Raw genomic sequence first — 72089 nt, forward strand, 5'->3', positions numbered from 1 at the left:
CTGGGTCGGAGATTTTCTCCGCTCAGGGACTGGGTGTTGTGTTGTCCTAATCATCATCGTTTCATCCCCATCGACACGCAGGTCGCCGAAGTGGCGTCATATCGAAAGACTTGCACCAAGCGAACGGTCTACCCGACGGGAGGCTCTCGTCACACGACATTTCATTTCATTTATAGATCGGGCAAGCCTCCCACCTCGCACGTTCTGTAACGCGACTTGACGTGACGTCAGCGTACCGACACCCTGTTGGCTACTCGTGGCGCACCGTGAACCACCTACCGTAGACGCTGAAGACAGCGGCACGCCAAAACCGACCAGGTCCACCGCCGTTTCTAGATGCTCGTTGCCCTGTGTTGAAAATCGCTTATGTCAGCGTATTCGCAGTTTGCGACCCGAATCGTCCCTATAATTACTTCAAATTCTCCTCTGTTCCGCCTTCACGGGGTGACTGAGTTGCCCCTACCGATGTCATTTTATGCAACCCGCACTCTTACATATGGCCTTCAAAAAACCAAGTGCGAGATTTTCATATTCTCTTGCTCGTTACGCGAAAAGTACATATAAGACCTAAAGAAGAAATGAACCTGACCTTTTTTTTGTATCAAATAGAGTTGTAAAATCCACGGGATAAATTTTTGGCTACAGTGCGACGAGAAGAAATTATGCCTGTAACAGTTATAAAGATTATGTATTCGACATATGAAAAAATAGTGAATTAATTATTTATATAATACTTCTATAATATAATTGGACATATCGATGTGTATTATATAAAGACAATGATAATTGTAAATTCGTATTATGATCTGTGTTTGTCTTCCTTTGTTTTTTACTTTTTTATGGATGGCTTTTGTAGGTTCAGCACGCAAGACGCATATCAAACTGAGGCCTGTTAAAAAATTGTAATTATTTGTTAATTATTACTTGAAAATAGAGTTCATTATTATTATAAACACGAGTGAATAATTACGAGGGTCAGTCAAAAAGTAATGCCTCCTATTTTTTTTCTACGTTTAATTGTCAGGAAATTTAAATGCAATTACATAGGTTGAAAACCACAACATCGAGGATCATTTTGTCATTTTTCAATGTAATCTCCGCCCATCTCTACAGTTTTGGTCCATCTTTGAACAAGGGCATGTATCCCAGCATGGTAAAAATCACAGCTCTGCTTCCTAAGCCATTGACGCACGGATGTTTTGACGGCCTCCTCATCTTCAAAATGAATCCCACGATGAGCTTCTTTTAGTGGCCCGAACAGATGGAAGTCTGATGGTGCCAGGTCAGGGCTGTATGGGGGATGAGGCAAAACTTCCCATCCAATTTTGACAATCTCGTCAGAGGTGTGACGACTGGTGTGTGGTCTTGCATTGTGATGCAAAAGAAGAACATCTGCCATTGATTTTGTTGGGCGAACTCGCTGAAGACGTGCTTTAAGTTTTTTGTGGGTTGTGACGTATTGAACAGAATTTATTGTGCATCCCTGCTCCAAAAAATCAACCAGAATCACACCCTCTGTATCCCAGAAAACTGTTGCCATAACTTTCCCTGCCTATCGCACAGTTTTGAATTTTTTCTTCCCCGGCGAGCTTGTGTGACGCCACTCCATTGACTGCCTCTTTGATTCGGGTTCAAAAAAATGCACCCATGTTTCGTCCCCAGTCACAATTTTTTTCAGAAACTCATCTCCCTCCAAACGGAAGCGCTGCAAGTGTTGGGAGGCTATTGTTTTCCTTGCCTCTTTATTCTGATCGGTTAACATTCTTGGAATCCACCGTGCACAAACTTTTGAGTACCCCAATTGTTTAATAATCGTGATCACACTGCCTTTACTAAGAGAAATAATGCGACACACTTCATCTGCAGTCACCCGACGGTCACCACGAATGATGTCATCAACTTGCTGAATGTTGTGTGGAGTCACTGCACTCACCGGCCTGCCGCTCCGCTTTTCGTCAGTCAACGGTGTTTGCCCTTCAGCTTCCTTACAACGACGAACCCATCGTCTAACAGTGCTGACATCCACTGTCACAACACCATACACCTTCTTCAGTCTTTCATGAATGCGTATGGGCGTTTCACCTTCTGCATTCAAGAATTCAATCACACAACGCTGTCTCAAACGAACATCGATGTCAGCCATCTTACAAACTTCTGCTGTGCTGCCACCTGTTGACACAGAAAGTTACTACTGCAGTGGATTGCAGAAGAAGGTTTGAGGAATGGCGCCAAATTCATATTTTTCACTTAACTTAATTCTTTTAAGTAGAAAAAAAATGGGAGGCATTACTTTCTGAGCGACCCTCGTATTTGTAACTGTAATTCCTCTCTCAGTAAGCAATATCTGTGTTAATTGTTTCTTTCTGCTGCAAGGAGCGCAGCCATTGATGATAGCGATTTGTATCGCGTTTTTGTCTGTGTTTTCCGTAGAAACAAATCAAATGTTTGCTTGATGAAGTATAAACAGTGCGCAATACGAAAGTAGAGTTTAATAAGCATTTCAGGTACTTACCTTATTTGCTCTAACAATAGAAAGTCTCTATCAATTGTCTGCCGCCATCTTAACAATTATCTTAGCGGCAAATTCAAATTACGCAACTCTGCAGACATAAATTGCGAATGTAATACAAATGTCTAAAAATAAATTTGCACCGGTGGTCCCAAACTCATTTTAATGAAAATGATTCTAATCAGATTGGTTCTTTAGAAACAGTGCTCATAGAACGAACGTTATAACAAACTTTTCTAGCTGATGTATGGAGCCGAAATTAATTACGCACGAGTTGCGAAGAATATTGTTTCAGGTAACATACGTCAGTGTTTTGCGCGGCTGATATTCGGTGGTTTTAATGATCATTTTGCTGAAGATAACTGTTTCCATCAGAATCCGTAGTTGTATAGAATCCGTTGTTGTATAGAATCCGTTGTATGAACTGTGATTTAGTGACACACAACTTACAGACAACACTTTAACAGAACGTTAACTTGGAGTTCTTTAGCAACTTGATCAAATCTTTAGCCGGGAGAAAAATTATTTAGTAATTACTCAATGTAATAAAATAAGATTATCATGTTCGTTTACAAATTAGTTAAATACCAAACCACTGAATAACACAGCGAACGCCACACAGTGTAGCTACACTATGAGATCAAAAGTATCCGGACACCCCTAAAAACATACATTTTTCATGGTAGGTGCACTGTCCTGCCAGGTACTCCATATCAGCGACCTCAGTACCCATCGTGGGAGAACAGAACTCACGGATTTCGAAAGGGGTCAGGTGATCCGGTTTCACTTGTGCCATACGTCTGTACACGAGATTTCCATACTGCTAAACATCCCTAGGTCCACTGTTTCCGATGTAATAGTGCAGTGGACACGTGAAGGGACACATACAGCACAAAAGCTTACAGGCCGACCTCGTCTGTTGACTGACAGAGACCGCCGACAGTTGAAGAGGGTCGTAATGAGTAAAAGGCAGACATCTATTCAGACCATCACACAGGAATTCCAAAATGCATCAGAATCCACTGCAAGTACTATGACAGCTACACGTGAGGTGAGAAAACTGGCTACGGAGCTATTCCCTATTGCTGATCTAACGCCTTAGAGAATTTCAAGGGTATCTCGTCATTCCAGGCCGGCCAGTGTGGCCGAGCGGTTCTAGGCGCCTCAGTCTGAAACCGCGCGAGACCGCTACGGTCGCAGGTTCGAATCCTGCCTCGGGCATGGATGTGTGTGATGTCCTTAGGTTAGCTAGCTTTAAGTAGTTCTAAGTTCTAGGGGACAGATGACCTCAGATCTTAAGTCCCATAGTGCTCGGAGCCACGTGAACCATTTTTATCGTCATTCCAACTTCTTTGCGTATTTATTTATTCCTGACCAATGTCTTAAACTTCAGCCTTCTTTTCATCACTACTATGTTTTGATCGGATCTATACCTGCTCCTGCGTGCGCCTTACAACCCAGTATCTGTTTTCTTAATCTCCGTCTGACCATGATGTAATCTAACTGAAGCCTATAGAACACCTTTGGAATGCTTTGGAACGCCGACATCGATACCTCTCTTGAGTGCAGCACGCCGTGAAGAATGGGCTGACATTCCCCAAGAAACCTTCCACAATCTGATTGAATGTATGACTGCGAGATTGGAATCTGTCATAAAGGCTAAGGTGGGCCAACACCATATTGCATTCCAGCATTACCGATGGAGTGCGGCCACGAACGTATAAGTAATTTTCAGCCAGGTGTCCGGATACTCTGGATCACATAGCGTAAATTTTTCAGTGTTATACGTTTCCGCTGGTGACAACGGTTTTCAGTTTCTTCAATAAAAACATGAAAGTGCCCGTCAAATGTGTCTTACCCCGACACTTATCTCCCATCAATCAGGGTTACTAGTATGACGTTACGGCACTTCCACCTACTGCTACTATAGAAAGGTTTCCGACTGCCGAACTATTCCCGATATTTCACCTCTTTTGGTCTCGACTGTTTGAGCTGTTACGCAACCACCATAGTCGGTTATTTCGTCAACTTTATTAATGAGTCCTTGGGGGTCATGAAAGATAAACGACTTTTGCAAGCCGGCCGCGGTGGACGAGCTGTTCTAGGCGCTTCAGTCCGGAATCACGCGACTGCTACGATCGTAGGGTCAAATCCTGCCTCGGGCATGGATGTGTGTGTTGTCCTTAAGTTGGTTGGGTGTAAGTAGTTCTAAGTTATAGGGGACTGATTACTTCAGATGTTACGTCCCATAGTGCTCAGAGCCATTTGGACTTATCTTCCGCAGCTTTCTTCACTTGCCTGGGCTTCCGCGATATGTCTTGGATGCATAGCTTCAGGTGACCCATTGCCTGCCATAGGTTCTTCCGCAATGAAACTATGGGACACTCCGTTTTCTTCTGCAGTGTCTTCTTACGTCCGACGTGTTTAAACTGATCATCTCCTCTTCCAATGTAAGAATATGCTATTTCAATCCGTTTTCCGCTTCGTTGGAGAATGCTTTACTGCGTCTAAGAATTTTTATACCTCAGTTTTGATATCCACTTTATTTTCAGCACGAATCTTAACTGTTGATCTAACTACATTTTACATTCGGGCACATTGCTTGGAATCATGATCCCCGTACACACATACTGTTACGGGTAAATGCACTTTATCTCTGCGCCATTTCCCATAACCTCTTTCTGTTTTCATATTACAATACAAAATAATTATTTAATTAACAACGAAGAGCGCATCTGAAAATTCACCACATAATTTCTAAACATTTTGTTGCATTAATAATGCTAAATGCAAGTGTTAAAAGTCGTTAATTGAGGCAAGATTCTTAAATTTTACCGGTACAATATCAGAAACTTACAGCAGTGCCCTTTACAAAGTGTCGCTGTTTTTTCTTTGTCAATTTCTCACAGACAAACCAGTAAGAATGCAGCAAATTCATGGCTGTCTGCAAACTACTTGGGCCACTTATATATCTGCTTATTATCCATATATATAACGAAGCAAAAGTTACTACTTTGTATTTACTCCTTTATAGTACGAACAACGTTTAAACTATTTAGTAAGGCCAGAAACATATTTGCAAAATAGGCCTCGGTGTCTTGTGGTGAAACCTTTGCTACTCTACAATGTACTAGAAGATTTTGTCCAGGGTTGTTGAAATGACAAGTCGCTGGAACATTGCTTTGAAGTATTTCCCTTATTTACTTACATGTTCTTCACATTCATTTAAAACAACGCAACGTTCTTGAGCTAGACGAACAAGACAGTCGAACATAAAACATGCTGTGGCAGACTAAGTAGGTGCTGACACCACTCCGACGCGCTTGGCACCAAAAAACCGTTGTATCTACTGCGAACCCAGTTTCCGCTACCTTCTAGAACAGAATATAGTCCAAACTGGATTTAATATGACTGCCTTAATTTAATTTTTTTCATAATTAGTGCATACAATTTTTTCTAGAAATAATTATTAACGTCAAGATTTATAGTATACATGGTTAATAACAAAGGCTGTAAATATTGACAGTATCAAAAATCTTAGATTCCTGTTGTTTTATAAGATCGTTTTTGTTATCGATAGCAAAATTAGAAAAAAATGTAAACGAAGATTGAAATTTTTGGCCCGTGAAAACTGAAGAATACCGATATGACGTTTACTGTCGATCCATTTTAGATCATTTAATTTGACAACTACGACTACTTATTTTCATGGTACAAGATCGATATTAGGAAATGGATCGATATGAATAATAAAAATATATTAGTAGAAAAATAATTTTTTGGGAATGAAAAATGTTCAGTAATATCTGCACATGCGGAACACACAATTTAATTAGAAAATTAACCGAAGCCTGGCCGCAATTTATACAGAATCAGACACTTCGGTTAACCTGGGAAAGTTCCTATGAATCAAAGTCCATTACAGTGTTCGCTAGTAATTGTTTTTGCCACCTGCACAAAAAGCTAGGTGGTTCAAAAATGGTTCATATGGCTCTGAGTACTATGGGACTCAACTGCTGTGGTCATCAGTCCCCTAGAACTTAGTACTACTAAAACCTAGCTAACCTAAGGACATCACACACATCCTTGGTCGAGGCAGGATTCGAACCTGCGACCGTAGCAGTCGCACGGTTCCGGACTCCGCGCCTAGAACCGCAAGACCACCGCGGCCGGCTAGCTAGGTGGAAACCACAACAAAATCAACGCTATGATCTGATGATCTGCTCCTCCACACACACAGAAAATGTGGCTCCAAGAATCGCGTAGTTGACGCTGACCTCACTAAATGTCGGACAGCAGGAGAGGTACGAATTTTACAGTAGCGGCCATTAAAATTGCTACATCAAGAAATAATGCAAATGATAAACGGGTATTCGTTGGACACATATATGATACTACTACTGAGATGTGATTACATTTTCACGCAATTTGGGTGCATAGATCCTGAGAAACCAGTACCCACAACAACCACCTCTGGCCGTAATAACGGCCTCGTTACGCCTGGGCAAAAAGAGCTAGGATGGCGTGTACAGGTACAGCTTCCCATCCAGCTTCAACACGATACTACGGTTCAAGAGTAGTGACTGGCGTATTGTGACGAGCCTGTTGCTCGGCCACCATTGACCAAACGTTTCCAGATCCGTACAGGACCTGCAACATGCGGTCGTGCATTATCCTGCTGAAATGAAGGGTTTCGCAGGGATCGAATGAAGGGTAGAGCCACCTGTCGTGAGACATATGAAATGAAAGTGCTGTCAATGCGAACAAGAGGTGACCGAGACGTGTAACCAATGGCACCCCCTACCATCAGCCCGGAAGATACGCCAGTATGGCGATGACGAATACACGCTTCCAATGTGCGTTCACTGCGGTGTCGCCAAACACGGATGTGACCATCATGATTCTGTAAACAGAACCTGGATTCATCCGAAAAAATGACGTTTTTCCATTGGTGCACCCAGGTTCGTCGTTGAGTACACGATCGCAGGCGCCCCTGTCTGTGATGCAGCGTCAAGGGTAACCGCAGCCAAGGTCTCCGAGCTGGTAGTCCATGCTGCTGAAACGTCGTCGAACTGTTTGTGCAAATGCTTGTTGTCTTACAAACGTCCCCATCTGTTGACTCAGGGATCGTGACGTGGCTGCACAGTCCGTTTCAGCCATACGGATAAGATGTCCGTCATCTCGACTGCTAGTGATACGAGGCCGTTGGGACCCAGCACAACGTTCCGTATTACCCTCCGGCACACACCGATTCGATATTCTGCTAACAGTCATTGGATATCGACCAACGGGAGCAGCAATGTCGCGATACGATAAATCACAATCGCGATAGGGTACCTTTCGACGTTTATCAAAGTCGGAAACACATTTTTCCACCTTACAGAAGCATCACAACAACGTTTCTCCAGGCAACGCCGGTCAACTGCTGTTTGTGTATGAGAAATCGGTTGGAAACTGTCCTCATGTCAGCACGTTGTAGGTGTCGCCACCAGCGCCAATCTTGTGTGAATCCTCTGAAAAGCTAATCATTTGCATATCACAGCATCTTCTTCCTGTTGAGTAAATTTCGAGTCTGTAGCACGTCATCTTCGTGGTGTAGGAATTTTAATGGCCAGTAGTGTATAATAGTAGTACGAATCTAGAACAGGTACAACATAGCCAACTCTGCCTAAGTGATGTTGTGGCTCAAGAGATTACAGATGCCCTGCCTGTGGCTGAATACACCTGATGTTTGGAGAAACACAGATGGGGTGATAGATTTCTCAACCCTGGTGCGAGACATACAACCGTACGCTAGCTCCACAGCGCCTCCACTTCTGCAATGCCGCCTCCCCGTCCCCACTGCAGGGCGCGGCACCGCGATTCGCGCTAATTAATCTTACTTACCCGCCGAGTTCGGGCCTCCAAGGTTGGCGGCCGTGGTCTGCCCCCGCCCACCGGCGCCGCCTCAGCCAACTGCGGCGCGCCTTTCTTCTTAACAATGAAAGGGAATCGCTCCCGCAAGGCGCGCCACGCTGTATCGCGGCCCATCGATCAGTGTCGCCAACAAAGACAAATTGCACGCCTTCCCCCCTCCCCTTCCCCCGCCTCAGTCTCGCACGACCGGGATACGCGATCCGCCCCTAACTCGATATAAATGAGCCGCTGGTGGGTTTCCGGTCGTCACCTAAGCCTTAATTTCCCACGGCGGTATTACTTACATCCCAATTGCCGCTTCTTCTAGTTAGAGCTGTCGAACGAAATAGAAACTATTTCCCACGAAATGTTCGCAGCAAGTCTCACAAATCATCCTCTCCACCCCCCTCCCTTTTATTTTTAATCGATGGCTCTCATGAAGGTATGGAGTTGTAACAGGTCTCTTTATATGAACAAAGAAATGAGAAGTTAATAAATTATTTAGAAAGGCTTACTCTATTCAGTCATCGGTTTTTTGAGTGGTTTGATCATGTAATCTATTTATTCTTACCACGATTTGGGAATCGTTTAACCCTTAATGACCAGATAAAACAAACTGCAGGAAATTCACTGGAAGAATCTTAAGGAAACGTATTCAGTTTTATCAAAAATAGGGTCCACATCGCAATAAATTATTTTCAGTTCTAGTAAGCGGTTTCGATCTACGAGACCGTGTTGAGACAAGGCACTCAGATGACGTGACGAGATAGTCCGTGCAGTTGCTGTGAGTGTATATAACATATTTCTCATATATTTGTAGAGGAACTCGGGATACTTAATGTTCAGGGGAGAGAGAGTTACGGACATGATGCAGGGTATAGGATGGATACCATTCAACCTGTTGTGTACATAGTTCCGATTAGTCAGTCTGCATTAGTCTGTAGTCAAGTTTCAGTCTGCGCCTAATAAGATTACCATATTCCTGTACATAGCCATGAAGATAAATGAATAGACACTTTGTCAAGTATCAGAGATATGTGACACTCGTCCGTCTCCTCACTACGAGATGGCGCTGCCGTAGAGACAGACCAAATTCAGTTTCCGCCGATCTGGGTATTAATATGTAACTCAGCCAATGAGATTGCTGCTTATGTAGAACCTTTTCTCCTCACGGATCACACACGCGCAGTGATACATGAACACATGAGGTATTATAATGAGTGTACAGACCTCCGATTACTCAGTCTGCATTAGTATGCACCAGTCTATAGTCAAGTTTCAGTCTGCGCCTAATAAGATTATCATATTCCTGTACATAGCCACGAAGAGAAATGTGTAGACACTTTGTCGAGTATCAGAGATATTTGAGAATAAGATTAACGTACCAAGACCAAAGGAACTTCAGATTGTCAATTGTAAATAGCATCCAGAATCAAGTTAAGTAAGGTTTATGATTGTTATTATTTTAATAAATGTGTGTAAAAATTAATCAAGTTCTGTTTAAAGTCAGTCACCACCAGTCTGCTAATCTAAGCGTGCAAGTGGCATTTCTATCGTCTGACCTAACAGCAGAAGATAAATACACCACTATAATACCACGAGACATGTTGCTGACACTCGCCTACTTCGCTAGAGCGACAAGTCAAATAATATGATGGTGTGTGTACGGAGGTTTTACAGTACGCACACTACACAAACAAAGGCGGTGGTTCTCTTTGCGGCGGGATCTTCTCACGAAATGTCAATCATCAACTTTCTCCTCGGAATGTGCAAATATTTTTTTAACGCTGACCTACATAGGGAGGAACGATCATCGGAATCAAATAAGGGAAATCAAAGTACTCACGGAAAGATACAGGTGTTCCGTTATGTCGGTGCTCTCTTCGAGAGTGAAATGACAGAGAATTTTTGTGCAGGTCAATCGATGAACACACTGCCATGCACTTAAGTATGATTTGCAGAGTACCCATGTATATGTAGTTGGAGAACAATTTTTGTAAAATAAAGTAGCGCAAAAAAGGACTTACGGGTAAAAAAAAATCTGCATTTAGTGTAACCCAGCGTACCTTACCTGAAAATCTCATAAATCTGTATGTTATGTATACTTTGCATTTTTCCATCGCAATGCAATGTTTTGTGAAATTATTCCACAAACTTTGAAATTTCTAGGAATTTCATCTTAAAAGTAAAACATAAAGTTGTTTAGTGAACAATTTGGACTAAGGAATATAAAATTTACAAAAAATGCATTAGCAGTTAGAAAACATTGTCAGTTTGAAAAATGTACAATTATTTGTAATGTTTATCACCTAGTAACTGTCAGTATTAATGGATTGAATCCCATAGTTGGTGCACCAGCTCTGTTTTATGGCTTGTGAAAATACAAAATAGGATGCCTGATAATAAGTCCTGTAGCCCAGTCCTATCCTTGTGAAATTTGTGAGATAAGCGGTTTCTTTCTGCCAGATGATAAGTTAATCATCTTACGATGTGATGTTTCATCGCGGGATCAAGAACGCCGCTTTCCACTAACTTCACATACGCTACGAGAGGGTCTTCTTGTACTAAAGTGAACGCATTTTTAAATTTACCATCTGATTTGTCAACTCTGTACTAGGGGTTTTTCTTTACTTAACAAGAGTATCTTCCCAGCGTTCGATTGGGCACTATAAGCTGCCTAGATTCTTTTAAAAGTCCGATTTCAGAAGGTAAAACGGTTGAAACCGCCATTTCCATTGATTTAATATCCAACTGCTATCTAGCAATCTTTCTAATGTAAGTTCATACCATCTGGTAACCAAAGGAAAGAATGAAATACATAGTTTAAAATCAACATGCAACAAAAACTGGCGGGGCAGAAATGGACACTATCCCATTCTGCCCTGTCCCGTTTCGCTCGCAACAGTGAATTTCAGCCTAACAACATTTACGGAGCATGATAATTGATGGAATTATAGATATTATGTAATTAACGTGTATCAAATGCTGTCAGATTACATGTGATTTAAGGGCAAAGAGTTCAGAATTGAAGGTTTATCTTGCCTTTAAATTGAGTTATAAAAACACGACTGGAAACGTGGAGGGTAAACATTCACTTACAAGTCGCATTTCAAAGCAAATCAAAATCACTGACGCACCTTCCCTTCAGATACACAGCTACATGTCACTAGAATAAGTTCTAGCATCAGCCCTTTATTCCCTGCTGTCCTGTTCTGCTCTGAATTCCCCTACACCAGCAGTTTTAGATTACGTTTTTGTTATGCATGTTCATCAAGCTTTCCCTTTACACATACGACTTCGTTTTTATCAACATCAATAAGTATTTAAAAATAATACTAAGAAGCGATCTAAAATGGTAGGGATATGCAAAATCAGTATTAGGGAAGGTGTATGGAAGACTTAGATTTGTTGGAAGAGCTCAGATAAATTCATTCCGCCTGTATTGGAAGTGACGTACGACATTGTTCCAGTGTTTGGGATCCTTGTGAAGTACGAATCACAGGTGACATTTAACGGATTCAGACACACTCTGCTAGTACCGTAACAGGTCGCTATGGCCCTAGGAAGGTGTAACAGAAATGCTCGGTGAACTAAAATGAGAAGCGCTGGAAAAACAACGTAGTTCTCACGGAACAATGTTGGTTAAGTACAGAGAACGTGTAACAACGAAACTGTGTGACCATTATGTTGCCAATATCCGTATCTCGCTGAGGACAGATTATGGCATATATAGGCATATATAGACGGGAAATCTATGATACATTACAAGACAAAAAAGATGCAACACGAACGAATTATCCGATTGGCGGTGGAAATTGGTAGATGTGATGTCCATCCACAGACACTTAGACTGGTATCCTACCGCTATCCAGGGCGTCTCCATACAAAACTTCTCTGCCCACCAGGGCAGAAAAAAACCAAGTATAAAACCATTTTGCAATCATTTCGATACTAACAAGAATATCGTACAATATTTCTTGTGTACAATACGTGTTTACAGAGGCAGTGTTGCAGATCTTACCTTCATAAACGTAAGTAGGTACAGTATTATTGTAGTTACGGCGTTGTTTTCATGGACCAAAGCTTTATACACTCCTGGAAATTGAAATAAGAACACCGTGAATTCATTGTCCCAGGAAGGGGAAACTTTATTGACACATTCCTGGGGTCAGATACATCACATGATCACACTGACAGAACCACAGGCACATAGACACAGGCAACAGAGCATGCACAATGTCGGCACTAGTACAGTGTATATCCACCTTTCGCAGCAATGCAGGCTGCTATTCTCCCGTGGAGACGATCGTAGAGATGCTGGATGTAGTCCTGTGGAACGGCTTGCCATGCCATTTCCACCTGGCGCCTCAGTTGGACCAGCGTTCGTGCTGGAAGTGCAGACCGCGTGAGACGACGCTTCATCCAGTCCCAAACATGCTCAATGGGCGACAGATCCGGAGATCTTGCTGGCCAGGGTAGTTGACTTACACCTTCTAGAGCACGTTGGGTGGCACGGGATACATGCGGACGTGCATTGTCCTGTTGGAACAGCAAGTTCCCTTGACGGTCTAGGAATGGTAGAACGATGGGTTCGATGACGATTTGGATGTACCATGCACTATTCAGTGTCCCCTCGACGATCACCAGAGGTGTACGGCCAGTGTAGGAGATCGCTCCCCACACCACGATTCTGGGTGTTGGCCCTGTGTGCCTCGGTCGTATGCAGTCCTGATTGTGGCGCTCCCTTGCACGGCGCCAAACACGCATACGACCATCATTGGCACCAAGGCAGAAGCGACTCTCATCGCTGAAGACGACACGTCTCCATTCGTCCCTCCATTCACGCCTGTCAATTCACGCCTGTCGCGACACCACTGGAGGCGGGCTGCACGATGTTGGGGCGTGAGCGGAAGACGGCCTAACGGTGTGCGGGACCGTAGCCCAGCTTCATGGAGACGGTTGCGAATGGTCCTCGCCGATACCCCAGGAGCAACAGTGTCCCTAATTTGCTGGGAAGTGGCGGTGCGGTCCCCTACGGCACTGCGTAGGATCCTACGGTCTTGGCGTGCATCTGTGCGTCGCTGCGGTCCGGTCCCAGGTCGACGGGCACGTGCACCTTCCGCCGACCACTGGCGACAACATCGATGTACTGTGGAGACCTCACGCCCCACGTGTTGAGCAATTCGGCGGTACGTCCACCCGACCTCCCGCATGCCCACTATACGCCCTCGCTCAAAGTCCGTCAACTGCACATACGATTCACGTCCACGCTGTCGCGGCATGCTACCAGTGCTAAAGACTGCGATGGAGCTCCGTATGCCACGGCAAACTGGCTGACACTGACGGCGGCGGTGCACAAATGCTGCGCAGCTAGCGCCATTCGACGGCCAACACCGCGGTTCCTGGTGTGTCCGCTGTGCCGTGCGTGTGATCATTGCTTGTACAGCCCTCTCGAAGTGTCCGGAGCAAGTATGGTGGGTCTGACACACCGGTGTCAATGTGTTCTTTTTTCCATTTCCAGGAGTGTATGTGTGTGCGTGTGACATTTTCTGAAAGCAGTCATTATTCAGCTATCTACGTGCATTAGCCTGTTCCTTCATTGATAGAAATTATTAAAAGAGAAAACGTTTTAATAAGAACCAAAATATGGTAAAGACCAAATATGGTGAATTTGTTGAATAACGACAATCGATTCGTCATTTTGGCTGGCGACCGTGTTTTTCAGTTTTATCATCAGTCGCAAGAAGTAGTTTGACGGAACAGATAAGCCGCAACCAAGACTGCTTCGTGGGGCCTGTGCCACATCCGAAACCTACCATCCGCTCGTAACAACTGAAGTCGGAAGTCATGTTTCCAGACCACGCTTTTCCAGACCTCTAGGGTCCAACCGATATGTGCGGGTTCAGATGTGGTGAGCTGGGATGCCAGCACATCAATTGGAATGAAATTACGATTATATTAATACCTTCAGCTGCTGACGGGCGTTGATATATATCGACGGGGACAGTTGTGAATGTGTGCCCCGACCGGGACTGGAACCCGGGATCTCCTGCTGACATGGCAGACACTCTATCCATCTGAGCCACCGAGGACACAGAGGATAGTGCGACTGCAGGGACTTACCTCTGGCACATGTCCAGTGTGACCCACATTCCCAACTTATTGTCCAGCACTATATTCATAGCGCCCCTGCCCATTATACTCATTACTCGTGGCTTTACCGCCGATTTCCGTAAGAGTTCGGGCACTGTTTCTGCATCCGCACATAAGACGATTGTCAAATGGCCGGTCAGCCTTACCTATACACAGGGTGTTACAAAAAGGTACTTTCAGGAAACATTCCTCACACACAAAGAAAGAAAATATGTTACGTGGACATGTGTCCGGAAACGCTTAATTTCCATGTTAGAACTCATTTTATTATTTCTCTTTAAATCACACTAATCATGGAATGGGAACACACAGCAACAAAACGTACCAGCGTGACATTGTTACAGGAATTGTTCAAAATGTCCTCCGTTAGCGAGGATACATGCATCCACTCTGCGTCGCATGGAATCCCTGATGCGCTGATGCAGCCCTGGAGAATGGTGTATTGTATCACAGCCCTCCACAATAGGAGCACGAAGAGTCTCTACATTTGGTACCGGGGTTGCGTAGACAAGAGCTTTCAAATGCCCCCATAAATGAAAGTCAAGAAGGTTGAGGTCAGGAGAGCGTGGAGGCCACGGAATTGGTCCGCCTCTACCAATCCATCGGTCACCGAATCTGTTGTTGAGAAGCGTACGAACACTTCGACTGAAATGTGCTGGAGCTCCATCGTGCATGAACCACATGTTGTGTCGAACTTGTAAAGGCACATGTTCTAGCAGCACAGGTAGAGTATCCCGTATGAAATCATGATAACGTGCTCCATTGAGCGTAGGTGGAAGAAACTAAAATGAGCTCTAACATGGAAATTAAGCGTTTCCGTACACATGTCCACATGTGAGGAATGTTTCCTGAAAGTTTGGCCGTGCCTTTTTGTAACACTCTGTATATAGCATGAGTGAGAACTGAGATACATATCAGATCGGCTGTGATCAGTGCATCTGCTTCCGTCACAGTCTCTAGATGGGATTACAACGAGTTACCGTGCGCAGTCTGAGAACGCCAAACGAAAAAAACAGAAAATTTACGGTATTGTTCGGAGGGCCGGAGGGCGCTTCTGCTGGGCGAAACAGCGCAGGACTCGGCGTGGAGGAGCGGCCGCTAGGGCGGGAAGAGAGATAAATCATTGGTGCCAACTGAGGAAGACAAATGGCGGCCCTCCAGGAAACGAATTCCTCGCCCCGGCCGCCGTGTCGCATGCCGCCGCGCCTCGCCGCTCCGGGCGCTGGAGAAACTGGAGCTGGAAGTGCGCGGGAGGCGGCAGCGCAATATGTTTAGTGGTCCGCCCCCAGCTGCAGCTTCCAGCGGCGAGTTGACGCGCCCGAGTCGCTGCCGCCGGGCCGGGCCTAGGAAAGAGGGGAGGCAGAACTGAGGCCTGGGGGACACCGCCAAGTGGACTCCCCACATATCGGTGCTCTTAGACGAAATAAAACACTGATACGCGAGTCTCACAGGTAATTGCAAATGTTATTAGGGTTTAACTGAGTTAGAGAATATCCTTACACAATACATGAACAACGAAAATGAGGGCGTCACAAACCCATTCAGCTAGCCATCTGGTCACTCGCCTTACTTCGCTCGTTGTGTGGTGCGATCTTTGTCTGCTGAATTTAGGAAAGCGTTGTTGAGGATTCGATCGGAGCTAAATTTTGTGTCAAACAAGCAACTTAACCTGTGCTCTTACAAGGGAACCTCTCCATCGCACCCCCTCAGATTTAGTTATAAGTTGGCACAGTGGATAGGCCTTGAAAAACTGAACACATCAATCGAGAAAACAAGAAGAAGTTGTATGGAACTATGAAAAAAATAAGTAAAATTTACAAACTGAGTAGTCCATGCGCTGATAGGCAACATCAAGGAGATTGTGAGCTGAGGAGCGCCGTGGTCCGCAGCTGCGGAACGAGAGGTCCTTGGTTCAAGTCTTCCCTCGAGTGAAAAGTTTAATTTTTTATTTTCAGACAATTATCAAATTTTCGGCACTCACACATAATCTCTTACAGCAAGCCAGCCGCTGATTACCAAGACGTAGGACTCCACCAAAGATTCTATTTGGCTGATTCTTTTTATCACGTAATGAGGAGGTGGAGATTAGTGTTTATCGTCCCGTCGACAACGAGGTCATTAGAGACGGAGCGCAAGCTCGGGTGAGGGAAGGATGGGGAAGGAAATCGGCCGTGCCCTTTCAAAGGAACCATCCCGGCATTTGCCTGAAGGGATTTAGGGAAATCACGGAAAACCTAAGTCAGGATGGCCGGAGACGGGATTGAACCGTCGTCCTCCCGAATGCGACTCCAGTGTGCTAACCACTGCGCCACATCGCTCGGTATCACGTAATGAAATCTTATATTAAAAACTATACATAGATAAAGGAGAGAAAGAGGAAGAGCGAATGAAAATAGAGATAATACTAATAATCCTCCAGTAGTCAAATTTTTCGCCTGTTTTATCACGGATCAGCCAAGAACTGGGAGGGACCTACTTTACTGTATATACTTATATGTCAAGGTGAGGGGATCTTAAAGAGAACAGATACACGTCTATACAGACAAGACATTACACAAAGATAGCAGCTAGCTCCATTGATTATCTATTCTTAGATTAAAGAGACGGCAACTTATTATCCGAACATTTAAAAATGTTGAAAGTTGACAGATATATTTGCCAGTGACTGTTAGTTGCTATTTGATACTAATGGACAGTATAAATGTAAGATAGTAAAATGCAGAATTTGTGGAAGTCGCAGAAATGGCATTTTAACGTTAGTAGAGCCTAGAGGGCTACATGTTGAGAATTCGTGAACTGTGGGAAATCGAAACTAAAAATAGCCGTTACCGAAAAATAGCACTCATAGAAATCACTGAGATCAGGAAGTCACAGGCTGGCCAGTTCCTATTACGGAGGCTTATACTCCGTCGATTGTCGTGGTGGTTAGGAGGGAATGTGGGAGGGGGAAGTCCCAGTGCCTGTGCTGACCGAGGCAGGGCTGCCAACTGCTGGAAGACAAATGGCACCGGTGTAGCGCTGCGCTGCGGTGCGGTGTCGCTGGCAGCAGACAAATGCCTCGTCATAACGAGGCCGCCTGCGACCGCCGTGGGCGGGGCCTTTTAATGGTGGGGGACAGCGCTCCGCGATGAATGGTCCGGCGCCCGGGGGCAGTCGACGTGGCGGCGGGCAACACCGTAGCATGCAAGGCGAAATCATCCACATTATCGTGGGCCTAATATCTGTTGGCGCAGGCGACATAGCAGCATTGGACACACAATTTGTCACCTCTAGCCATGATAAAGCTCTCCAGATGGCGGAGATTGTGGCCCATAAGTTGCTTCAGGTATGGCTATCAGGCCGAGCCATCCATTGAACATGAGATCTAGAAAAGCTACCAATATGTGTGGATGTTATTTACTGTGCTACATGTGCTATTCCAAGTAACACTGGCATTTTATGTTGGCTCTGTTACGACTTCTGCACCACTTGTTAGCAGCAGTCACAGTGGATGCACCAAAGACTGAGACGGCGTGGAGTTTTACAGTTTTTTATTGAACTTTCTTTACAATTTCTCCCTCGTCGTCGCTGCCCAGCCCCGCGGATCCCTCTACCTGGCTGCTGCTGTGTAGATTCTCCAGCAATGGGCGCAACGCGAGCCGCTGATCGCACTCGGGAGCCTCAGACCACCAGTGCTCCACTGAAGCCAGGATGCCCTGTGGTTGAGATGAACTCGTCGCTGTAAGGTCAGCTGCCGACGCCTGCTGCACCGGCGGCTGGGAAGCCGTCACTCGCCATGTCTGCTAGGTCCCATCTTGGGCGGACCACGCGCTGTGGGGCCCGGTTGGCGTGAAGTCCGGGCGTCAGTCCCCGGCGGCGCCTGTGACCGAGACCACGCTGCGGCCGGTCCTGCTGGAAGTTCTCGCTGTAGTTAGTCAGCCGTGGTGCCGACAGAACTCGGGCCGACCTCCGGAGCTGAAATTGACATCTGGCGGCAAACGGATGACTCCTGGGAGCTGGAACAGACTTCCAGAATCGTCACCTACGAAGATTGAACATTCGGACACGTACCACATTCGTCCTCAGATCCGAACTGCTTCCTAATATCTTCTGTCTGCTGCTGCCTGCGCTCCACTATTTATATCCGGCAGGAGGACGCTTTTCACCTTCGGTGGTAGCTCTTTGTTATAACTCCCGCAGTATATTACAGCGTAACTTTGCGTGCTGGCCTCACTTCCCCTTACTCACCAATCTCCAGGCTTCGCTCGGTGCTCGGTCTGTGTGCGTTCTTGAATCAGTCTGTTGGTAGACTGCTGCTGTCAGCAAGGCTATCTGTGCGTGCTCACTTCGCAACACCTCGGTCGCCGGCGTGCATCTGTTTTGCCAATCCCCACTGCGTGAAGCAACGTTTACTACATGTAGCCGCAACAGCTCCGATCGAATGCTACAGCATAGCAGAGGAGAAAGTACCCGAGTTTTCGGCAAGCAGGGAATGTATGCGTGGACTGCTGTGACCAAGGCAGTTGGCACCCTGGAGTTTTGAGAATATGCACAGTATACTTCTCATGAAGATGCCGAAAAGAAGGTAACAGTTGCTCATTGAGAATTGTGAAATAGCATCCCAGGTTCATGTACATGGTAGAGGGACACCACAGAAGGACCTTTGGACTGAACTGCAACCTTGAGAAGCGATGTTTTAAATACTTCATTCGGCCACTAGTGGACTCGATGCCTCAAAATGGTTCAAATGGCTCTGAGCACTATGGGACTTAACATCTGAGGTCATCAGTCCCCTAGAACTTAGAACTACTTAAACGTAACTAACCTAAGGACGTCACACACATCCATTCCCGAGGCAGGATTCGAACTTGCGACGGTAGCGGTCGCGCGGTTCCAGACTGAAGCGCATAGAACCGCTCGGCTACAACGGCCGGCCGATAGAAATTCTAAGGGAAGGTTTCATAGGTTATTGTAGAACGCAAGGTTGCGTAACAAAAGAGATATAGAGGCGACAAGAAGGTTTCAGCTACACACCTCTATTTAATTACGATTGTAGTCAAAATAAGTTTTTGTCTAACCAGCCTGTACCCACATCGAATTGTTGGCTTCCTGCAGCATCCAGTATTTCGTAACAACCTCATTCGTTCTGTGCACAGTACCACTGAGCGGTCCTCAGTATTTGCAAGACAGGTTTGTGAGCTTCAAGTGTTTAGAAAAAATAACTTTGGTCGAAGTATTGAACATTGGGGGGGGGGGGGGCGCCATGGACTTTCAGGCACAGAAAAAGAGGGGGTGGGAGCTGATGGGTGAAGGGGGAGGGGAGCGGAAAGAGCGAGAGAAGGGGAGGGATGGAGGCGAGAGGGAAGTATATTGAGGTGAGTATAGAAAGATAGGAGGAAAACTGTCGATATAAAGAAGGGCGTGCTGCATCATTCTTTGGACTTCCGACTGCTGCGGGTGACACGGCGGCTAGTTCCGACGTCGGCCGTCAATTGAGCGACCATTTATTTCCCTGCCGCCGCTCCTGCTGCAACTGCTAACTGGCAGGGCTGGCCATTTATATCAACTGCGGTGGGCTGGTACACAGGCGGAAGGAAGGGCTGTGCGCGAGTGTGAAGCGCCTAACGGAGACAGATAGCGCGCCAGCCGCCAGCAGCCGCAGATGGAAGGGCGTGGAAAATAATTTATCTGCCGGGACCCCCTTACCCTCTGCTGGCTAGCATCCCAGCGTAGCACGTGCCGGGCGCCCGGTGCGCCGTGCGGGACGGCATAACCGTCAGGCGCGCGCAGTGGTCATCCTCCGTCCAGTGTAGTGGATCCCAAACTTTACCCTCCAGCTCAATCACATATTACTTAGTACACCGCTCCCATCCCTCGTCATCAACAACACCAACGTTAGAACCCAGCTAAATTTCAGAACGAAACAGAATTATCTTTGAACGTATTTATTTTCAAAACGCTGACAGATAAATAGACTACTGGCATCTTCAACTTTTGTAGTCCTGTCTTCCTCATTTGCGTATAATATTACGATATATTGATAATTTTTACTTATGGACCGTCTCACAGCAACTGAATAAAACACAATTATCAATATACCGTAAAAATACACTACTGACCATTAAAATTGCTACACCAAGAAGAAATGCATATGACAAACGAGTATACATCGGACAAATATGTTATACTAGAACTAACATGCGATTATATTTCCACGCATAGTCGGTACCCAGAACAACCACATCTGTCCCTAAAAACGGCCTTTATGCGCTTGGGCATTGAGTCAAACAGAGCTCAGAGTTTGGATCGCGTGTACAGTTACAGCTGCCCATGCAGCTTCAACACGGTATCACATTTCATCAAGAGTAGTAACTGGCGTATTGTGACGAGCCAGTTGCTCAGCTGCCATTGACCAGACGTTTTCAGTTGGAGAGAGATCTGGAGAATGTGATGGCCAGGGCAGCAGTCGAACATTTTCTGTATCCAGAAAGGCCCGTACAAGACCTGCAATATGCGGTCTTGCATTATCCTGCTGAAATGTAGGGTTTCGCACGGATCGAATGAAGGGTAGAGCCACGCGTCGTAACATATCTGAAATGTTACGTCCACTGTTCAAAGAGCAGTCAATGCGAATAAGAGGTGACTGAGACGTGTAACCAATAGCACCCCATACCATCACGCCGGGTGATACGCCAATACGGCGATGGGGAATATACGCTTCCAATGAGCGTTCACCGCGATGTCGCCAAACACGGATGCGACCATAGTGATGCTGTAAACGGAACCTGGATTCAGCCGAAAAAATGACGTTTTGCCATTCGTGCACCCAGGTTCCTCGTTGAGTATACCATCGCTGGCGCTTGTGTCTGTGATGCAGCGTCAAGGGTAACCGCAGCCATGGTCTCCGAGCTGATAGTCCATGCTGCCGCAAACGTCGTCGAACTGTTCGTCCAGATGGTTGTTGTCTTGCGAATGTCCCCATCTGTTGACTCAGGGATCGAGACGTGGCTGCACGATCCGTTAAAGCCATGTGGATAAGATGCCTGTCATCTCGACTGCTAGTGATACGAGGGCATTGGGATCCAGCACGGCGTTCCGTATTACCCTCCTGAACCCACCTATTCCATATTCTGCTAATAGTCATTGGATCTCGACCAACGCGAGCAGCAACGTCGCTATACGATAAACCGCAATCGCAATAGGCTACAATCCGACCTTTATCAAAGTCGGAAACTTTATGGTACGCATTTCTCCTTCTTGCACGAGGCATCACAACAACGCTTCACCAGGAAACGCCGGTCAACTGCTATTTGTGAATGGGAAATCGGTTGGAAACTTTCCTCGTGTGAGCTCGTTGTAGGTGTCGCCACCGGCTCCAACCTTGTGTAAATGCTCTAAAAAGCTAATCATTTGCATATCACTGCGTCTTCTTCCTTTCGGTTAAATTTCGCGTCTGTAGCACGTCATCTTCGTGGTGTAGCAATTTTAATGGCCAGTAGTGTAGTATTTGCTCTCCTTGTAAGTGTTTTATTAAGATAATTATTAACAAGTCAAACACATGATTGATACCGCTTTTTTCTGACAGCCTGTTTTACAAACTTTCTGGCAGATTAAAACTGTGTGACAAACCGGGACACAAACACGTGAAAATATGGACGTGAAAATCATAAGTCTGTAACTAAGTGGAGAAACTGTCACCGCAGCGTAACTATAATAATGATGCTTCACCTTCATGTAAGTACAGATATATTTTCGACAAATGCTGCCTTGCCATTTACAGTTGTCCCACTTGTGTCTGTTTAGTCACTAGTAATTTATTTTTTATTTTTTATTGATACAGTGATTTCCAGCAATACAAACATGTATATGAATGTATAAATACCTGAGGGTGGGCCCAAGCCCGAAGCCGATCGCGTGACAAGTAAATAACCTTTTATTGTGACTGTTAGCGGAATTTTTTTTACAACATTCTTCATTCTCAGGTGGATGACTAGCTGTGTTTGTGTTTGGCAGCCAAGAAAATAATAACAGCACGATGATGCTCTTTAGACACTTCCCTGATTTGGTATGTACTGTAACCACGTCGGAATCACGGGAATGTCATACTAATCCCATGTCGGTGCTTATGTGCTGCATCGAAGTCGCGCTACGTTGAATATATGCTGTAGCAACGCTCTAAAACGGAAACTTTTGACCGCCCCTTATTTTATTGAATGGTACTACGAAACAAAAAAAGTTTGTTGCAAAGGTTACTTAGTCACAGAAATGATCTCAGAGAAGAGACGATGTTCAAGTAATGGATTAACCCTACATGTTTAAGGATGCTGTTTTCGTGTTTGCAGTTGAAGCTGTTGCTCACTACCTAGTAAAGTCACCAAGATCAAAACAACTTCAAAATGAGTTTGGTACGGTATTTGCAATATATGAAAGGTGGAAATTGGCTCAAAACAGTAAAAACTGAGAGGTGCTCCACACGAGCACCAAAACGGAATCCGTTAATTTCCGTTGAACGATAAATCGCACAAATCTAAAGGCTGACAATTCAGCGAAGTACCTAGGATTTACAACTAACAATTCAATTTCTGTCGGCCGGAGTGGCCGAGCGGTTCTAGGCGCTTCAGTCCGGAACCGCACGACCGCTACGGTCGCAGGTTCGAATCCTGCCTCGGGTATGGATGTGTGTGATGCCCTTAGGTTAGGTAGGTTTAAGCAGTTCTACGTTCTAGGGGACTGAGGATCTCAGATGTAAAGTCCCATAGGGCTCAGAGCAATTTCAACCATTTAATTTCTAACAATCACACAGAAAACGTTGCGGGCAGGCGAACTAAAGACTGCGTTTTACTTAAAGAACACTTAAAAGATGCAACAGATCTACTAAACAGACTGCCTGCACTATACTCGTTCGTTCCCTTTGGAGTTCTGCTGTGCGGTGTGGGACCTTTACCAGATACGAGTAATGGAGTACATCGAGAAAGTTCAAAGAAGAGAATCCGTTTTGTATTATTGAGAAATAGGGGAGAGTGTGTCACCGACATGATTCAGGGTTGGGGATGGAAACGATTGAAAGAAAGACTTTTTGGTTGTGGCGGGATTTTCTCACAAAATTTCAGTCAACTTCTTCCTCCAAATGTGAAAATATTTTGTTGACGCCAACATACATAGTGAGAAACGATCACTATAATAACATAGGGAAGACAGAGCTCGCGCGGAAAAATATAGGTGTTCGTTATTTCCTCGTGCTATTTGTCTAAATAAAGAACAATTGTGAAGATGATTCGATGTACCCTCCGCCAGACATTTAAGTATGATTTGCAGAGTATCCATGTAGATACAAATTTAGCGTTAATTCGTGAGGTGAAGACGATCCCGTTAGCAATACTAGTTTCCTGCGAAGAAATATTCATTGTAACAGATTTTAGAATCTCCACGGCACCGGTTTCTCAATGCCGGACACTAGGAGACGTGCCGGAGGTGGTTCTATCGGAAGCAAAGACGATGCCTGATGCTGCGTTGCTTTTTTGCCGGTGTAGAGTGGGTGGAGGGGGAGGGGGTGGGAGGCCCTTGCAGTATTTCAGTCATTGACACTTCCTGGAAGATTAAAACTATGTGCCGGACCGAGACTCGAACTCGGGACCTCTGCCTTTCGCGGGCAGGTGCTCTACCAAATGATCTACCCAAGCACCTGCTCTTCGCAGGAGAGCTTCTGTGAAATTTGGAAGGTAGGAGACGAGGTACTGGCAGAATTGAAGCTGTGAGTACCGGGCGTGAGTCGTGCTTGGGTAGCTCAGATGGTAGAGCACTTGCCGGCGAAAGGCAAAAGGCCCCGAGCTCGATTCTCGCTCCGGCACACAGTTTTAGTCTGCCAGGAAGTCTCATATCAGCGCACACTTCGCTGTAGAGCGAAAATTTCATTCTAGAATTTCAGTAATTATCCTTTCAAAATAACAACAAGAGTGTGTAAATTTGTCAGTTTGGGTTATTTCTCCTATAACAAAATTAGTTTTATGATACTATGTAATGTAACTAAGTGTTACACGATATAATGGAAATACATATTGTGAACACGAAAAGAAATTCTATTAAAAATGTCAAAACAAACCACGAGATTTTGAAATTTGTCTGGTTTATAAAGCAAACATTATCTTTGAGGCTCTGCAGCAGTGTAATCTACTTCTTAAAGGATCGGATGTCAACATTGTTCTGGGAGAAAGCGATTCACTTTTCGTCAGAGGCGTCAAAAACAAAAGTTGTGATAGTATCAGATGGAACATTTGAAACTTCGTGCTTACACTCCGTCATGACAAAGAACCCTCATGCTTGAAAATACTCAAAACCGTGAAGAAATTACTGTTTCATGGTCATTTCAAAATGTTGTCAATTTCTTGAGCTTATACCATTCACCAGGAACTATTTGTGGTATATGAAGATTTCTATCACGCAAGCATTGCGAATTCTCTGGTTTCATCCAAACTACTAACGAAGACACTATGCTGGTCCATCTAGAACCAAAAATCAACCACAATGTGGAGCTAGAAAGAACACGTGTTTAAATATAGTGCAATCCTTTGCCAAAGAAAATCAAAACGAGAGCGACAGTCGAAGATGCAGAGTATCTGGTGCGATTCAAAAATTGGAACTGTCCTCTGCGGCAGTTAAGTCCCTTAGCAATGCGAAGAATAGGGTTCCCAACCTTGTTGCTGCTACTTGACTTTTTTTATCTTTTTTTATCTTTCAGGTTAAAACTCTAAAGATTCGTTTCCTGTAAAATCTTGGTTTCTAAATCACTGAAGCTACAGACTGATTTCAAGGTGCCTATCTCAGTTGGAAGATCAAAGGATTTCCAGATGGAAGTGAAGGTCCGTTAATACTCCTTCAGCGAAACGAAAAGCTGTGTTCTGTTTGCTATGAACTCTCCAGTACATCTACATCTACATGACTACTCTGCAATTCACATTTAAGTGCTTGGCAGAGGGTTCATCGAACCACAATCATACTATTTCTCTACTATTCCACTCCCGAACAGCGAGCGGGAAAAACGAACACCTAAACCTTTCTGTTCGAGCTCTGATTTCTCTTATTTTATTTTGATGATCATTCCTACCTATGTAGGTTGGGCTCAACAAAATATTTTCGCATTCGGAAGAGAAAGTTGGTGACTGAAATTTCGTAAGTAGATCTCGCCGCGACGAAAAACGTCTATGCTGTAATGACTTCCATCCCAACTCGTGTATCATATCTGCCACACTCTCTCCCCTATAACGCGATAATACAAAACGAGCTGCCCTTTTTTGCACCCTTTCGATGTCCTCCGTCAATCCCACCTGGTAAGGATCCCACACCGCGCAGCAATATTCTAACAGAGGACGAACGAGTGTAGTGTAAGCTGTCTCTTTAGTGGACTTGTTGCATCTGCTAAGTGTCCTGCCAATGAAACGCAACTTTTGGCTCGCCTTTCCGACAATATTATCTATGTGGTCCTTCCAACTGAAGTTGTTCGTAATTTTAACACCCAGGTACTGGTGTAATATACGACACGCATGTATTTTTTTCATCAGCCAACATTCAAGATCTATGTTAGAACCGAGAAAGACACACGTAGTTAGAGGTGAGACGCTGAAGGTGTGGAGTAATCTTAGCAACTTATATAGAGAGAAAACTGTGGGGAGCGGACAGGGGTTAAGTACTTCTGCCGCTTGTAGCTGTAAGGTGCAAAACAGTAGCGACCGGAGAAATGTGGAAGAAATTTCTCACTCGCGTTTATGACTCATGGATGGCCATTGCAGGGCTGCCAAGGTAACGCAGACAAATTCCCTTTAATTTAGACCAGAATGAGGCCGCGCCCTGTGCAGTGGGGGTGGAGGGGCGGGCAGGCAGAGAGAAAGAGAATGTCGCCAGTAAGAGGACAAAGGGAACAGGTTGGCGGAGCAGAGGAACAGGTGAGAGTTGGAAGGAGCAAGAGACGCAGTCAGGGGGGAAGGGAAACGGGGCCGCGAGAGACGGGCGCAGACAGCGGAAATGAAACACCGCCACCGCCCAGACGCCAGGGGTGGGCTCAGGTGGAGGAAGCACTGCGGGGGAGGAAATAAATGGAAATACAGGGCGGGCAGTCCAGGGATGTCTGTGTTTCATCGCCGTGATGAATGTCGGGATTAGGACTGCAGCCGCCCCAGGTAATGTATGTATACACTCCGGCAAGAGTCGTAGCTACGCGGAAATTGATGCGCTTCGTCTGCCTAATGATGAAATACGCCCCCCCCCCCCCCCCGTCCTCCACCCCGCACTGCCACGGCAAAAGTAGTTATCGTTCCGGTTTTCCTTCGTAGCCCAGCCATAACTCTTTTCCCCTTTTCTGCAAAGCAGCTGGCAGGAGAGTAATTGGAGTTGAAGCACCCGGTTGGATTCCGGCACTCAAGTACCCGGCTGAGGGTTTGAGCAGTGCTGAGGAAGGGCAAAAGTGGGAGAGGGGGGGGGGGGGCGGAGGGGAGAGAGGAAAGGGGGAGGGAAGCGTAGCCTCAGCGCAGAATGAATGGCGGAGCACGTTATTGGCTTGTATAATGGCCATTAAGGTCGCGGAGGTAGTGGAGGAAATGGGTGGTGCTCGGGGGAAAATACCTCTGTTGTGGGTAGGTTTTGATGAGAGTGGAGATTTGCGGCTGACGAGACCAGGGGACGGGGGCAACGTGGGAATCATGACAAGCGACTCAAAAATCAAATTACTGAAACCGTTATAGATCTGCTGTGGTGCAGAATAATAAGGGAAATGAATTGGAATGTGTGCCACAGACAGTACCAAGGAGAGTAAAGACAGAGTCAGGTAGTGCAGTGGTTAGAACACTGGACTCGCCACTGGGAGGACGACGGTACAAACCCGCATTTGGCTATCCTGCTTTAGGTTTTCCCTGATTTCCCTAAATTGCTTCAGGCAAGTGCCAGGACGGTTCCATTGAAACAGAACAGCCGACTTCCTTCCCCATCTTTTCCTAATCCGATGGACCAATTATCTCACTGTTTGGTCCCGTACCTCCAAGCAAGCAACCAACCAACCAGCTGCCCAAAGACAGAGGCAGAGTCAGAGCCTGTAGCAGAAGCAAACCAGTGCCGTCGCAAATGGGTCAGATATGGACATACATTTCAGTATCGCCACCAGATGCCAAGCGTCAGGTACACGTCCAGCAGGAAGATGGCAGAGACAGCAAACCACAGCTGAGAAAGAAACACATATTCGTTAGCACGTAATCAGCAGTCAACAGCCTGTAATAGATTATTAAGTGAAGATAGCAGAACGAGGACCGCTGACAGTAGAGGACAAGCAGGTCACAGTTGGTGATTATGAAACAAACCTCGTTTCATACCATCTTGCTGGCCCGTTTAAGTACACCACTTTTCCAGCTATCAGGGAGTGGGACATTGGGGTAAATGACATTCACAAGAATAACACTCGATTCTGTGATTAGAAAAGTGTAGTCAATCTTTGTCCAGGATCTCACATGAACTAGCCAAAGGTGTTCTTGAGACCCTGACTTGGCAAGTTCAAGGTGCTCATTGTCTACCACGTACTGCTGGAGGGACTGTCTTCGGCCACCGCCACCGCCACCACCATCACCACCACCATCACCGCCGAACGGTGTTGCCGAGCGGTTCTAGGCGCTTCAGTCTCCAACCGCGTGACCGCTGCGGTCGCAGATTCGAATCCTGCCTCACTCATGGATGTGTGTGATTTCCTTAGGCTATTTAGGTTTAAGTAGTTTAAAGTTCTAGGGGACTGATGACCTCAGATGTTAAGTCCCATAGTGCTCACAGCCACTTGAACCATTTGAACCACCACCACCATAACCACCACATCGCAGAGTGCTGGTCGCATTGAACATAGTCTCAGAAGGCAGAACTGATGGACTCTCAGGGTCCCTGTTTCTGTTCATCACTCAGGTGCCTAGGGATGCTGAGACCCAACAGGCCGGTATGGAGTAGACCAACCCACCACACGGGTTGGGTTGGGTTGTTTGGGGGAAGAGACCAAACAGCGAGGTCATCGGTCTCATCGGATTAGGGAAGGATGGGGAAGTAAGTCGGCCGTGCCCTTTCAAAGGAACCATCCAAGCATTTGCCGTGAGCGATTTAGGGAAATCACGGAAAACCTAAATCAGGATGGCCGGACGCCAGATTGAACCGTCGTCCTCCCGAATGCGAGTCCAGCGTGCAACCACTGCGCCACCTTGCTCGGTCCACCACACGGCTTCTGATACCAGTTACATCGCTGATTGGTCGTCGAGGCCACCATAGAAATGGGAGTGGGAAGAGTACGCTCCTACAACCAGTGCAAACCAACAGTCACGATCTGCCATACAGCTGACGGCATGACACCGAGGCAGCTGACGCGGCTCCCTGCACGTGCAGAAGCTCAGCTGACCGAACACAAGTCAGCCGAAATAATTCGAATAGCTGAATGCGGCATCATCCGAGTTGTAAATCTAAAAACTAAACTCCGCCCCAACAGCCGTTATGGTACCGACCGGCCGCCGTGTCATACTCAGCCAACAGGCGTCACTGGATGCGAATATGGCGGGGCATGTGGTCAGCACACCGCTCTCCCGGCCGTATGTCTCTTTACGAGCCAGGGGCCGCTACTTCTCAATCAAGTAGCTCCTCAGTTTGCCTCACCAGGTCTGAGTGCACCCAGTTTGTCAACACCGCTCGGCAGACAGGATGGTCGCCCATCCAAGTGCTAGCCCAGCCCGAAAGGGCTTAACTTCGGTGAGGCGGGAACCGGTCTCACCACTGCAGCAAGACCGTTGGCCTAGTTGTATATGTAATGCCTAAATCATAGAACTCTGCCACTGCTTTAGTAGTGACGAAGATGCTTCACAGGTCCTCCTTGCGCTGTCGTCGAGATTCCACAGCGGCGCAATAAGTATCGACCAGTGCAGAGATACTGCACAGCAAAGTGGTATCAGGAGGCGGCAATGAAATGCCGGGAAGAAGCCGTGCCTGGCGTAGTCCCGAGGCGCCACCGCCGGGCCTCTGCACTAAAATAGCGTCGCCAGAGGCCAGGAGGGCAGTTCTGTTCGAGGTCGGCTCCGCCCACTTCCAGAAAGTTCCTGTTAGAGTGGCGTCGTAGTGCTGCCTACTCACCGCGACGCAGCCACTGCAGTGAAGAGACTTCCGTCTCCTGTGAACTGTGCCTACGGGAGAGCGATGTCAGAACTGCGTCAACAAGGGTCAACAAACTTGTGTTGCCTAGTGACTGTAGTGAAGCCACAGTACGGTCATTCCGACCTTGCAACAAGTGGCCACTCAGTTACCATAGCTCATCTAGTGTGTTCCGAACCACAAGTCCACGTGTGCAGCTTCATAACGACAGCCGAGCCTCGCGAGCAAAGGCAACTTTTGTTGTAATTAATAGTCATTTGGGTTAGATAGAGCAGCAATCAGTCGTTGAATGAAGTTGCTTTAATATGACAATAATAGTCACAACGCAGATCAGATTTGGACCTGTGTCAGGTCATTATCAATGCAGTGCGGAATTGTACCAGTTGTTCGTGCTCAAGTGAATGCTTAAACAGTTCAACCATGGTAATTGAACTGTGTAAGCATTCCCTTGAGCACGAACAACTGCTACAATTCCGCACTGCATTGATAATGACCTGACACAGGTCTAAATCTGATCTTCGTTGTGACTATAAATGTCATATTAAAACAACTTGATTCTACGACTGATTGCTGCTCCATCTAACCCAATATAACCACAGCCGTTGCGTGCACCCACCCCACGGAGGGCAACCTGCTAATAGTGATTTATTCATAGTCTTCTACTTAATTGTATTACCACTGGCCACCTCAGTGTCCAAGAAGTCGGACAAAACACACCTCAACCATCCTGACATAACTTGGAAGCAGTTGTAGCTGGACCTGTTGATAAAATATCGATATATGGTTTTTTTGTAGAAGTATCTGTATATATTTATCAAATGGCTCTGAGCACTATGGGACTTACCTCTGTGGTCATCTGTCCCCTAGAACTTAGAACTACTTAAACCTAACTAACCTAAGGACATCACACACATCCATGCCCGAGGCAGGATTCGAACCTGCGACCGTTGCAGTCGCGCGGTTCCGGACTGAGCGCCTAGAACCGCGAGACCACCGCGGCCGGCATATATTTATCAACATTTTTTCACCGATATGTTAATATCGAAATTGAAATATCGAGTGCTGATATTTTTATTCAATATTATACTTTTTCTCTATTTTTGACATATATTTTAAGTTGTTCTTCTGAAACTGTACTAGAACATAACTTTGCTTTCACTGTATGAAGGAGTGTTTCTATTTCTTGAACTTTCTCACGTCCTGTCTTTCTCTTCGACTAAGTAAACCAAGTGTAGATGGAAGAGAGTAGTAGTCCGGTTGCATGTGGGGAGGGGGCGGTGTGAATGGAATAACAAGACATTCCGATGTGAAGGAACAGCAGACGAGTTGCGTTAAAACCAGTTATTAAAATAACTAATGCGCTATTTGTTCACATCGGTATTCTTCAAAAGCCGGCGGAAGTGGCGGAGCGGCTCTAGGCACTACAGTCTGGAATCCCGCGACCACTACGGTCGCAGGTTCGAATCCTGCCTCGGGCATGGATGTGTGTGATGTGCTTAGGTTAGTTAGGACCCAAAGTGCTAAGAGCCGTGTTCTTCAAAAAACAGTTGCTGAAACTGATCAACAAACATCCAAATGATAAGACTGGTACTTGCGGTGGGTGGAGACGTGTGAGGAGAAATGCTGACATAACACAGGTCTGCGTCTGCGACATAAAAATTGTTTCAAATTTATCAAGTGATTTTTAAAGTGTTTTCAATGCTGATTTCGGGTAAAATAGTGAAAAACTCAATCACGTACAGTTATTTCACAAACTGCTTGTCTAGTTTTAGCTTTTTTCTATATTTAAGCACTCTAGTGAGTTTGAATTTTGTTTTTTAGGATCTCCACAAACTGTTATTTAGCCGTTTTTATACTAGATAAACGTAAAATAAAGAGTAATTAGGAGTAACCAGCAGCGTTTTCATGTCAGTGCCTGTCTGTCTCGCTGCCCCTTCCCCCGCCATCACCAAGCAGTGAGCTTCTGCTGTCGTCCTTCAGTTCACAGCACCTCTTCACTCTATGCTGTTCACATGTTGTTGTTACTGGTGCTTTAAAGCACTGACTGTTCTCTTGTGTTGTGAAGTTGTTTTATAGACAACGGTTCAAAATGGTTCTGAGCACTATGGGACTTAACATCTGAGGTCATCAGTCCCCTAGAACTTAGAACTACTTAAACCTAACTAACCTAAGGACATCACTAACATCCATGCCCGAGGCAGGATTCGAACCTGCGACCATAGCAGTCGCGCGGTTCCGGACTCAAGCGCCTAGAACCGCTCGGCCACCCCGGCCGGCCTATAGACAATGGACAACGGATACCACAGGATGTATAAACTCGCCAGATTGCCTCTGTTACATTTGTGGTAATTATACCATTAGAAAGCAACAAAGAAACATTTCCGATGTTGAAAAAAAGTATATTTCGCCTATTTTGGTATAAAGTTAGGCGATCAAGATAAGCCTCGGGCCCCACACAAAGTTTGTTCAGTGTGTCTTGAAGAACTGAGGTAATGGTTTCAACATAAAAAGCAGTCCTTACGTCTTGGAATACCAATGGTTTGGACGGAGCCCAAAAATCATAGTGATGACAGCTACTTTTGCTGTTGCAACGTACGAGGTTTCAATTTGAAAAAAAAAAAGGATATTTCTTACCCTAACATAATCAGCCATTCGCTCTGTTCGTGATGGACCTGAAGTACCAATACCCTCTCCTCCAGATTCTTTGGATCATATAGATAATCACGAGCCATTGACTCAGCAAGATGATAGTTAAGAAGATAGAGATTGCTACGATCCTGGCACAACCGATCCCATTCCATTCTCACAATCTGAACTGAACGATTGCTTCTTGGTATCGATCGAGGGAAAAGAAATAAAAGAACCTTCGGCAGAAAGCAAAAGCGTTATTATAAGAGGTTGTGAGCCGACAGAGAAATGGAAGTGTACTGTAAATTCAGTTTAGAATACCATTTATAAATAAAATAAAATTTGATAACGTTGGAAAAAATGTGATAAATTGCTTGAATCTTATTATTATACCCAAAAATACTGCCTCGTTTGTGAGAAAACCAAGCGTGATAGAAAAAAAAGGGATTGCATTTTTGAAATCAGCGATGAAAAGTACATAAAAGTCAGTTATCAAATTTCAGACTTTCAAAAAATATTTTTTTGCAGACCAGTGTAATCGTCGTTCGGCGCTACCAGCACGAACTGCAGCGCTTAACTTCACCACACAGTTTTAACACTGCGACTACTGTTTATGCAATTGTGCTGTGTACTGTGATGAGCTTGGAATAAATAAAAGATGTCCCAAAATTCATGCAAGATTAGAATTTAGCGCCATTTCTGCGGCAAAGTGTTGCCAATGAGAAACAAAAGAAATTTGGCAGGTTACAATTCCAAGGTTTTGGCCAGGTACATGAAGAACGACGCGTTTTATTTGTTGAGCAATAATTTGAAAATAATCAAGGTGTGGCAGTCATAATTCGCAATTTTCTTGGAAAATATGGTCGAAGTAGTGATTTAGCTTGATCAGTTGATAAGAGATTTATTACAAAATGTGGGAAGACTAGATTAGTTCTTTATCTTAAACGCTAACGGTGCCTCTCAATATGTCGCTCACCACAAAACATGGAAGGTATTCGTGAGAGTGTTGTTCACAGTGCAGAGACTTCAATTCGGCACCGTGGTTAAAAATCAGAGATTTCGGGAAGCGCTCTAGCGTGTATTCTAATGGATCTATGAATCTCGCTGCTTGCAAAGTTCGATTCACTCAACAGCTGAAGCCTGCTGCCCCAGCAGAGTGAACGGTGATCGTGGTAATGGTCGTTGAGACACATCGTCACACTTTTCTGAGAAATTTATGCTGGGGGCAGTATCGGAACATTCTTTTTCAAAAATACGGAGGTACAGGGAATGAGAGTTAGTGGTGCTCACCATTGCGCAATGATAATCTGATTTTTGTTCCTTAATTAAAAGATACGGATGTGGACGACATTTTGTATCACCAACACGGCGCTAAATGCCATACACAGCCTGAGAAACATTTGAGTTACTGCACGACTCATGTATTTTTCTGTTTTGGTGAACGGAACTATCCACGCAAATAACGCAATTTTATGCCATTCCACTTCTTTTCTTTGTGGCTTCTTGCAGTGTAATATTTATGCCAATAAGCCAGCGACCACAGACGCGTTGAAGGAGCACAATTTTGTGCGTTATTAACGAAATTCAGCCCCATTCATGCTAGAAAGTCGTGGATATTTAGCTTTTATTTATTATTTTAAAGGAATGAAAAGAAATGTGCGTATGTGCTAGGAAAGTCGCGAAGGCCATTTATCGGACATGCTACCCTACTGATTTTGCGGCACAAGATAGTAGTTGAAATAGAGAATGTGTTAGTACGCTGTTTAGGTTTTTAAATTGGTAACGCCACGTAGCGCTCTGTTTGCAAATCACTGGCTGTGCTGTGTGAAGGCTGTGACTGGTTTGTATCGTTGGAAGTTGCTATTGTAGTGTTGGGCAGCGGCAGCTGGATGTTAACAGCGCGTAGCGTTGCACAGTTGGAGGTGCGCCGCCAGCAGTGGTGGACGTGGGGAGAGAGATGGCGGAGTTTTCAAATTTCTAAGAATTGATGTCATGAATTGGTATATATTATGACTATTAAGGTAAATACATTGTTTGTTCGCTATTAAAATCTTTCATTTGCTAACTGTGCCTATCAGTAGTTAGTGACTTCCGTAGTTTGAATCTTTTAGTTAGCTGGCAGTAGTGGCGCTCACTGTATTGCAGTAGTTCGAGTAACGAAGATTTTTGTGAGGTAAGTGATTTGTGAAAGGTATAGGTTAATGTTAGTCTGGGCTATTCTTTTGTAGGGATTATTGAAAATCAGATTGCGTTGCGCTAAAAATATTGTGTGTCAGTTTAGTGTTGATCAGAATAGGTAAAGAGCGAAATGTCTGAGTACGTTCAGTTTTGCTCAGCTGTTTGAAAATCAAATAGCGTAAGAGTTTTATCAGCACAGTAAAACACTAATTTTTCTAAGGGCACGTTTCAAATGTATCAACATGCGCTTCTTTTGTAAAGAAAAGAAGTTTTTTTCAGCAGAAGCAGCTCTGCGGTACAGGTGTGAGAGCCAGCCAGGTTCTGAGGGAATCAGGCACGTGCTTCCCAGCAGCAGATGTCTGTGGGCGAGCAGGGGGGGGGGGGGGGGGGGGAGGAAGGCGGAGTGCCTCCCCGTGACGTCAGCAGTGTTTACGACGAGTCTGCCCTACACGGGCGGCGTTCCGCTTTCGGAGCGACCGTCAGCGCCATTGTCTCGCTCCGAAGGCAGCCGCGTCACTCCGAAATGACGTCATCAGGGATACAATGACGTCACGTCACTGCCAGTTGCCTTGGGTGCGTGGCAGAGGGGAAAGGACGAAAAGAGTGTGAGAGGTAAACGCTTGAAACGGGGGGGGGGGGGGGGGCTGGTATGTGTTATCGAGCAGCAAAGGCATGAGACGGAGGGGTGAGCGCAACGTAGGGACCGCGAGAGGTTATCGTGTTTTCAGCTGAACTGTCACGTCACGGCGTGAAGGTAAAGACAGGGGCGAAAGTCGTCAGTCAAGTCCGTTGTACGAAACCACGCGGATGTCATTCAATCGTAAAAAGGAATGAACGTCGGGTTTTGGCGTCCGACCGGGAACGAGATCTCGCTAGAGATGCAGCAGAAGTTGGCTATGAACACGGATAGACGACGGAATCGATATCAGAGGAACCATCCCAGATTTACCTTAAGCAATTCAGGGAACTGCGACAGAAAACGTAAACTGGATGTCTAAGGCACATTAAATGTACTGTCGCAATTGATAATGATAACGCCGAAAGGGTTCCAGCATATAAACGTTTGCGTGTCAGATAAACGATAAATGACGCCTCCACCAATATTTTCTCTTCGGATTTGAACAAGTCACAATTTTTTCCTGAAACTAAAGTAATTCCTGATAAGCCGTGATACAAGTATTATTGTTCGCATTCGACTACTTCGGCGCTACGTGTTCAGTATCCTACTCTGTGATTTTGAGTATTGGACACTTTAATCGTAGTATTAAGCAAAAAGCTGGAGAAATTGGAGATATGAGCGTATCGAAGGGTACTAAGGATACCTTGCGTAAAAAATGGTTCAAATGGCACTCTGCACGATGGACATCTGAGGTCATCAGTTCCCTAGAACTTTGAACTACTTAAGCCTAACTAACCTGAGGACATCACACACATCCATGCCCGAGGCAGAATTAGAACCTGCGACCGTAGCGGACGCGCGGTTCCGGACTGAAGCACCTAGAACCGCTCGAGCACAACGGCCGGCTACGTTGGACAGATAAAGTCTCAAATATTGCAGTTCTGCTGCGTGAGACGTAGAATTCTAATTGAAACCTATTCAAACATATGTATTTCGACTATAAGCATCAACTTCTGACGTAGGGGTGTAGGCAAATATGTACTTCTAGAAAGGTTACGAAAAAACTAATTACAAAATGATAATTTCGCTAACTTGTGGAAGTCCATTAATTGGTAGGAACATTTTTTATAACATACATCGTTTCCAATATATAAAAACAGGAAACCCATTGTCAACGAAACATTTTTTATGCATTTCTACACAGGTGGCCGGCCGACGTGCCCGTGCGGTTCTAGGCGCTACAATCACGAACCGCGAGACCGCTACGGTCGCAGGTTTGAATCCTGCCTCGGGCATGGATGTGTGTGATGTCGTTAGGTTAGTTAGGTTTAAGTAGTTCTAAGTTCTAGGGGACTGATAACCTCAGTAGTTAAGTCCCATAGTGCTCAGAGCCATTTGAACCATTTTTTTACACATGTGATTTATAATATGCTTGGAGAATGAGTTATGTAGTTACGCTATGGGAGATATTGTAATTATTGAAATGTTTCATTGGTTTTAGGATGAGAGTTTTAATTGTAATTTTATTGAAAAACTCTTTATAACAATACTGAGGATTATTCGGATTTGAATATAAAGGGGCAGCCATATTGGCAGGCAAGCTGTCTTATTCGTGATTTTTGGTGGGAAACTTGTAGCCTGTAAAACTGATATCAGTATTGGAAGTGCTTTACTAATTATTTGAGTTTTGTAAAGATGCTTTGATTTTTTCGAGATTGCAATAAATAATCTGTTAAAACATAATACTTGATTAAATATTAATTGGACTTTTGAGTCGACATTACAGTCGCTCTCTAAGAATCCAGGACCATGGCTCTGACAAATGACTACGAACCCCGATTACAATGCTAAATTAGAATTTAGAAACGTTTCAGGCGTATGAACAGCGATTTAGAAATTGTCAGTGCCATCAAGAGAAAAAAAACTCCAATAGCTTGGCGATATAATGCGCAAATACGAGGTGCATTCAAGTTGTAAGGCCTCCGATTTTTTTCTCCGGACTGGAAAGAGATAGAAACATGCGCATTGTTTTCAAATGAGGCCGCGTGCATTGTCAATACGACCCAGAGATGGCAGCACCGTAGGGCAGATGGAATTTTACCGCCAGCGGCGGGAATGAGAACTGTTTTAAATACTTAAAATGGCGACGTTTTCCTTACTTGAACAGTGTGCAATCTTTCGTTTTTGCGTGGTGTGAAACCAATTGAAATTCATCGACAGCTGAAGGAGACATGTGGTGATGGAGTTATGGATGTGTCGAAAGTGCGTTCGTGGGTGCGACAGTTTAATGAAGGCAGACATCGTGTGACAACAAACCGAAACAACCTCGGGCTCGCACAAGCCAGTCTGACGACATGATGGAGAAAGTGGAGAGAATTGTTTTGGGGGATCACTGAATCACTGTTGAACAGACCGCCTCCAGAGTTGGCATTTCTGTGGGTTCTGTGCACACAATCCTGCATGACGACCTGAAAATGCGAAAAGTGTCATCAAGGTGGGTGTCACGAATGCTGACGGACGACCACACAGCTGCCCGTGTGGCATGTTGCCAAGCAGCGACAGCACGAATGGGACTTTCTTTTCGTCGGTTGTGGCAATGGATGAGACGTGGATGCCATTTTTCAAGCCAGAAACAAAGCGCCAGTCAGCTCAATTGAAGCACACAGATTCACCGCCACCAAAAAAATTTCGGGTAACCGCCAGTGCTGAAAAAATGATGGTGTCCATGTTCTGGGACAGCGAGGGCGTAATCCTTACCCATTGCATTCCAAAGGGCACTACGGTAACAGGTGCATCCTACGCAAATGTTTTGAAGAACAAATTCCTTCCTGCACTGCAACAAACGTCCGGGAAGGGCTGTGCGTGTGCTGTTTCGCCAAGACAACGCACCCGCACATCGAGCTAACGTTACGCAACAGTTTCTTCGTGATGACAACTTTGAAGTGATTCCTCATGCTCCCTACTTACCTGACCTGGCTCCTAGTGACTTTTGGCTTGTTCCAAAAATGAAAGACACTCTCCGTGGCCGCACATTCACCAGCCGTGCTGCTATTGCCTCAGCGATTTTCCAGTGGTCAAAACAGACTCCTAAAGAAGCCTTCGACGCTGCCATGGAATCATGGCGTCAGCGTTGTGAAAAATGTGTACGTCGGCAAAATGTGTACGCCAGTTTCATCGATTTCGGGTGAGTAGTTACTTAGAAAAAAAAATCGGAGGCCTTAGAACTTGAATTCACCTCGTACAAACACCACCTGTTGCAACTAGTACTCCAAGGAAAGGTTGATGGCAGACGTGGTCCAGGATGTAGATGATTATCCCGTCTTAAACAAGTGGATCGTACTGAACACAGAATCACAGTTCAGGTGAGCACTTCTTGCTACTGATCGCAGATGTCCTCGGAGGACGAGGCACTTGAAGAAGAAAGAAGAAGGATGTCCTAGGTGATTTTAGTTACATGGGCCTCAAGCTCTTGTCTAAGGCATCGTCACATTCCTCGTGTCTCGTCTCCTTACGCTGGAGATATCCTAAGAGGCTCTCAGGACTTCGTTAGCTGTTTTTTCAAACTCAGAGAATAAACTCAACAGTCGGCTCGTGACCTCATAGGACTGACGCCCAAAATCGCGCCATTCCGTCATGGGGTGTTACGAAGCTGAAAGTGGGGAAGATGGATGGATGGATGGATGGATGGATGGATGGATGGATGGATGGATGGATGGATGGATGGTTGGTTGGTTGGTTCTGGGTTAAGGGACTGAACAGCGAGGTCATGAGTCCCTCAGTTGAGAAGTAGTTCACATGGATTAACTGAAGTCGGTCAAAAATGTGATCGGATTATAAACGTAGTGTGGAATAATCGAGGCACTAAAAACAGTATTGATGTCAGAGTTGATAAATTCTTTTACAGAGAAGTAAAAATATATGGATCGGGCCGGTACGTAGATCAAAGAGCAGACAATAGGTCTTCCGTCTAGTGCGAGGGCAACAATGAATGATTAATAAGTTTATCCTCGGAGGAAACGCTTCATTACAGACGAAATCAGTATTGTGATTCTTAAGTAACTACTATTAAGGTCACAGTAAACTGTTATAGCGTCACAGTTTAATTTGAAAGAGCAAAACGGTAATGCGAAATTTTAGTGTGGAAGTGTAATCACAGTACTTCTAACTGCGAGTATGAGCATGGATAGGTTTACTCAGCGTTAGGAGAAGTCTCACTTACGAACTCGGTGAACGAAAGAAATGGTATGAACCGTAAATCTGTCAAAGCAACCTTTCTCTCGTAAAACTGAAGACCTTTGACGTTCATAAAGAAACCAGACGCGCTGTCGTTTTGGGCAAAGAAATCAGGTTTCATACGAAGCGTGTTCTCGTTGCTAATCACGCCTAACCCATGCCCGATAGCCGCAAAAAAAAAAAAAAAAAAAAAAAAAAAAAAAAAAAAAACACCTCTTTCAGTTAAGTATCAGCAAAATGTTTCGAGAGGGACCAGTAGCCAACCAACCAACAAATTTTGAATCCACAATGACCTTAAATAAGAAAGGTCTTCACAAAGTTCTTAGGACATGAAAAAGACCCAGAATATGTTTCTATGATGGCAACAATGTTAAAGAAGTTTGAAACTTTAGGAAGTCTAATGACCCTGAATGTTCACTTTTTTAACCTTGATTACTTCCCAGACAATATGGGAGATGTTAGTGAGGAGCAAGGAGAGTGTTTTCACCTGGACATTAATGTGATGGGAAAACGCTACCAAGGCTGCTGGAACACCAACATGATGGGGGACTACTGTTGGTCACTTCACATACACGTTCAGCAAGCGACTCGTCGTAGAAAAAGGTACACAAGAAGCTTCAAAGAAAAAAAAAGAGATAGAAAATACAAATCCATCTGACAAGTGAAACCTCTATTAACACATATCATTGTTTTCAGTAGCTTACTATAAATACAAACCATGCTTATGTTGTAACAAAGCGTTTCATTAATTTCCCCGTTTACTGTATAGCGCAGGATTTTTATACTGTGCAATAAAAAGTGTATTGCTCGAAAACTATGGGTGATAAAAAATACTAAGGCTAGATTTGGATTCAGCTCATAAAAATCTATGAAGATCAGCTATCAAAGTAAAAAAAAAGATTTTCAAATAAAGTTTCACGTTGGCCTGTGTGATCTTTGCTGTGGATTCCTCTCTAATTGGAATTATTGTAACACCAGCATCGTTGCAAGAAGACTCGCCAGGTCAGCCGAGCGCGCTAACGCGCTACTTCCTGGGCTCTGTAGGCGCACCGACCCCGGATCGAATCCGCGCGGCGGATTAACGACAAGGACGGGTATGCCCGACAGCCTGGATGTGGTTTTTAGGCGGTTTTCCACATCCTCCTAGGTAAATAACGGGCTGATCCCCACGTCCCACCTCAGTTACAGGACTCGCTGACATCTGAACACTTTCGCACTATTCCATGGATTACACTAGTCACAGACAGGTGGGGTACACTAATTCCTTCCCGGGGGTATGGGTTGGCGGCAGGAGGACATATGACCACCCCTTCAATTAACATTGCTGCCTCCGATTAACCATGCCGACCCTGCGTATCTGTGGGAAAATTGGCACAAGCAAAAGAAAGAAAAATATCATTGCAAAAAGGACGAGGAGTGTACCCAAAATTTAACCTTGTGGGGCTCTCTTTGTGATTTACAACCTTTCATCAAAATTTTCAACCCTTCCATTAGTGTCCGAATTATTGAGCACCGCTTTTTGTATCCTACTTGTTAAATACGATTGAAATCCTTTGTGTGTTGCGGCGTCTAATCCATTAAACACGAGTTCTTCTAAGAGTGTTGCACGACTTACTGTTGCGTACATAGTTCCGCATAGTCAGTGCGTACACAACTTTCCCACTAGAGCGCGCCCAGCTAAGCACAACAGCGGAGGCGCAGCGCTCGTCCGTCTCTGCACTACGAGATGGCGCTGCCATAGAAACAGACCCAATTCTGTTTCCGCCGATCTGCGTATTAATATGTAACTCAGCCAATGAGATTGCTGCTAATGTAGAACCTTTTCTCCTCACGGATCACAAACGCGCAGTGATACATGAACACGTGAGGTATTATAATGAGTGTACAGACCTCCGATTAGTCAGTCTGCATTAGTATGCACCAGTCTATAGTCAAGTTTCAGTCTGCGCCTAATAAGATTATCATATTCCTGTACATAGCCACGAAGAGAAATGTGTAGACACTTTGTCGAGTATCAGAGCTATTTGAGAATAAGATTAACATACCAAGACCAGAGGAACTTCAGATTGTTAATTGTAAATAGCATCCAGAGTCAAGTTACGTAATGTTTAAGCTTGTTATTATTTTAATAAATGTGTGTGAAAATTAATCAAGTTCTGTTTAAGGTTGATCACCGTCAATGTGCTACTCTAAGTGTGCAAGTGGCATTTCTATCGTCTGACCTAACGCCAGAAGATAAACACGCCACGATAAGACCACGAGGCATATTGCTAACTCTCGCTTACAGTACGCACACCACACCTACCTCGTACCTTGGAAGGTCACAAAAGCTTTACTGTTTGAGGCTTGTAACAGCAACTGCACCGTGCTTTTTTTACTGTTTAGCACAGTGCAGTTTCCAGTCAGCTGGGAACTCGGCTTGGACTGGCAGTCAGAGCCACGTCCCTTGGCTCTCTGAGGCCTTGGAAGATGAAGTCATCAGGAGAGGAGGCGCCGCAGTCGAGGTTTCAGGGCGAAGCGTCTGGAGGTCTATTGAGGCGAATCGTGTGTGCCGACGAGGGCCGGGCGCGCAAGACTCTAGAGGGTGGGGAGGGGGACGAGGTGCTCCAGGCTGGAGAGGTTATCGCGTTTTCGGCTGACTTGCTACGTGCCCAGAGGGAGGGCCACGACAGGTCGATACGGTCGCGCGCATCCCTCAACCACTGTCACTGCGCCGCGTTGAAAGCTGGCTGGCTCTCAATGGCGCCGTCCTCTAATGCTTCGTAGCGGCGTTTTCTCCATGCTGGCCATAAAACCACCACTAATGCTTGTCACCTCTCCTCACCTTACGAGATTGCAGACGACGTTTAATTCGAAATAAACGTCCAGGGTGACGTGAAGTAGAACCACTGTAACATCCTTCGGATCTTCAGTCTTAGATAACACTCAGCGGTAGAGCAATAAGATTGTTCTTTCTTACGCAGTCAATACCTTCGCTGCGCAGTGCCGATGGTACTGTTACCGACAACTGCGCCGCTAAAGCGGAGTTATTGAACGCAGTTTTCCGAAATTCCTTCACCAGGGAAGACGAATGGAATATTCCTGAATTTGAAACACGAACAGCTGCTAGCATGAGTTTCTTAGAAGTAGATACCTTATGGGTTGCGAAGCAACTCAAATCGCTTGATACGGGCAAGTCTTCAGGTCCAGATTGTATACCGATTAGGTTCCTTTCAGATTACGCTGATACTATAGCTCCCTACTTAGCAATCATATACAACCGCTCGCTCATCGATAAATCTGTACCAACATACTGGAGAATTGCGCAGGCCGCACCAGTGTTTAAGAAGGGTAGTAGGAGTAATCCATCGAACTACAACCCTATATCATTGACGTCGGTTTGCAGCAGGGTTCTGGAGCATATACTGTATTCAAAGAATTATGAATCACCTTGAAGGGAACGATCTATTGATACGTAATCAACATGGTTTCAGAAAACATTGTTTTATGCAACGCAGCTAGCTCTTTATTGCCACGAAGTAATGGCCGCTATCGACAGGGGATCTCATGTTGATTCCGTATTTCTAGATTTCCGGAAAGCTTTTGACACCGTTCCTCACAAGCGACTTCTAATCAAGCTGCGGGCCTATGGGGTATCGTCTCAGTTGTGCGACTGGATTCGTGATTTCCTGTCAGGAAGGTCGCAGTTCGTAGTAATAGACGGCAAATCGTCGAGTAAAACTGAAGTGATATCAGGTGTTCCCCAGCGAAGTGTCCTGGGACCTCTGCTGTTCCTCATCTATATAAATGACCTGGGTGACAATCTGAGCAGTTCTTTTAGATTGTTCACAGATGATGCTGTAATTTACCGTCTAGTAAGGTCTTCCGAAGACCAGTATCAGTTGCAAAGCGATTTATAAAAGTTGACGCTAAATAACGAAAAGTGTGAGGTGATCCACATGAGTTCCAAAAGAAATCAGTTGGAATTCGAATACTCGATAAATAGTACAATTCGCAAGGCTGTCAATTCAACAAGTACCTGGGTGTTAAAATTACGAACAACTTCAGTTGGAAAGACCACATACATAATATTGTGGGGGAGGCGAGACAAACGTTGCGTTTCATTGGCAGGACACTCAGAAGATGGAACAAGTCCACTAAAGAGACAGCTCACACTACACTCGTTCGTCCTCTGTTAGAATATTGCTGCGCGGTGTGGGATCCTTACCGGGTGGGATTGACGAAGGACATCGAAAGGGAGCAATAAAAGGGCAGCTCGTTTTGTATTATCACGTAATAGGGGAGAGAATGTGGCAGATATGATACGCTAGCTGGGATGGAAGTAATTAAAGCAAAGACGCTTTTCGTCGCGGCGAGATATATTTACGAAATTTCAGTCACCAACTTTCTCTTCCGAATGCGAAAATATTTTGTTGAGCCCAACCTACATAGGTAGGAATGATCATCAAAATAAAATAAGAGAAATTAGAGCTCGAACAGAAAGGTTTAGGTGTTCGTTTTCCCCGCGCGCTGTTCGGGAGTGGAATGGTGGAGAGATAGTATGATTGTGGTCCGATGAACCCTCTGCCAAGCACTTAAATGTGAATTGCAGAGTTGTGATGTAGATGTAGATGAAGATGCATGTATCGGTATCGACGTTACAAAAAGAACATTGATGAACTGAACTCGAAACTTGTGCGAGATATTTACTTCACCAAATGTAATTAAATCGTTTATAATCGATGGTTTATCGATTGATATTTAAATATTAATGATCAAATTAGTTCCAGTGACACCATATTCCCAATAGACTGGTTGTAATCTCATATCTATAATCGGTCGTTTTAACAATACGAATCAAGATAGATGTAACGGAACTTGAAAAGCGTATTTGCCTCTATTGGTAGACAGATCGATCTTTTGGTCCTGTCTGTATATTTATATATAATATTGCATAAATAAAGGCTGGGAGAGTGTAAAGTTATCGTTAAAAACGCACGCCGCGCGATTTGTTACGATTTGGTCGGTCATAATAATAATAATAATAACATGCTTTTGAATACAAATAAAATATAGCGGCGATACCTGTGTAATGTTATTGGCAATAATATGTAGTAAATTAATGAGTAAGGTAACCTGTCCTATAAGAAGAGGTAAACTGGCATATTGAGGTGTTTTGCCGATGATACGGCGTCAGTTTTTCGTTTACTCTTAGAAATAAACAAGTAAAGAAGTGCTAATTGTGCGTAGTGAAAAAATATAGGGGCGAGTTTTAAATAACTATGCTATACAATCAGACTAACAAAAGGACATTTAGTTACACGAAATCGCGGATAGCGAAGTGTGGTCGTTAAATTGAGTACACCTACAGGGCGGTCGATTCCGGGATAAATCTATACGTATCTCACGAGGGACGCGGTAGTGAGACCATTTTTGAAAATTATATCGCGTAGACCGTGCTCCAATTTGTGAAAAGGAGAAAAACGTTAACTTTTACGCGAACACTTAATAATTGCGGATTGGAGAGAAAAGTGTGTAATTGTCTTACGCCTAACAAACATTCGTGGAGGCGGTGGCTAGAGTAGAAGAGTCAATTACAAAATACTGTATCATTATCATTTACTGTTGGTGTCGAGCAACCAAAACTGTTCATCAAAGGGTTTCGATGGAACTTGGGAGTTATGGTTCAGGCACTCGCACATACTCCACACCAGAGTGTGAATGAGTGGTGAATGCGAAATAAAACTATGAACAATGTTACGTTGAATAAAACAGAAGAAACAAGACAGTTTGGTCGTATCTGTTATTATTCCATAAACTGTAACATTTCTTATCGTTGTATGAAGCCTTTATAGACGATCGTTATGACAATTTGCTTCGAAGGGCTCTCGTTACGAGTTAAGTTTTGGGGACCTGGTCAAGAGGGGGTAGTTCGTAGATCCTAACTACTGCAGCTGTTCTGGAATCAGGTGCTACCGTGACCGTTGTGTGTTGTCAATGACTTACGGTTACCATATCTCATGCTTTACGATCGACGCGCCTTGCCACTTGGTATAACGGTGCCCCACAGCAACAAAGACAATATGGTAGATCGTAACAGTGTTATTAATTCCTAACGTCAAGGAGTTTCTATTTAAGCGCCGAGCGCTTCAGTCAAATAATATCGCAGCACGTTGTCTCTATAAATAATATTGAAAAATTGAATGACAAACGCGTGAATTGACAGTATATGCTGGTTTATTACACAATATTAGTCACTTCCTAACAGAGCCGTGAGGATGAAGCTTTCCCAGGTGTTGGGGAGAATTATAAATTATATGCTTCGTAACTATCGCCAAGTTCCATAGTCCATGAGTTATTACGAATGAAATTGTTTATCTGTATTCAGTTCCTAAATAGTGTTCACTTCAGGTTATCTAATTAAAAGTCACTTCTGTCTAATATATGCAAGTTCTCTATCTGAATTTTAAATAACGTAATATTTAGTCAAAGTATCGTTTCACTGCGTCGTAGGAGATCGCAATAATCAATTCTGAAAAATCAATCTAATTGCGCCTATATATACGAGCATTCAAAAGTATGACCTGCTTCGGCTACTCTCGTAACATAGTGACAATGGATTGAATTATCCTTAGCCATTACTCACGAATGTCAAAGAGTACTCACACGGAGTATTCTTTGGGAACGTTGGTTCTACTTTGCGAATTTTAATTATAATGATTTTGCGATTTACTATGATTTTGAATTTTGAGTATGATTTTACTGGAATCCTATCTTTCTTTCGTATGTTAATAAATTACTAAGAATTAGATTCCTGATTCAATTACTGGTTAATATCCATATAATAGTGTTAACTGGAAATTAGTTTGCTTGTTTATTTTTCATGGAATTTGGAACTTGTTTTGGGGAAATCTTTGGCAATTTTGGAGCTAATTTTTGATTTTCGTTTCTCGTCCGAGGAAGTGGCATTAAACCAGGCACGTTGCTAGTTGCTAATGGGAGTCGACGGGTGTCACGACATCCTAGTTCCCAAAATAAAAAAAAAAAAACATTTCAACAACAGAGATTACGTTTTTGGGAATCTGAATCAGTAAATGGTGAAATGTCTGAGCTAGCAAGATAGAGCGGATTAGGTTGTGGAAAGGGGCCAAAATAAGTTGGTGACAGTTCCACTTAACATATAAACTTTATTCATCAACGCACAATGTTACAACAACGATGCAAAACACTCAAAAATTTTAATCGACCTCCTTTGATTAACTTTAGATCGGCTGAAGGCCACACTCAAAATCCAAGACGCAAGGTTTAAGCAAGAAATTGAAATACAAGGATCTTCTGGAGGTTCCACCCAAGAATATTTTCTAAACATTCAATCGAAAGAGGCTGAATGCTTTAGCAATTTAATTTCAATGGAACTTGGCTGGAGGCGGCATATTAGGCAATAAGAAGTTTCAATCGAAAGGCAGAAGGCCTTATGTTAAAACAAAAGCATAAAAATCTTATGCCTTAAGGGCAAGACAAGGACATTAATTTAATAGACATTAAAATTCGGTTGAAGGCCACACATCAATCAAATAGCTAAATTCCAAACAGAAATCACTACATAACACGCAAGGAATGACGCTCAGAAGTTTCCAACGGTCGGCCTGGGATTGTAACACTAACGCCCGTTTAGGTGAGACAGGAAGCCTGTCTTCTTAATCTGGAGGCAACCCGACCGACCAATCAACCAAATCAGTTCCGCTCCACGCAACCAGCAAAACGACCGCAAAATTTCGATACACAACACACAGAATATTGGTGCCCACAACGGCCAACACCACCTCAGCTGTCGAACTACACGCCACGCTGGACAGCAACCACACGAAGCGGAAAATACACGCCTAAAATTACGTTAACGAGCAGGGCAGGTAACTGGAACGTCAACGGCCACAAGGCAGAAGATACCGCTGGTCAACTTCAATAACAGGGAATAAATTAAGTTAAACTCCACAGGAAGACGGCTGGAATCTGGGCCAAATTGAATACACACACGTGTTGCTCGCTGGAATGTCTCAAAACCGACAACCAGGATCAGAGGAAGAAATGTAAACAGTTGAGGCTCGATAGTAGGTTAAGTGAAGACTCGACATTCATATCCACGATCGTTGGGTGACGAACTTCGTAGCACTCGCAAGCAGCACCTCACACTCCAACCATGCGTGCACACCGCCAGCAGGTCTCGCAAGAGAGAAATATCAGAAAAGATCATTGGTGCCAAATTACAATAAAAATAAAATTGCGACAGATGCAAAATTATTGCTAGCATATGAAAAATACACTGAAGCGGCCAAAGGATCTGGTAAAGGCATGCATATACAAATACAGAGATATGTAAACACGCAGAATACAGCTCTGCGATCAGCAACGCCTATATGTGAAAATAAGTGTTTGGTGCAGTTGTTAGATCAGTTACTGTTGTTACAATGCAAGTTACCAAGATTCAAGTGAGTTTGAACGTGGTGTTATAGTCGGCGCACGAGCTATGGGACACACCATATCCGAGGGAGCGATGAAGTGGGGATTTTCCCGTACGACCATTTCAAGAGTGTACCGTGAACACCAGGAAACCTACAAAACATCAAATCTCAGACATCACTGTGGCCGGAAAAAGATCCTGCAAGAACGTGTCCAACAACTACTTAAGAGAATCGCTCAACATGTCGGAATGCAACCATTCCGCAAATTGCTGCAGATTTCAATGCTGGTCCATGAACAAGTGGCAGCGTGCGAATCATTCAACGAAACATCATTTCACTCGCCTACCCTTGATGATCACAAGGCACAAAGTTTTATGCTTCGCTTGCGCCTGTCAACACAGGCACTGGACTGTTGATAACTGAAAACATGTTGCCTGGTCGGACGAGTCTCGTTTCAGACTGCATCGAGCGGATGCACATGTACTGGTATGGGGAGAATCTCATGAATCCCTGGACCCTGCAGGTCAACAAGAAACTGTTCAAGCTGGTGGAGGCTTTGTAATGGTGTGGCGCGTGTGCAGTTGGAGTGATATGGGACCCATGATGCGTCTAGATACGACTCTGGCAGGTGACACGTACGTAATCATCCTGTCTGTTCACCTGCATATGTCCATTGTGCATTCTGAAGGATTTGGCTAATTCCAGTAGGACAATGCGACACTCCACACGTCCACAATTGCTAAGGAGTGGCTCCAGCAGCACTTTTCCGAGTTCAGACATTTCCGCTGGCCACCAGACTCCCCACACATGAACATTATGAAGCGTATCTGGGACGCCTTGTTACGTGCTGTTCGCAAGAGATCTGCACCCCCTTGTTCTCTTACGGATTTATGGACAGCCCGGCAGGATTCATGGTTTCAGTTCCGTCCAGCACCACTTCAGACATTAGTCGAGTCCAAGCTGCGTCATGTCGAGGCACTTCTGCGTGCTCATGGTATTAGGCACGTGTACCAGTCTCTTTAGCTTTTCAGTGTTCATGCGCTCACGCCGTGAATATAAACCAACGAGTAAAGAAAGAATTATTCAGAGCAATATATAATAAATTTGACCAGTAGACAGCCCTTCTGACATATTTCTATGACATATACAACACGTTGGTAATACTGTATCAAGCAGGGACTTACGGACTGAATTTACGAAGCTTAGCGACGTGGGTATATTGGGTTTGTAACAATCAAAACATAACCCAACAGCATCGAAAAACATTGCCAGAAGTAGTGAATAAAACTGTCACGTTTACATGGCGACAACAGAAAACACAATTTAGAGACTTCCATTCCATATTTAATGAATCAAATGATTTTAGAAAAATTCCCACAGACAAAAGTACTTTTTCTTTACTTAGCGTTTTAGTAGTTGGTATGTTCATAAAAGTGACTATCTACAGCAAAGAAAAGTGCTGCCAGTACTTTAAATCAATTTTTTTTTTAGCCAGCAATAAACTCATTTACGGTGTGTAGCGTATCAACTGTACTAGCAGAGCCGTGCAGAATTATGACAGTTACGTAGGTGTCCATGTCGTGTACTTTAAATGTTTACATTTGCTTTTTGAAAAGAATTTTGCCAAAGTAAAGTTGAGTAGCAGGTGAACATTAGTGAGGAAGTGAAGAGTAAATAATACCGACCACAGTTATAAGGTGAGTCGCACCTTAATCGAATCTTCACAGTGCATTATGGACCATCGATCAAGTGAGGGTATGTTTTCAAGGCGGTTTTCGCGGGTTGTTTGTGAAAACGCTGTATTGCTTCATAATCTGCCCCTCATAAAAGACCAAACACATTCGAAATATGACAACGCACAGAACAAAGTTAATACGATTCACAGATACCTACATCTACATGGATACTCTGCAAATCACGTTTAAGTGCCTCGCAAAGGGTTAATGGAACGACCTTCACAATAATTGTCTATTATTCCAGTCTCGGAAAAAACAACGAACACATGTATCTAGCCCGTGCGAGCTCTGATTTTCGTGATTTTATCGTCATGATCGTTTCCCCCTGTGTAGGTTGGCGTCCACAAAATATATTCGCATTCCGAGGAGAAAGTTGGTGATTGAGGTTCAATGAAAAACGCCTTTGTTTTAATGGTTTTCACCTTGAAGCCTGTATCAAGTCAGTGACACTCGCAGACCTATTTCACGATGATATAAAACGTGCCACTCTTTTCTGAACTTTTTCGACGTACACCGTCTGTCCAGTTTGGTAAGGATCCCAGACCGCGCAGTAGTGGTCTAAAAGAGGACGGACAAACGTAGTGTTGAGAGTCTCTTTGTTAGATCTATAAAATTTTGTAAGTGTTCTTCCAATAAAACATGGTTTATGGTTTGCCTTCCCCACCACATTTTCTAGGTTTTCTTTCCAATTTGTATTGTTCGTAATTGTAATTCCTGGGTATTTAACTGAATTTACGGCCTTGAGATTTGACTGATATATCGGCTTCCTTTTAGCACTAGTGTGGATGACCTCAGACATTTCATTATTTAGGATTAATTTCCAATTTCCGCACCATATAGATATGTCCACTAGAGTATAAACGACAGCGCCATCTCCAAACAACCTAAGACACCTGTTCATGTTGTCTCCTAAATAGTTTATACAGATAAGGAACAGCAAAAGGGCTTTAACACTACCTTGGGGAACGCCAGAAATCACTTTTTTTTATTCGATGACTTTCCATCAGTTGCTGTGAACTCTGTCAAGGGAAATCACGAATCAAGTCACATAAGTACGTAATTTCACTACAAGTTGATTGTGTTGTACAGTGTGAAAAGCCTTCTGGAAATTTAGAAATGTGGAGTCAGTTTGAAATCCCTTGTCATCAGCAATCAACACTTCATGTAAATGAAGAGACAGTTGTGTTTCATAAGAACGATGTTTTCTAAACCCATGCTGACTGTGTGTCAATACACATTTTTCTTCGGGGTAATGCATTATGCAATATATGTTGCAGAATCCTGCTGCATGTCAACTTTAATGATATGAACCTGTAATTAAGTACATTACTCGTATAACCTTTCTCGGATATCGGTGTGACCTGTGCAACTTTTCAGTCTTTGGGTACGGCCGCTGTAGCCGAGCGGTTCTAGGCTCTTCAGTCCGGAACCACGCTGCTGCTACGGAAGCAGGTTCGAATCCTGCCTCGGGCATGGATGTGTGTGTTGTCCTTACGTTGGTTAGGTTTAAGTAGTTCTAAGTTCTACGGGACTGATGACCACAGAAGTTAAGTCCCATAGTGCTCAGAGCCATTTTTTGGAATCAATTTGAAATCCCTTGTCAACAGCACTCAGAACTTCGTGCGAGTAAAGAGTTAGTTGTGTCACAAGAACAATATTTTCGAAACCCGTGTTGAGTCTGTGTCAATAGACCGTTCTGCTGCAGTTTCTCCCGAGGTACATGGGCTTCTATTGCTTAGTTTCACCCACGAATGAGGTCTCACGACAGGCCGGCGACCACAATGTTAAATATAAAAAGATGATTTGCCAAATCATGGAAGGTAATGGACACCATAGTATGGGCTAAATACAAGAAAACGAACGTGAGACACTCGCAAGAAAGTAGGTTATTCGAACGAGAGAGAGTCGACCAAGACTGCCAATAAAGAGTTGTTCCAGCTGCAGTAATGGCAACTGGGTGTTTGTGGCACAGAGGGTGTACCAACTTTTGTACTCCCTTTGTCGGTAATCGGAGCAGACACACTCTGAATTTTACCATTACAAGCACGTCACTCCCTGCACCTACTGAATGGCCGTGGCCGCGTGCGCTAGCTACACGGCTGCAGCAGCTGCACAGCCCTCCGCCCTGCTGCTACAGGAGACGGGACACCGCCCCCGCGCTTATAAATTAAGAGTGCAGCCGCGCCCTCCCGACGGGTATTTCGCGTCCGGCTTAACTACGGGCCAGAAATTATTGGCCCCGCTAATGAGAGCAGAGATAAAGGAGCTCGCGGCCATGGGTGCAGTTCCCTTCTACTCTATCCCTGCACCTGCACCAGTGCCACACTGCGCCCCCCGTAAGACAAGAGCAGTAGGTCAGCTACCAGCCACTTCTTGTGGGCGGACGGTGAAGGACACAAGTAAGCTCTTCATCCTCAAGCTGTCTCCTTGTCCAGACATGTGCAGTTTAAAACCGGCCCCAGAGTGCACATAGAGTTTTAATTATCGCTTCCAAAAATTACCGCAACATAATTAGCTTTTTCTTTCAGTTATTAGCGGTTCCTCCGTATTAAGCTAACTACAATTTAATTAAAAAAGGGTTTTACACCGGACGTGTTTCGCTTTATAAATTATTCGTGTTTGTATCTCTTATTTATATATTCTCAACAAAAAAGAGTTCAGATATGTGTGAAACCTTATGGGACTTAACTGATAAGGTCATCAGTCCATAAGCTTACACACTACCTAACCTAAATTGTATTAAGGACAAAAACACACACACACACACACACACACACACACACACACACACACACACACACACACACACGCGCACGCCGGATGGAGGACTCCAGCCTCCTCTGGGACCAGCCGCACAGTCCATGACTGCAGCGCCTGAGACCGCTCGGCTAATTCCGCGCGGAATGCAATTTTTACAAACCACTGCTTCTTCCCCCTTTGCTAACAGAGGTCGAAAGATTTCGTTTCACAAATACACATAGCAGATTTTGCCTTTCTGCAGTTTTCCATATACTATATTTGCGACTACTACACTTCGCCTCGCTTTTGGAAAGTAATGCTTATCACGTGATGGAGAAAGACATCCGTGGTATAAACAGACGACCTTTCAAATCTGAAACAACTTGGCAATACGTAAAAGCCTTTATCGCACGATTCTTTATTAAGTGTGATGCGTTTCAAAATTTCGTCATCAGACAAAAGTTGTGACATATAGTGTAAAAACGAATTAGCAATAACAAATACATAAATACTAACGTAAGTACGCACAGTAGTGATACATATACAGCATTTTTAATTTTTACAAATAAGATCATACTTACATTTAAATGAAACTGTGGCAAAAGGCTCCAGGATATGAGTAAATAGACGAAATGTAATAGAGATCTCATCTCAGATATAGGAGGTCCATTTAAAAAAATATAAGTTTGTGTTAAAAAAACACATATGCTTTCGTTTTAGAATGTTTCCAAATATGTACAATCATGGGCCCCAGGCCTACATTGATACCGGTGAACGTCGTTTTCCAATAGCTGTTATTGTTTCAGAGATATTTTGGGTGGACAAGATACCTGCGACACCATGTATAATAGAGTGTGGGCAGTATTATTAATAATACAATTCTTCTAATACACTACTGGCCATTATAATTGCTACACCACGAAGATGACGTACTACAGAAGTGAAATTTAACCGACAGGAAGAAGATGCTGTGATAAGCAAATGATTAGCTTTTCAGAGCATTCACGCAAAGCTGGCGTCGGTGGCGACACCTGCAACGTGCTGACATGAGGAAAGTTTCCAACCGATTTCTCATACACAAACAACAGTTGATCAGCGTTGCCTGGTGAAACGTTGTTGGGATGCCCCGTGTAAGGAGGAGCATTACGCAACATTCCGTTTCCCACTTTCATAAAGGTCGGGTTGTAGCCTACCACGATTGCAGTTTATCGTATCGCGACATTGGTGCTCGCGTTGGTCGAGCTCCAATGACTTTTAGCAGAATGTGGAATCAGTGGGTTCAGGAGGGTAATACGGAACGCCGTGCTGGCTCCCAAAGGCCTCGTATCACTAGCAGTCGAGATGACAGGCATCTTATCCGCATGGATGTAATGGATCATGCAGCCACGTCTGGATTCCTGAGTCAACAGATGGGGACGTTTGCAAGACAACAACCATCTGCACGAACAGTTCGACGACGTTTGCAGCAGCATGGACCATCAGCTAAGAGACCATGTCTGCGGTTACCCTTGACGCTGCATCACAGACAGGAGCGCCTGCGATGGTGTACTCAGCGACGAACGTGGGTGCACGAACGGCAAAACGTCATTTTTTCGGATGAATCCAGGTTCCGTTTACAGCATTACGATGGTCGCATGCGTGTTTGGTGACATCGCGGTGAACGCACATTGGAACCGTGTATTCGTCATCGCCATACTGCGGTAACACCCGGCGTGATGGTATGGGGTGCCATTAGTGTCGGTCACCTCTTGTTCGCACTGACGGCACTTTGAACACAGGACGTTACATTTCAGATGCGTCACGACCCGTGGCTCTACCCTTCATTCGATCACTGCGAAACCCTACATTTCAGCGCGATAATGCACGACCGCTTGTTGCAGGTCCTGTACGGACCTTTCTGGATACAAAAAATGTTCGACTGCTGCCCTGGCCAGCACATTCTCCAGATGTCTCACCAAATAGAAACGTCTGGTCAATGGTGGCCGAGCAACTGGCTCGTCACAATACGCCAGTCACTACTCTCGATGAACTGTGGTATCGTCTTGAAGCTGCATGGGCAGCTGTACTTGCAGACGCCATCCAAGCTCTGTTTGACTCAATGCCCAGACGTATGAAGGCCGTTATTACGGCGAGAAGTGGCAGTTCTGGGTACTGATTTCTCAGAATCTATGCACTCAAATTGAGTGAAAATATAATCACATGTCAGTCCCAGTATAATATATTTGTCCAATGAATACCCATTTATCATTTGTATTTCTTCTTGGTGTAGCAATTTTAATGGCCAGTAGTGTAAAATTACTGCTGCGGCAGTGTGTTAACAATAACAATTTCTCGTTAGTTCTTTGCTGATATAAATACAGGTTATAAAATAAAATACAAAGTTCGGAAAACACACATAAACAATGATTAAAGGGAATGCACATAGTAAATAAAGGTGTGAGGGAAGTTAGTGAAAGAGAACATTTGTCCCTTAAATCGTAGCTGTTTCAGTGGCTAGAGCTCGAAGAAACATCGAGCCTGTCGTGACTGAAAGAGCTTTACAAGTATTTGGTTTTACAATTAGTATCTTTTTCTTTACATCACAGTTTTGCTTCATTATGTGAGTTATGAATTACACTTCATGTAATGTTAATTACACAGTTTTACACTATTTTATTAGCACTGTTGTCACGTTCTGCTATATCACATTGGCCTTTTGTTGTTGTATGGATAATTAGATTAATACTTGAATGTGACGTTCACTTCCTGTATGTGCTGGTCCATCCGATCCACTATGTGTGTGTGTCGTGCGACGTGTTTTGTTGTAGTGCTTTTGGGGCGTTTTTTAGTGGAAGTAAGTCTATTAGCTTCATGAAAGGTTTGAGATACGTCATCTGCTAGTCTGTTCAGGATGTGCCATTTCTTCTTGTTGTGTTTGCTAGGTTTTGCAATTTTACAGTTGGTCGTGTTGCAGTGAAGAACTACATGTTCAGCCGTGCGATGTGCACCACATTCACAAGTGTCAGTTAGTTTTAGGCCTACATGATTGGAAGCAAAAACACCTGTGAGGATGTAAATTACGACGCCCCACTAGAAAGGATATAGCGACGGATCGCATTGTTCCCTCCTGCCAATAGAGGCCGTAACAGTGTCAGAGGGAGACGCGTCGGAGGGTCCGGTACAGGGCGGCTCAGGAAATATGCATCGCGCAGGTGGCGTCCGCTCCCATCGCGGTCTGCCTGAAGTGGCAGCCTGGGCCTGGAGAAGGCCAGGAGGGTCCATCAAATATTCAGCGGGCCCGCCCGTCCACCTGGCAGGTAGGTAGGTGGGTGGCCGGCAGCAGACCGCCTTGCTGGACTACACGCCACCGCTGCGATTCCTCCTCTAGCAGGGACACATGGCAACTCGACGCAGCTCTGCACTGAGAGTATGGGGACTGTACCACAGCTCTGGCCTGCTAGCGAAGAACTGTGATAGCGACACTGGCAAGGTCTGGCAATTGGTTCTCGGTGTGTGTGTGTGTGTGTGTGTGTGTGTGTGTGTGTGTGTGTGTGTGTGTGTGTGTGTGTGAGGGACGGGGGGGGGGGAGGAGGAGGATGATGAGAGGAGGGGTCATGGTCTCTTATCGTCTCCCCCTCCCTTCACTCCCACCCACCCAGCATAATGCAAATAAAATTTTTGTGGGTTTGTGGCATTGTCAGAATTTAAAACTGCCGACGTTTCGGTCGCTGTGACCGTCTTCAGGGTGGTTTTGTTTACTGCTGATTATATACCTGCAGATGTGACTGTTATCTAATAGGCTGTTAAGTATGAAGGGGAGGGATACCGTCACTGCGAGGCAGCAATGGAAATGTGTAAGACGTCGTGGTCTCCTGACCTTCATTGCTTACATATTCCGCCCTCACAATCACATTCCGCACATCAAGACGCTTCATTCGAACCCAAACTCGAAAAGATAAAGTCAGTGTTGTATGAATTCATGTAAACGATATGCATTTAACAAGTAAGCGCACCGTGGTTGACACACTCGAGGCTGGCGTACACAAATACATTCCAGACATGACGGTCACAGAAGCTTTTAGTTCGGGAGACCAACCGCACAAAGCGACGCCTGTCCCTTCAGAGGACGACCCAGCCCATGTCCGCCGGTGACTGACTGTGGAGCGGACAGCGTGGGCCCGAGTGAAAAGGGGGAACGACCTCATGTTTGGCTTAAAAGCAATTTCCGCTACATTGTGTGGGACCGCCCAGACTACGCATTCTTTAAAAACATAGCACGCAGTTTCAGAGGTTTTCACGGGGAGACAGCAAACGCCAAACGCCGATGCTACAGATTTCCGGATTCGTCGCCTTAAACGAAACGTCATTCTCCTGTTTTAGAAGAGCAATACTGATTGGCAGACGATAATTCTGACGCCTTGAGCTGGAGGAATAATGGAAGAGATCGAAAGATATACCCCTTCACGTCTGGCGTGGAGAGGCGTCGTTCTGTTGTCACTCTTGGAGCGAGGAACAAGTCTCTCCTCAGTACTTCACTGGGAGAGCACCTCTGTCAAAAGTGAATCGAAGTGCTACTCTATATTGAGTCTTTGCGATTAAGCATTGTTCACAGTGTTGGCCACCACACTTATTGTGTGGTGCGAATGGACAGAGTTATAGTTAAATGCCTGCGAGCGAATTTTTGAGTGGCATCGTGGTGGACTGGTTATCTGACCAGTGTACCACACCAATAGTTACACTAGGGGCGAATAGGAGTCCTTGACTTCATCAAGGCGTAGGGAGAGTTTGATTGACGAAGGTCAATCCAGATAAAACGAAAGTTATCTTATTTCTCAGCAGCGAGCGGCGCAGACAGCAGTCATCACAGCTTACGGTATTGTGCGCTACAGCTCTTGCGAGCCCCATATTTCCCCCACAACAGTACCCTTCACTGCATTTCACGCGCGACAGCCTCGACCGTACCTAGCAACATTCTAACGAATAATTACTCAATTTGAGTAGGCGCGACTCTTAGGCATTCTGCCAAGTCAATAACAGACTTAAACTTTGTATAGAAATTTCATTAGCGAATCCTATCCTTGAGAGGTAACTTCACATTCCGAAAAGAACCAGGATATAACTTGTTCAATTAATAACTAAAAGTGCCATTGTGATTTCTCAGAATTTTAGCAAAATAAATAGTAATTTTCGTTAGTTTCATGTTTTCCTTATACTAGCACTACTCCAGTGCCCAAGTATCCCACTAGTTACGTAAGAAATGTTGTGAATTTTTGTGTCATTTCCTTACAGTGGACGACTCCAGAAGATATTTACTGCTGAAAGTGTTTCAGACATTTCTCTTTAGAACGTTAGGAGCGTCTGTCTGACTTCTATAGTAGTGTGGGGGTTGAAATTGCATCTTCCAGGAGCCACAGGGTAAAGGGTACATCTCACATTAACCCGTTGTGCAGAATGACAGAATAGCAACACCACGCTCACAAATGTTACTGATGATGGTGCCACTATAGCGGGGTTAGTAAATATAGGTTAGATTAGTGTTGTTTAACGTCCTGTCGACAACTAGGTCTCACCGAGCGAGGTGGCGCAGTGGTTAGCACACTGGACTCGCATTCGGGAGGACGACGGTTCAATCCCGTCTCCGGCCATCCTGATTTAGGTTTTCCGTGATTTCCCTAAATCGTTTCAGGCAAATGCGGGGATGGTTCCTTTGAAAGGGCACGGCCGATTTCCTTCCCAATCCTTCCCTAACCCGAGCTTGCGCTCCGTCTCTAATGACCTTGTTGTCGACGGGGCGTTAAACACTAACCTCCACCACCACCACCACCACCAACAACAACAACAACAACAACAACAACAACAACGAGGTCATTAGAACGGAGCGCAAGCTCGGGTCAGGGAAGGATGGGGAAGGAAATCGGCAGTGCCCTTTTCAAAGGAACCATCCCGGAATATGCCTGAAACGATTTAGGGAAATCACGGAAAACCTAAATCAGGATGGCCGGAGACGAGATAGAACCGTCGTCCTCCCGAATGCGAGTCCAGTGTGCTAACCACAGCGCCACCTCGCTCGGATACTAAATATAGTTTTCCGTAATTCCTTCACGAAAGAAGACGAGTAGATATTGCAGAAGTCGAAACCAGAACAGCTTTTAGCATGGGTGACATAAAAGTAGATAAATTAGGTGTTGCGAAACAAATGATTTAAGAAAGGCAAGTCTTCCGGTACAGATGGTATAACAGTCAGGTTCGTTTCAGAGTACGCAGACACAATAGCGTCTTTCTTAACAATCATATACAACCGCTCACTTGATTAATGGTCTGTTCCTAAAGACTGGAAAGTAGCACAGGTCACACCAATATTCAAGAAACGAAATAAGAGTAACCCATTGAATTACAGACCCATATCACTGACCTCAATTCGCAGTAGGATTTTGGAATATATACTATACTCGAACATTATGAATCACCTTGAAGAAAACGACTTATTGATACATAACCCACACGGATTCAGAAAACATCGTTCTTGTGCAACACAGCTAGCTCTTCATTCCCATGAAGTAATGAATCTCAGATCTATTCCACATTTCCAGAAGGCTTTTGATACCGTTCCTCACAAGCGACTATTAATCAAATTGCGTGCATATGGAGAACCGTCTCAGTTGTGTGACTGAATTCGTGATTTCCTCTCAGAGAAGTCACAGTTCGTAGTGATAGACGGTAAATCATCAAGTAGAACAGAAGTGATATCTACCGTCCCGCAAGATAGTGTCATAGGCCCTCTGCTGTTCCTGATTTATATAAATGATATAGGCAATAATCTGAGAAGCGTCCTTAGATTGTCGGCAGATGACGCTGTAATTTACCGTGTAGTACCCTCACTCTGTAGTAGAGTCACAGCATTAAGTACGTCGTATTGTAAAATTCTAGTCCGACACTGTGGATGATAATCTCATTGGGCCATGTCTTCTACCTGGTCGTGAATGGCCACCTGTACTTGATTTTCGTGCAAAGAGCTCTACCTGAGTTGTTGGAGAACGACCCTTGGCTGGTTCGTGAGAGGATGTGGATACAATATGGCGGTGCATCGTCTGAGTTCAGTATGGATGCCCACAACTGTCTCAGAGCTGTGTTTATTGGTCGCTCCATTGGAATGGGAGGTCCTATACCATAGCCTGCGAGGTCAGCTGATCTGAATCCCCTTGATTATTTCCTGTAGCGACATCTAAAGTCACTTGAGTATGAGAGGCCAATGGATTCTGAAATGGAATTGTATTTACCTGTGATGTGATTCACACACACTAGGGATATTAGTCAGGATGCCTCAGAATCTTATGTCAGGCTTGCATTCTGGTTGATGGCCTTCAGTTTCAGCACATTTTATAAGGTCCAGGTACAAATGGTACGTTCATTGTGTCCGTAATGGTATTTGCAGTTAACTGTAACTAGTGTAAATAAAAAAGTACAAAGTAATGTGATTTCATTCCTACTGTCTCCTTGAGCTGGCTTCTGCAACGCCAGGAACCCCTACCTCAAGTTATTCAGTGGAGCATCCTCTATGTCCTGTTACATTTTTGCACGCTCTTACGGAAATACCCTATATATAACAGGTAATGTCCCGACCGACTGACTGACTCAGTCACTGATTCATCAAAGCACAACCCAAAATGCTCAGAAATGAGGAAATGTGTGTTTAATCATTTCTGGAGATTTAACTGCAATGGGGATGAAATGGTGGGTGAAAAGTGTTTGAAAAAATCATTATCAAAGAACTACTGAAGTATTTTTAAAACTACATCTAAGAAAATTGGTGTTTGACTTCTCGGTTTCAAATAATATTTTTCTATGTCATCTCTTTTACAGTCTGTATTCTCTGACATTACTTTAATTATTATTATTCTCGTTCGGCATCACAGAGGCATAATTTACTATATTCGTATCACTATATACTAAAAAGGAAAACAGTGTAATTCTACACTATATCAAGATATGTTATTGAGCCACTCTGTGGCTGAGTCACTGAGTCTATGTATGTCCATGAGTTCACCACCATAGCCATACACTTTGCACACGAGTAGATGGTCCATTGTCTGTATTTCACCGGACTCACATACAGCGCTGTCTGCCAGGCCCCACTTGTTCATCAGGTGTTTACATCTCCCAACACTCGTTCTGACCCGTTTTAGAGCTGTCCACACTCTTCTTGGTAGGTTGAAACCATCAATCTTCTTGTTCGGACTGTGTACTAAATATTTGTTCTTAAATTCACTTGCCGACCACACTTCGTTCCAGGCCGTTCTCGGCTCAGAGGCTTGTACTTCACCGATTTCACAAAAAGGTGATCTGGATTTAAGCCTGTTTGTCGGTGTCAGATCTTGGTGGGTAGGGAGGTCCGGGTTATCTATAATTTTCCTGTAGGTTTTTAGGGCTAGCTGTGATCGCCTGATTTCTGGAGGCTCTATGTTCGCTGGTACAGGAAGCCATGCACAGGGGTGGCCCTGAGTGTTCCCGAGATTATTCGCATTGTCTCCCTCAGTGGACATCCACTTTAGATACGTGTGCACTTCTCCTCCAGACTGGAGAACAGCATTCAGCTGCACTGTAGACAAGGGCTAGTGCTGAAGTTCTCAAAGTGCTTGCTCCACATCCCCATGTTGTGCCAGCCAGTTTCGAAAGGATAGCATTGCGGGATTTTAGTTTTTGCTTTGTGTCTTCGAGGTGTGAGCTCAACGTTAGGGTCCGATCTAGTTTCACTCCCAAATATTTAGGCTTATCCTCATTTCTTATGTTTTGGCCATTAGAAAAGATCTGTAATTTTCTGTGTGTCTCTCTGTTGTTGAGGTGCATTATGGTGCTGGTTGTTTTGTTGGGGTTGGGAAGTAGGTGCAACTTGGAGTAATAGGTGTTCACGTCTGCATTCAGTGTTTCGTCGAGATCGTTGTAGTTTTTACTCTGATATGCGATGGCCAGGTCATCTGCATATGCAAATTTGCGTGTCAGCTATATATATATATATATATATATATATATATATATATATATATATATATATATAGAGAGAGAGAGAGAGAGAGAGAGAGAGAGAGAGAGAGAAGAGAGAGGGTGCTAGTGCCGAACCCTGTGGCAGACCATTATTCAGAACCATGCTCTTACTGTTCGTACCATGGAGTGAGACCTTGATTTTCCTCTTCGTTAGTATGTTCTTGAGTAGTTTGTAAGTCAGCTCGCAATTTATGATTCTAGTTAGCTTAAGCAGTAACCCTTCAATCCATACTGTGTCGTAAGCTGATGTGAGGTCTATGAGGACCAGGCCAGTTTTCATCTTGTTCTGGAAGCCTTTCTCAATATAGGTTGTGAGGGACAGCACTTGATCGCAGCAGTTTCTACCTGCTCAGAAACCCGCTTGGTATGTTGGGAGGTTGGCTTCGATGTATGGAATTAATCTAGTCAGCAATATTCTCTCGAATAATTTATAGGAGGTACATAGCAGGGATATTGGTCTGTAATTCCTAGGATTATCTCCAGTCTTTCCGGGTTTCAGCACTGCGATGGCTTTTGCTTCTTTCCATTCCTTAGGCACAACCCCCGTCTTTACTTTAATAGTTACATCTTAAAGGTATATACTAGTCTAGTGTTTACCTGCTTTGGGCTTTACCAGATATGATGTTATTGTACAATAATATTCTGCAATCCTACAAGACGTTAACTTTTTATCACTTATATTAATGATAAGCAAATGAGTTAACTGTGTATTTGTCGTTCTGCACAGTACACCAGCAAAATTACTATAGTACTCGATGATGCTGTGAAAGCCGAAATCTAGATTGTACAGAAGAAAACTACAGTAAGATGTCTGTGTATTCCTTCAACAAAATACTGTATGACTCTGGCTCAGGACTATCGAAAACTTAGTGGGTTATAGAGCATGTCTTGAGGGATGAATCGAGGGTGGGAACCTGTGTTCGGAAATGTCATTCAACGGCGCTACAGAGTGTTGAAGTTATAGGCGCCAGCTTATGCCACTAGGCCATCAAATGGTTCAAATGGCTCTGAGCACTACAGGACTTAACGTCTGAGGTCATCAGTCCTAGAACTTAGAACTACCCTAAACCTAACTAACCTAAGGACATGACACACATCCATGCTCGAGGCAGGATTCGGACCTGCGACTGTAGCAGCCCCGTGGTTCCGGACTGAAGCGCCTAGAACCGCTGTGCTCCGGAACCTGGCTCACTAAGCCATCCCTTTGGCAGCAAACGTGACTTTGTATGCGAACGGACCATAAGCAGAACGTTTTACAATGTTGTTCGTTATTGAGTGGCTGTGACTGGTTGCCACGATCGCCAGTGGAGAAGTTATAGCTAGAGCTCCTTCATAGAAAGGGCCGTGTTCCTATTCATATGGTGCTTTGGTGCCTTGGTGAATGCCGGTTTCAGGCATGGTTTCCATCTACAGTTTATTTTTGTTCTGAAACCCACTAAAATCTCCAATGAATTCCGTTTACAAGAGTAAAATAAACTGGAGATGTAAACCTGTGTCGGAAACCACCATCCATCAAGACAATAAAGCACTGCATTAACAGGAGCTCTATCTTCTCCACTGGCAATCAGCCACTATCACTCAACAACCAACAACCAACAACATTGCCAGACGTTACACCTACGGTCCTTCACTGTACAGTGTCACATTTGCTGCTGAAGGGGTTGCCTAGTTTCAGGCGCCAGCGCCTAAAACTCCAATGCTCTGTAGCAGTGTTGGATTATATTTCCAGACATGGGTTCCTAACTTCGATTTGTTCCTCAAGACACCATCTATATCCCCTTGAAGTTTGTCACAATATTTCAGGGACACCCTATATATCGAGTCAGTCCAGAAAGTTTAGAGGCTGGAGTAATGAAACAGATACAAAATCGTTGAGGTTGTTGTCTTGCTGCTTGATGTGTTCTATATAGTTCTCCCAGGTCAACATAACCACACGGAACTGTCAAATTTCCTTTGCAATAAAAATCAAATAAAAACAATCTACATCGTGTTTTCAGATTTTTTTTCTATTTGTCAGCATTCAGTTTAGGCCCTTTGCTCAGGCCATCGTTGGTAATTATCGCTGCTGGTGGCAGACGGAGCAAGATCCGTAGAACCATTTCATACAGATAGTTTTGCTTCAATCACAGAATGCCTTCCAAATTTTTAAATTTTCCTTGGGATGATGTTCAGCTCGTGTGTCACATTGGCTTGGAAGTCAGTTACGTCGTTGACCCTTCAGATAAATTTCTGCACTTTCTAGTTTTGTGATAGATTTGCATAGGTAGAACCAAATTTTGTCAACCATTATGATTTTTCTACAGAAAAGGAATCTCACCGTTTTACATTTCAGTATAGTAGCGCCAGGAGCATAAGCGTCTTTGTTTGTTTTTGCCTTGGAGACAAGGTGTGCGTAACTAAATTTTCACACAGTTTTCTCGTCTTCAGGAAGTTCCTCTATTGCGACTTGTGTGTTTACCCATATCAGTCGCTTGATGCTGTCTACTCACACAAATGACTGTTCGAATTCGCTTCTGCTGTTTACATTTGTTAGTTCCAGCTGACACCGCAATTACTGCCCTAATATCGCTTATATTCCAGGAATGAAGTAAGTCTCGGAACGTTACAGGGTGCACCTATCTGCAGGTGGTCGCTCATGTCGGCACCAATGATTCGTGTCGCTATGGATCGGAGGAAATCGTCTCTGGCTTCCGGCGGCTATCTGATTTGGTGAAAACTGCCAGTCTCGCTAGCGGGTAGAAAGCAGAGCTCACCATCTGCAGCATCGTCCACAGGACTGACTGCGGACCTTTGGTACAGAGCCGAGTGGAGGGTCTGAATCAGAGGTTGGAGACGGTTCTGCGACCGTGTGGGCTGCAGATTCCTCGTCTTGCGCCATAGGGTGGTGGGGTTTCCGGTTCCGCTGGATAGGTCAGGAGTCCACTATACACCGCAGGCGGCTACATGGGTAGCAGGAGTTTTGTGGCGTGGACTGGGCGGTTTTTTAGTTTAGATGGCCTCGGGCAAGTACAGAAAGGGCAACAGCTTCCAAGGGTGCGGGGCAAAGTACCGGAACTTCAAGCGCTGATAGAAAGCACCGAAGCTGAAATCGTTATAGGTACGGAAAGCTGGCTGAAGCCAGAGATAAATTCTGCCAAAATTTTTACAAAGGCACAGGCGGTGTTTAGAAAGGATGCAACCGGTGGTGGCGTGTTTGTCGCTGTTAGTAGTAGTTTATCCTGTAGTGAAGTAGAAGTGGATAGTTCCTGTGAATTATTATGGGTGGAGCTTACACTCAACAACTGAGCTAGGTTAATAGTTGGCTCTTCTTACCGACCTCCCGACTCAGCAGTATTAGTGGCAGAACAAGTGAGAGAAAATTTGGAATACATTGCACATAAATTTTCTCAGCATATTATACTCTTAGGTGGAGATTTCAATTTACCAGTTATAGACTGGGTCACTCAGATGTTTAGGACAGGTGGTAGGGACAGAGCATCGAGTGACATTATACTGAGTGCACTAACCAAAAATTACCTCGAGCAATTAAACAGTGAACCGACTCGTGGAGATAACATCTTTGACCTACTGATAACAAACAGACCCGAAATTTTCGAATCTGTAAGCGCATAACAGGAAATCAGTGATCATAAGGCCATTGCAGCATCCGTGAATATGGAAGTAAATAGGAATATTAAAAAAATGGAGGAAGATTTATCTGTTTAGCAAGAGTAATATTAGGCAGATTTCAGACTACCTAACAGATCAAAACGAAAATTTCTGTTACGACACTGGCAATGTTGAGTGTTCGTCGAAAAAGTTCGAGGCAATCGTAAAATGGTTTTTGGACAGGTACGTGCCGAGTAAAACTGTGAGGGACGGAAAAAACCCACCGTGGTTTAAAAACAAAGTTAGGAAACTACTGCGAAAGCAAAGAGAGCTTCACTGCAAGCTTAAACGCAGCCAAAACCTCTCAGACAAACAGAAGCTAAACGATGTCAAAGTTAGCGTAAGAACGGCTATGCGTGAGGCGCTCAGTGAATTCGAAAGTAAAATTCTATGTACCGTCTTGACAGAAAATCCTAGGAAGTTCTGGTTTTACGAAAATCAGTAAGTGGCTCGAAACAGAATATCCAGGCACTCTGGGATGATATCATTGAAACAGAGAATGACACACGAAAGCTGGAATACTGAACACCTTCTTCCAAAGCTGTTTCACAGAGGGAGACCGCACTGCAGTTCCTTCTCTAAATCCCCGCACAAACGAAAAAAAAGGCTGACATCGAAATAAATATCCAAGGAATAGAAAAGCAACTGAAATCACTCAACTGGACCTGACGGGAAACCAATTCTATTTTACACAGAGTACGCGAAAGAACTTGCCCCCTTCTAACAGCCGTGTACCGCAAGTCTCCAGAGGAACGGAAGGTTCCAAATGATTGGAAAAGAGCACAGGTAGTCCCAGTCATCAAGAAGGGTCGTCGAGCAGATGCGCAAAACTGTTGTTGTTGTTGTTGTGGTCTTCAGTCCTGAGACTGGTTTGATGCAGCTCTCCATGCTACTCTATCCTGTGCAAGCCTCTTCATCTCCCAGCACCCACTGCAACCTACATCCTTCTGAATCTGCGTAGTGTAGTCATCTCTTGGTCTCCCTCTACGATTTTTACCCTCCACGCTGCCCTCCAATACCAAATTGGTGATCCCTTGATGCCTCAGAACATGTCCTACCAACCGATCCCTTCTTCTAGTCAAGTTGTGCCACAAACTTCTCTTCTCCCCAATCCTATTCAATACCTCCTCATTAGTTACGTGATCTATCCACCTTATCTTCAGTATTCTTCTGTAGCACCACATTTCGAAAGCTTCTATTCTCTTTTTGTCCAAACTAGTTATCGTCCATGTTTCACTTCCATACATGGCTACACTCCATACAAATACTTTCAGAAACGTCTTCCTGACACTTAAATCTATACTCGATGTTAACAAATTTCTCTTCTTCAGAAACGCTTTCCTTGCCACTGCCAGTCTACATTTTGTATCCTCTCTACTTCGACTATCATCAGTTATTTTGCTCCCAAAATAGCAAAACTCCTTTACTACTTTAAGTGTCTCATTTCCTAATCTAATTCCTTCAGCATCACCCGACTTCATTCGACTACATTCCATTATCCTCGTTTTTCTTTTGTTGATGTTCATCTTATATCCTCCTTTCAAGACACTGTCCATTCCATTCAACTGCTCTTACAAGTCCTTTGCCGACTCTGACAGAATTACAATGTCATCGGCTATCTTCAAAGTTTTTATTTCTTCTCCATGGATTTTAAAACCTACTCCGAATTTTTCTTTTGTTTCCTTTACTGCTTGCTCAATAAACAGATTGAATAACAACGGGGAGAAACTACAACCCTGTCTCACTCTCTTCCCAACCACTGCTTTCCTTTCATGTCCCTCGACTCTTATAACTGCCATCTCGTTTCTGTACTTTGGCTCCCTGTATTTTATTCCTATCACCCTCAGAATTTGAAAGAGAGTATTCCAGTCAAAATTGTCAAAAGCTTTCTCTAAGTCTACAAATGCTAGAAACGTAGGTTTGCCCTTTCTTAATCTAGCTTCTAAGATAAGTCGTAGGGATTATTGCCTCACGTGTTCCAACATTTCTACGGAATCCAAACTGATCTTCCCCGAGGTCGGATGCTACTAGTTTTTCCTTCCGTCTGTAAAGAATTCGTGTTAGTATTTTGCAGCCGTGGCTTCTTAAACTGATGGTTCGGTAATTTTCACATCTGTCAGAACCTGCTTTCTTTGGGATTGGAATTATTATATTCTTCTTGAAGTCTGAGGGTATTGCGCCTGTCTCGAACATCTTGCTCACCAGCTGGTAGAGTTTTGTCATGACTGGGTCTCCCGAGGCCGTCAGTAGTTCTAATGGAATGTTGTCTACTCCGGGGGCCTTGTTTCGACTCAGGTCTTTCAGTGCTCTGTCAAACTCTTCACGCAGTATCGTATCTCCCATTTCATCTTCATCCTCTTCCATTTCCATAATATTGTCCTCAAGTACATCACCGTTGTATAACCCTTCTGTATTCTCCTTCCACCTTTGTGCTTTCCCTTCTTTGCTTAGAACTGGGTTTCCATCTGAGCTCTTGATATTCATACAAGTGGCTCTCTTTTCTCCAAAGGTCTCTTTAATTTTCCTGTAGGCAGTATCTATCTTACCCCTAGTGAGATAAGCCTCTACATCCTTACATTTGTCCTCTAGCCATCCCTGCTTAGCCATTTTGCACTTCCTGTCGATCTCATTTTTGAGACGTCTGTATTCCTTTTTGCCTGCTTCATTTACTGCATTTTTATATTTTCTCGTTTCATCAATTAAATTCAATATTTCTTCTGTTTGCGCAAAACTATAGCCCTAAATCTCTGACATCGATCTGTTGTAGAATTTTAGAACATGTTTTCTGGTCGCGTATGATGTCATTTCTGGAAACCCAGAATCTACTCTGTAGGAATCAACATGGATTCCGAAAACAGCGATCGTGTGAGACCCAACTCGCTTTATTTGTTCATGATACCCAGAAAATATTAGATACAGGCTCCCATGTAGGTGCCATTTTCCTTGAGTTCCGGAAGGCGTTCGATACAGTTTCGCACTGTCGCCTGATAAACAATGGAAGAGCCTACGGAATATCAGACCAGCTGTGTGGCTGAATCGAAAAGTTTTTAGCAAAGAGAACACAGCATGTTGTTCTCAATGGAGAGACGTCTACAGACGTTAGAGTAACCTCTGACGTGCGACAGGGGAGTTTCATGGGACCATTGCTTTTCATAACGTATATAAATGACTTAGTAGATAGTGTTGGAAGTTCCATGCGGATTTTCGCGGATGATGTTGTAGTATAAAGAGAAATTACAGCATTAGAAAATTGCAGCGAACGGATAGGCACCTGATGCAGGGAGTGGCCACTGACACTTAACAAATGTAGTGTATTGCGAATACATGGAAAGAAGGAGCCTTTGTCGTATGATTATGTGATAGCGGAACCAACACTGGTAGCAGTTACTTCTGTAAAATATCTGGCTGTATGCGTACGGAACGATTTGAAATGGAATGATCATATTAAATTAATTGATGGTAGGGCGGGTGCCAGATGGGGATTCATTGGGAGAGTCCTTAGAAAATGTAGTCCATCAACAAAGGAGGTGGCTTACAAAACACTCGTTCGACCTATACTCGTGTATTGCTCATCAATGTGGGATCCGTACCAGATCGGGTTGACGGACGAGATAGGAAAGATCCAAAGAAGAGTGGCGCGTTTCGTCACAGGGTTATTTAGTAAGCGTGATAGCGTTACGGAGATGTTTAGCAAACGCAAGTGGCAGACTCTGCAACAGAGGCGCTCTTCATCGCGGTGTAGCTTGCTCGCCAGGTTTCGAGAGGGTGCGTTTCTGGATGAGGTATCGAATATATTGCTTCCCCCTACTTATACCTCCCGAGGAGATCACGAATGTAAAATTAGAGAGATTCGAGCGCGCACGGAGGCTTTCCGGCAGTCGTTCTTCCCGCGAACCGTACGCGACTGGAACAGGAAAGGGAGGTTATGACAGTGGCACGTAAAGTGCCCTCCGCCACACACCGTTGGGTGGCTTGCGGAGTATAAATGTAGATGTAGATGTTGAACTGTTCTGGAAGGAGTGTGGCTAAGGATGTCGTCCCGAAAACAGTCTGTTGTTCAGGATGCGTACTGTTGGGAGACGGTTCCTACAGACAGGAGACGGATCCCTCGAGAAACACTTGGGAGCGGCTGTGATTCACTCTACGAGCGCGGAACAGCGCGGGAGCAAGGGCCGGGCAGGGCTGGGCTGCGCTTGGCTTGGCTGGCGTTTTATGAATTACGAGGGAAGCAGCTTCGCCAGGGCGGCCATCTTTCTTGCCGGGGCTTAATGCGGCGAGCCGTTTCTCCCGCCCGCCCGCGCGGGGAAGACTCGAGTGGAAGTTATTGGCCGGACTAATGAGAATAAGAGTAATGTGGCATTAAGCCAGCGGGAAGATGGAAGGGCGTAACTCCCCATAGCGGGGCCGTCACCGGCGAGGCCCGCCCGCCTAAGCAAACTTAAAGGCCACTGGCCTGTGCCCAAGCGGCCGAGCACACGGCCTTTCCAAGCCGCCAGCCCAACAAAACGTTCGGTAGCTTCCGCTAAACAACTAGTGGGTGCGTTACAGGACTGTAACAAACCGTTAGGCTAGGCGCGAATAGTAGTTCTTAACCTCAAGGATGAAACGTCGGCAATTCTCCCTCCCTTCTGCCCCATCCCCTACCCGCCGCCACCTCCCACAAATTTGCACAGACTGTGCGCTGTCCCATTTCACTGTGAGAAACTTTGCAAAGCTTGTGCAAGTCTGAACATTAAAGAGTCCGCACCTGTAAGATCATGCCAACATGAGTAACGTAGTAGTAAATATCCTCGTAGGAGTGAAGCAACTTAAATCACTTACTAAAAGCAAGTCTTCTGGTCCAGACGGTATACCAATTAGGTTCCTTTCGGAGTATGCTGATGGATTATCTCCAAAATGGTTCAAATGGCTCTGAGCACTATGGGGCTTAACTGCTGAGGTCATCAGGCCCATAGAACTTAGAATTACTTAAATCTAACAAACCTAAGGACATCACGCACATGCATGCCCGAGGCAGGATTCAAACCTGCGACCGTAGCGGTCACGCGGTTCCAGACTGAAGCGCCTAGAACCGCTCGGCCACCCCGGCCGGAGAGTATCTCCATATTTAACAATCATATACAACAGTTCGCTCGACGAAAGATCCGTACCCAAAGACTGGAAAGTTGCATAGGTCACACCAATATTCAAGAAAGGTAGTATGAGTAATCCATTAAATTATTGTGCCCATGTCGTTAATGTCGATATGTAGCAGGATTTTGGAACATATATTGTGTTCGAAATTATGAATTACCTGGAAGAAAACTGTCTATTGACACCCAGTCAACATGGGTTTAGAACACACCGTTCCTGTGAAACACAACTCGCTCTTTATTCACATCAAGTGTTGAGTGCTTTTGACAAGGGATTTGAGATCGATTCTGTATTCCTGAATATGCGGAAGGCTTTTGACACTGTACCACAGAAGCCGTTCGTAGTGAAATTGCGTGCTTATGGAATATTGTCGCAGTTATGTCACTGGATTTGTGATTTCGTGTCAGAGAGGTCACAGTTCGTAGCAATCGATGGGAAGTCATCGTGTAAAACATAAATGACTTCTGCTGTTCCCGAAGGTAGTATTATACGCCTTTTCCTGTTCCTTATCTATATAAACGATTTGCGAGAGAATCTGAGCAACCGTCGTCGGTTGTTTGCAGATGACGCTGTCGTTTATAGACTAAAAGTCATCAGAAGATCAATACAAACTGCAAAACCATTTACAAAAAATATCTGAATGGTGCGAAAAGTGGCAGTTGACCTTAAATAACGAAAAGTTTGAGGTCATCCACATGAGCGCTAAAAGGAACTCATTATACTTCGGTTACACGATAAATCAGTCTAATTTAAAATCCGTAAATTCAACTAAATACCTAAGAATTACAGTTACGAGGAACTTAAATTGGAAGGAACACACAGAAAATGTTTGTGTGGAAGACTAACCAAAGACTTCGTTTTATTGGCAGGGCACTTAGAAAATGTAACAGATCTACTAAGGAGACTGCCTACACTACGCTTGTCCGTCCTGTTTTAGAATACTGCTGTGCGGTGTGGGATCCTTACCAGGTAGGACTGACAGAGTACTTCGAAAAAGTTCAAAGAAGGGCAGCACATTTTGTACCATCACGAAACATGGGAGTGAGTGTCACACAAATGAAACAGGATTTGGGCTGGACATCATTAAAAGAAAGGCGTTTTTCGTTGCGACGAAATCTTCTCACGAAATTTCAATCACCAACTTTCTCCTTCGAATGTGAAAATATTTTCTTGACACCGACCTACATAGGGAGGAACGATCACCACGATAAAATAAGGGAAATCAGAGGTCGTACGGAAAGATATAAGTGTACATTCTTACCGCGCGCTATACGAGATTGGAATAATAGAGAATTGTGAAGCTTGTTCGATGTACCCTCTGCCAGGCACTTAAATGTGATTTGCAGAGTATCGATGTAGATGTAGATGCGGATCAGCCAGGCAGATAGCTAAGCGAAGGGGCCTATTTTCGATTCCCGGCTGGGTCGGATATTTTCTCTGTTCTGGGAATTGGTCTTCTCCTTAAGTTCGTACCATCATAATTACTATTGAAGTAGCTGACTAGGAACGCCCTGTAAGCAAAAAATTGACCTGGTACATCTTTACAGTTTCAGAGGATTTCTCTTGCATCAGCACACGAAACGTTAGGTTCGTATCTGTGTTATTTATTGTACGAGTGTCTGTGACTCACTTCAGTAGTTACACATACAAGATTGTTATAGCATTAGACAACTAATTATCTCGAAAAAGGCTTTTTAAAAAATATTCTACGTGAAACGTTAATAATAGTAAAGAGGACATATGTAGAGCAGGCCACTTCCTAAACATCCCTTCTGCGTGGGCGGCGTCAACTTTGTATTTTCATATGGGAACCCCCAGTTTTATTGCATATTCGGATTCTGCACCAAAAAATACGTACGGTTCTTCGTGGTAGATGGGGCGCATTTGGTTCTACGTTTCTACTATAACATTTGTGTTCTACTGATATTCAATAGTTACCTTAGTCTTGCTAATGTGATTGCACGGCGTAAATAATATGGCTAGACATTTCTGGGAAATGTACGGCAACGTAGTTTTCTGTTCTCTACGCAGTTGAT

This window comes from Schistocerca gregaria, chromosome 10, assembly GCF_023897955.1.
Source record: "Schistocerca gregaria isolate iqSchGreg1 chromosome 10, iqSchGreg1.2, whole genome shotgun sequence".
NCBI lineage: Eukaryota > Metazoa > Arthropoda > Insecta > Orthoptera > Acrididae > Schistocerca > Schistocerca gregaria.